The sequence below is a fragment of the Pyxicephalus adspersus genome, chromosome 12 (assembly GCF_032062135.1).
Source record: "Pyxicephalus adspersus chromosome 12, UCB_Pads_2.0, whole genome shotgun sequence".
Classification (NCBI taxonomy): Eukaryota; Metazoa; Chordata; class Amphibia; order Anura; family Pyxicephalidae; genus Pyxicephalus; species Pyxicephalus adspersus.
Genome location: NC_092869.1, coordinates 3472261 through 3542141, shown reverse-complemented (window position 1 = coordinate 3542141; position 69881 = coordinate 3472261). Strand labels below are relative to the sequence as shown.

The window sequence follows — 69881 nt, the reverse complement described above, 5'->3', positions numbered from 1 at the left end:
CGACAGCCGATCCTAATGAAAGGGAAGGGGAGAGCGCGCAGCAGGGTGCCGCTCCGTCGCTCTCCCCCCTCCCCTCTCCATAGAGCATGAACGGTGCTGTATGTACAGCACCGTTCATGCATCTTGCAGCACCTTGTCGTTGGAAAGGATCGTGAAAGATCCTTTCCAACGACAAAAATTGCAAGTGTGTACGCAGCTTTAGCCTTCCAATTCCTGAACCCAGGATTGGAGGTAATCCCAATGTTGAGAATAGCAGGAAAATCCAATATAGTTAGATACTGTTAACAATGTCCAGGTGATGAAAACTGAACCGTGTCACCACGTATCTTCAAAGCTCCCAGGCAGTTTTACGATACACATGATTATTAATATTATTATTATTATTATTATTAAACAGAATTTATAAAGCGCCAACAAATTACGCAGCGCTGTACAATAAATAGGGGTTGCAAATGACAGACAGTGACACAGGAGAGGGAGGGGACCCTGGCCCGAAGAGCTTACAATTTAGGAGGTGGGGGAAGTATCACACAATAGGAGGGAGATATGGAATGGTGGGAAGTAGTGAGGGTTTAGGAGACAGAAGAAGACGGGTAGGTGAGGGTGAAGCCTTGGATTTTGAGGTATCTTTTAATGAGATGAAAGTAGGAGCAAGCCGAATAGGATGAGGAAGACCATTCCAGAGAGTTGGGGCAGCTCTAGAAAAGTCTTGTATCCGTGCGTGTGATGAGGTTATGAGTGAGGAAGTCATTAGTAGGTCATTGGAGGAGAGAAGAGAGCCGCAGGGGGAGTATTTTCCATCATGTCAGAAATGTAAGTGGGACAAGAACTGTGGAGGGATTTGAAAGCAAAGCACAGGAGTTTGAATTTGATTCTAAGGTGTTAGAATACTTCTAAGTTAGTGTTAGCTACTTCTAATTCAACTGTCTGGATCTGAAAGGAATGGAGTAGCCTTTTTGAAAAGTTTTCTGGATTTAAAAACAAACAAATAAACTAAAGCAGAGAGTAACTTGTGACTGAATGATAAAACCAGTGCAATGCACACAAGAGAGAACCTGAAGTGGCGCTTTAAAAACAAAAGAGTACAAAGTCCCAATTGTTCAGGTACACGGAGGCTGGATACAAATTAACCTCAGTGTCCTATAAGAAGTAGATTTTTTCATTTTATGTTTTTATAGTTTCAGACTTTTCACTATACTTTTGACTTTTTTGAGCAGACTCAAAAAAACAAACCCCTTTCTAATAAAAGTCTCATTGGGGATGAGTTTTTTTTTCCCCCTCCAGTGCCACCTACGCCTGGTTTGATTGTCACCTAGGTGGGAACATCACACCACATATTTCTGGAGGTATAAGAAGTAGTATTATCCCCAGAGCCCTTTAGTTGGGTGCACTGCCCGGCACTTTTTAGTAACAACCTGGCTGTTGTTGGGTGGTTGCTGAAAAGTTTGGTCACAATACAGGGGCTGTCACCCACCTACAGTTCAACACTGCAATAGGTAAATTAAAATGAATTGTTGGATTGTTATAAACTGAACATTATAAAGACGAGGTGTACCTGAAATACGTTGCTTTTGTGACCACTCTCAAACTCCAGGACGGGCTTTTTCCTCACCCAGTCCCAGACGACCACCTTGAGGTCATCGCTGCCACTTGCCAACCAGGTGCCCCTCTGGTTGAAATGCAAAGTGTTGACGCATCCGAGGTGCCCGTCCAATCCGTGCAGGAGCCGGAACCTCTGAACGAACCCGCGCCCCCCACACGCGTCGTAGATAAATCGTCGGCTGCTGCCGATCTCCCTCTGCCTGAGCGCGCGCATGGCTCGCCACCGAGGTCTCGGCAATGGTGTCTTCTCAGACGACACCCAGTCTTCCAAAGCCCTCTCATCATCAGAAGAGTCCTGGTCATTATTGGCCCGTTTTTTTTGGCCCCGTTTGCGGAGGCGGTCTTCTTCCTCCTCCTCCTCATCCTCTTCTTCCTCCTCCTCATCCTCCGAGTGCGAGCGGTCGTTCCCACGGTTTTCGTCATTGATTGAATATAGTCCGGTATCGTCCATACTGTCAGTGTCCTTGTCCTCCCCCGAGCTTTCAGAGCTAGTGTGCCTGCTTTCTGCTCGGTTAGTGTCCGTCTCATCTCCGGTGAGACTAAGGCTAAAGTCCGAGGCTTCCACCTCAATCCCCGAGGAGTTCTCCTTTCCTTCTTCTGTCCCTGACATGTCTTCTGGGCTGCTGGAGACGCTTCCTGAACAAGAACAAGCGGGATCCAATTAGATAAAGCAAAGCATCGGAGGATCACAGATTTGCAATAAGAAACACTTAAGGAGAAAGTTTAGTTACCTCCAGCCATGAAAACTTTGGGTGCTTTCCTGCCACCTCCCTACTGCACTCACCTTACTCCTAATGTTGGAACCTAACTAGGTGAATCATTCACTGCCCCTTACAATCTGAGAGTGTTTGGACCTGGAACTGGCTGCCCTGCTAAATGGTAACCCCCACTCAACCATACCCAGAAGCCCAAATCTATTACAGCCACAAAGGGCAGTAACCGAGAAAAGAAGCTGAGAGGGACGGCCTTTGACTTTAAATATTTGGGGAGGGTTGGTCTGGGCCCTCAGGAGACCATGAAAGGGAGGCAACAGCGTCTCCAAAGCTGGATCTTCAGATTCTAGAGTAAGCCCAGATGTGACCAATGCTCAAAGCTTATCCTTCATTATGTTCTTACTGCATACACAAACCTTGAATAAAGGACACCCTGAAATTTGGGATAATGCCAAATATCCTTACATTAACCTTGTTGTTATGTTGAATATAAAAGTTGCAATCGTAGCAGGCTTTTGCCATTACAGTTGTGCAGAAGGGATGGGATATAGGGAACAGTCCTGATACCTAATCCTAAATAAAAGTGAGAGACCTATATCTGACCAGTGTTCTCTCTAGCCCATTTTAGCAGGGCGCACCACCCTGTACTTTTCAGTAACTACCTGGGGCAGTGCTCAACCCAGAAATTTTTTCAGCTGGGTGGAAGGAAATTTTAGGCGGGTGGTAGCCCCTGTATTGTGACCCAACTGTTCAGTAACCACCTAAAAACAACCGGGTGGTAACTAAAAAGTGTCCTGGGAGGTGCGCCGTCTAAAAGGGGCTGGGGAGGACACTGTGGTGGTTATAGAAAAAATAGGTCACAATACAGGGGCTCTGAACATTTGGGACATAATACAAAGACGATGTAAAATGCAACATACTCAGGGGGTAGGTATTAAAAAGCTGGAATAAAGTATAGGGGGTGGTAGAAAGCTGATCTGATGGATTCCAATGGCAGCAGCAGCAACAACTGGTAACGGTAAATTGGTCACGTGTTGTCCCACCTACAGATTCTTCCCATCCAGAATAAAAAAACCTCCGGAGGAGAACATGGCTGACCTAAATAGAGTGGGACTCACCAAGTGCTGAGAGTTAAAAGTCAGAGGTCACCTAAGGCCCGGCAGCTGCTCCTCTGCTAACCCAGCACTTTTCAGTAACCACACGGCTGTTTTCGGGTGGTTACTGATAACGTGACATTCTTCTTGTAAGATTTAGGACCTTCAGCCTGCCTGTGGCATCATCCCGACCTATATGCTGTGGGTGTACCTCATGCCCTAAGGCAGGTATGAGTTTGCTTTCACTACTTTCTTTATTCTTGGAAAACATTTCATTTCTTCAGGGGTAGGGAATGTCCAAACATTAACTTCACCCTGCGTAAGTGAAAGTAAAACTATAGTAGAAAAGTTCATGTTCCCCTTCCCAGCTGACAGGGCTGGCCTGACAGAGAGAACTGGAAACTAGAAAGAAGACTCCACTGGCAATAAATCAGCTCACATTCTGTATCTCAGCTTTATAAATAAATTTCAACCAATCAGAATGCGCAGCCAGCTGCTGAGCGAGGGGCTTCCCCTGGATTGGGTGATATTGGGTACTTTCTATGCCCCCATAACCTGGGCAGCCGGTTGTACAGATCTCCCGCCGACTCCCTCATCATATCAGACATTTAGCAGAAACGTGGAGCGGATTACCGTTTGCTAGATCGGTTTTCCCCTCGGCCATTTCTCCATTAAACGACATGGCAACTCCCCTCCGGAGCCTGGGACGAGGGACACTAAAGTGCTGGATACCTGAAGGGGACAACAACAGATCACATTATAAATACTCAGCACAGGAAGAGAGGACACACGTAATAAGACCACCGATGTTCAGAATTCCTGCTGATCCATACATTGGAGTGAAGCCAGGAAACATCTAGAAGAGTTATTTGTACCCAAACATTCCCCAGGAACTTCTAATAAATAGCAACACTTCCAGCTATGTGAGACACTGCTGTCTTCAAATATCAGAGATCATCCCAGGCGGCCTCTGTCCCACGAGATTTGGAGTCAGTTAAGGATGACACTACAGCGCTGCTTAGGGTTCTTGCTAGAGCCCTGCCTCAACCAAGATGGCCGCCTACATTCAGGGCTATTGTGCAGAATAAGTCAGCAATTGGGGAGATAAACCAAAGGGTCATAATTAAGCAACGACCCTGTACAGTCCAAACTGCCATCACCCCCCCCAAAAGGGCCGATCAGACTTCTCCCCCTACCCCCAATGGCGGATCACAATTCCCCCCTCAATAGCAGATCATCCAACCCCAAAAATGTGGGATCTGCCCTCCTCACTCTGGTGTAGGTGTGTGATCAGTGGTGCCAAATCTGGCCCACACTGCAATTATATTTGGCCTGAAAGAAAATAACAAATGTCTACTAGAGCTGGCCCGCCGGTAGACCGTGCATGCACCGCTAATACTACAAATCCCAGAATGCTCTGCTGGCACATCAATCGGGACCCACAAGCACCCCCACCAATTGTAGATATTTGTTTAATAAATATCAGGATGGCCCACGAGTTTTGCAAATTTTGACCCGCTGTGTACTTTAATTTGACACCCCTGGGTTGGGTGAATACTCCGTTGCTGAGTGTTAAGCTGCGTACACACTGCCAATTTTTGTCGTTGGAAAGGATCTTTCACGATCCTTTCCAACGACAAGGGAGTGCACGATGCATGAACGGTGCTGTACATACAGCACCGTTCATGCTCTATGGAGAGGGGAGGGGGAGAGCGACGGAGCGGCACCCTGCTGCGCGCTCTCCCCTTCCCTTTCATTACGATCGGCTGTCGTCCATCGTCCGTGGATCCGGCAGGTCGGTCGTCCGGACGATGGACGACACCGACTGTACACACGGCAGATTTTCGCCCGATAATTGGCCGATGCCGATTATCGGGCGATAAAAATCTGACGTGTACGTAGCTTTAGGATGTGTTCAATGGCAGATCCAATCCCCACCCCCCAATGGCAGATCCACTTTACAGATATTCCCCCGTACCTAACGAGCACTCACCAGTGTAAAAAAACTCAATGACTCCAATGTGCAAAAATCTGAAAGAAAAAAAAGTATTAATAATTATGAGATTCAGACAAATATATGACACTCAGAAACACAGAAGAATGTTGGTGTCACCCTCTGTAATTAACAAGACCTCCCCCCAATCTGATTGGCTGCATACTGGACTTCATGAATTTGGGGTCACCTGAAATCTGACGGACACTTTACCCTGAGTGCAGCTGATAAAGTTATGGCTACTCCGGAGCTGGAGGACAGCGTGTGTTGGGACCAAGAGACCGGATAGCAGGCAGGCTGGAATTAATTACTCAAGCCCTGAAGAAGCGACAGGACGTCCGCCGAAACGCGTCGGCTATAGAACATTCTGAACCAATCATCAGGGCACATGGGCTCCAATCCCCAACACGAAAAATAAATAAAACCAAGTCACATGACCTATTACTATAAAAGGCAGAAAACCTCTCTCTACCCTACTGTGACAGGTTCTCTTAGTTGTAATTTTGGCTGCCTTAAAACCCGTGGAAAAGTCACATCATCCCGAGCGTTCTGCTTTTCAGCTGGGAAATCATCGGCTAGGAGAAGGCCGACTTTCCAGGACTCCGTGCTGTGCCACACCGGAGAAAGCCAATCCAAAGCCAAAACTTTCTCTGTGTTCAATCTTAAATCTGAAGTCTGGGTACAAAAAGATATGAACCCGCTTTGTGTGCAGAACCCTGCAGACCCAGATATGACCCTGTGACATCATCATGGGAGGGGCCTAACAGGTCCCCCCACTCCAGGAGGGCCGGAGACAAGACCAGGCACCCAGCACAAGAAAAGGGAGCTGCACTGACCGGTCATTAGCACAGGAAGTTTTATCCATAGAGCCTTGGATTTAGATTTATGTATCCGAGGATATTATTATAATTAGTCCCAGGGGCAACAAGAAACCTGAGGGGTGTCTCACCCTTTCTACCCCAGCCATTTATTGTGTTTGCCCCTGCACATGCATACCTACCCTGATCCCAGTGTTTATCCGGTGTCATAGGCCTTCTGTATCCTGGCCATGCCTGTCCTATAGACTTCTATGGGGCTCTGCCCGGCCTCATGGGAGTCTATGGGGTAGGTATGCACCGGGCTGGGCAGGACACTGAAGAACGGGGTAGGTGCACATCTGTGGAGGGGGTTGGGTGGGTTTGGTTACCCATGGGGAAATTAAACAAAATTAAACACACTGTACACCTGGAAGAATAATGATGACCTTATAAGGTAAAAGGGGAGTGGTTTAGGGACAGTGATGTTTAAATAACTGGCTGGCATTACAGGTCACATGATCAGGTGCTGGGGCAGGCCTGGAAGTCACGTGGTACAAGCATGTGGGGCAGCTGCAATGGATGGTGGGAAATCCTCATGCCTCCTCAGTAGAAAGTTCCTGTTGTGTCACCTGGACAGGAAGTGATGGCAAATGTACCCCGATAAGATTCAACATTTCACTAATTTGCCCCAAAATGTTATTTAGTAAAAAAAAAAAAAAAAAACACGGGGGGAAATTCCGAGCCTACAGGATCTCCCAGGTTAGCACATCCATCTCTCCGCAGAGGTGACAACGTGTAGAATATTACCGAGAGAACACACAGCGTGACAACACTGACAGCAAACAGGAAATACAACATCGGGGACACGGAGATAACGGAGAAAAAAAAATCAGGGCAACAGGGGGTACAGCAAGAGGGGACACAGGGGGGGAGGGGTACAGTGCAAGGAATAGGGATTGGGGGGGGGGGGGTACATAGGGGGGTAATGGGGAGAAGAGGGGGGGGTATATGGAGAGGGAGAGGGGAGTGGACCAGCAAATGGGGGGAGGGGTGACACAGAGTAGGGAAGAGGGTACATAAAGTGGGGAAAAGGGGTACACAGCACAAAGAAGGGGGAAGTGAGGGGGCCACAAGGAAAGAGATGGGGGAGGGGGGATTAGTGGGATGGGGGGTACAGGGTGGGGGGAGGGGCAGTGAGGGGATACAAGGTGGGCAGAGGGGGGGTACACAGTACATAGGAGGGGGGCAGACAATTACAATGTAAGTGGAGGGGGGTGAGGGGTACACAGCACACAGGAGGGGGTATTGGGGGGCAGGATAAGAGGGTGAAGGGGTTTAGGGGTACACAGACAGGAGCGGGGCAGAGAATTGCCAGATGATGGGGATGGGGCAGAAAAGGGGGTACAGAGTAGGGAAGGGGGCAGTAGGTGGAATAAATGGGGGAGACAGTGAGGGGGGGGCTGAGGTACAGAGACACAGGAGGGGGTATTGGGGGGCAGGATAAGAGGGTGAAGGGGTTTAGGGGTACACAGACAGGAGCGGGGCAGAGAATTGCCAGATGGAGGGGATGGGGCAGAAAAGGGGGTACAGAGTAGGGAAGGGGGCAGTAGGTGGAATAAATGGGGGAGACAGTGAGGGGGGGGCTGAACGACCCTACACACATCGCCCAATCAGATCTGCCAGGACAGTCGTTCGTTTCAAGCGACATTCCTCGTTCGTCATCATCGTTCACTTTTTTTGTTAACGATTATCAGCCGATCGGTCGTTATTCGTTTGTTTCCGGCGATAATTATTAGACATGTGTACGTAGCCTTAAAGTAGACCTAGGTGCTCGTGAGTGTAGTCATGGTGACAAATCTAAAGGTAGGCTGTAGTCATGACAACATCTCCAAAAGTAGACTGTAGTCAAGGAGAAATATCTAAAGGTAGACTGTAGTCAAGGTGACAAATCTAAAGGTGGGCTGTAGTCATGACAACATCTCCAAAAGTAGACTGTAGTCAAGGAGAAATATCTAAAGGTAGACTGTAGTCAAGGTGACAAATCTAAAGGTGGACTGTAGTCATAGTGACATGTCTTAAGGTGGACTGTAGTCATGGTGACTTATATAAAGTTAGACTGTAGTTATGGTGACAAATCTAAAGGTAGGCTGTAGTCAAGGTGACATCCTATGGTGGACTGTAGTCATGGTGACATATTTAAAGTTAGACTGTAGTCATAGTGACAGGTCTTCTAGTGGGCTGTAGTCATGGTAACTTATATAAAGTTAGGCTGTAGTCATGGTGACATATAAAGTTAGACTGTAGTCATAGTGACAGGTCTTCAGGTGGGCTGTAGTCATGGTGACTTATATAAAGTTAGGCTGTAGTCATGGTGACATATAAAGTTAGACTGTAGTCATGGTGACAAATCTAAAGGTAGGCTGTAGTCATGGTGACAAATCTAAAGGTAGGCTGTAGTCATGGTGACAGGTCTTCAGGTGGACTGTAGTCAAGGTGACTTATATAAAGTTAGATTGTAGTCATGACATACTTTCCAATGTCACACAGTAGTCATGGCGACATATTTATTATGAGCGAGCCGGTCCCGGTTTTGTCCCAGTTGGAGATTTCCTGCCTGCGCTGCTCCTGGTGACAGTTGTTCCTGGACAGGAAGTGACGTGAAATCAGACAAACAATAGGAATTGTAGCCTTTTCCTCCTCCACCCAAAGCCCCAAACATTTTGGGCTAGAATTGCACTTTAATGACCTGTCCTGGGGTGGGGTGAAGGATCCCTTGATACCCCAGCCCTCACAACTTTACCCTTGTGTGAGTCGGTATTCCATTGTGTGTCCCTTTGGGGAGATTTTCCTTCAGTACCTGGAAGTAACAGGAAGTTAGAGGAAACAAATTGAAACTGAACATGTGACCTACTACAAAATCCTGATGCTCTCCATTGTGGAGAAAAGACAGAGGAAATGCTTCCTATTGCCTGCAGAATACTGATGACATAACCTTAGTCACCAACTTTAGTTCAACAACGGAATCTAAGCACCTGAATTCATCCAGGCATCCACCACTTGCAATCCCTAAAACAGCAGAGCCCAGAGAGGGAGAGGAAAAAGCAGCCCAATGAGCCAATCAGGTTTGCTGTGGGATAGCAGGATGGGTGGAGATTGATAGATGGGTGGAGATTGATAGATGGGCGGGGCTGGGCCCTGTATGCAGAATCACAGCGAGAAAGATTTAGGTGTTGCTGGGGGTGAGATAAGGAGCTCAGCCCGCCCCCAACCCTGGGTAGCACCGCCCCCTAACTTTATTACAAGGCCTGGTCCTGCATTCCCATCAATCACCACCCAGATTGTTATATTTTATGTCCCTCCGCTCCAAAAAAATAAATCTGAAAATGGTTAGTTGTCATATAAATTTATTTTTAACTTTGTGCTTGGTAAATCCGGGCATATAGGTCATGGATTCATCTAACAAATCTGGTACATTAAAGGTCTTGCCGCATTCATGGTTTGGTCACAGCATTAAACTTTACCTGTTCCCTAAAATATGGGCCTGGTAAGCTTTAGTTCATCTATGGGAGGGCACAACCAGCTGGAAGCAGGTCAACTGCATGTCAGGAGGTCAACTTCAGGTCAAATACACCCATCAATGGATTCCGAACGATAGATTAAACCAGTGCTTCTTAACCAGGCTTCCGGAACCATAGAGATAGAACTTGTGCCTCTCAAGTCATTTCCCACTGAGGGGTCATGCTCCTTTTAGACACTTTGAGGTCTCTCGTTATATAGATTACTACCCCCAGAAGAGACAGTCAGCCCAAAACTGATATTTTTTGCCATATGGTGAGGAGTAAAAGCCACCATTGGTTTCTTATACCCAATATGACCCAAGGTTTGTAAACCCCATTACCGGAACATCTACGGGAGCTTTTTGGACATCTCAATCCAAACCCATGGACATTACCATGAAGTTACCATCCTCCCCCTTGGTAGCTATGAAAGCCTCCACTCTTCTGAGAATGCTTCTAACAAGACCTTGGAGTTTGTCGGTGGGAATTTGGGGCTTATGTTGGGTGAGAAGCTCTGCTGTGTGATTACTATACCAACTCAAACCCAAAGGTGTCCAGTAGGGTTGAGGTCAGGGCTCAGTGAAGGACACTCCGGTTCCTCCACACCATGTATTTATAGAGGGGGCTTTGTGCGCATGGCATGGTCATGGTGGACCAGGAAAGGACCTTCACCAAACTAGGACCACAAGTTTGGAAGAGCCGTACCGAACCCTTGACTGGAGACACCTGAACACCAGGAGAAATGTTCTCCATGCCCATATCAGCCAACATGCCCAAAGTATTATTAACCAAACTCGTTCTTCCTCCTGGACCTTTAATTTCCTTTATATTATGGACATTCGGGAGATGATGGAGAACACCCAAACTCCAGATGATTTGGTCAGATGGTCATGACCTATATATTCCACCATCATTTGGGGTGCAGAAGGTCTTCAATCTAAGGGTTCAAGCCAGACATTTTTTCAGCTGGGTAGTAAATTGTAGGTGGATGATGGCCCTGTATTGTGACCCAACTCTTGAGTAACCACCCAAAAACAGCCGGATGATCACCGAAAAGTGCCAGGTGGTGCGCCCAGCTAAAAGGGTCTGGTGAGAACACTGAATCTAGAAACCAACTCTGGATTGGTTATTAATGCCCCTGCATGTGGCCTGTGAAGGTTTTCTGAACCCGCCAGGACATTGCTGAGGGTATAAAGGTCTAGGGGCCAACCCTACAAAATTCTACCAAAGCGGAGATCCCCTTGACCTTCTTAAACACAACCAGCTGGACAGATGACTTATCATAAACTGGAATATCCACAAACACATTTACTAAATCAGCATCATTAAACATTCGATTTCTCGTTTCTCAAACACGAGGAAGATCTTTAGGGTAAAGACGTTGTACCGTAGATCCCAAGCTCAGTAGTCCTCCAGTGTATGAATGGGTAACTGCATTGCCATTTCGTGCCGTGAGACCTCAATGTCTAAGGCAGAACTTTCCCGTGACATCCGTTTGGCGAGAGTGGATTTACCAAGCAGTGGCACCCATGCAAGGAGTTGGTTGTACCCAAGAGAAACTTTTTTAATAGCCAGTTCCAAGTCTTTTTGTTAGGTTAGTACAGTTAATAAGGCAGTCTCCATTGCTGGATAGAGCGTCTCCATTGGTGTTAACAAGAATCAGTCGATAAACCTAATTTTCCGGTGGGCTTAGGTCAGGAACCCGGAATACAGCGCCCCCCCGCAGGTCATTAGAGAGATTGCAGCCCTATGCATCTTTGTGCTCGCAGTCTGAGGTCACATGATCAGGCACTGCTCTCCACTTGCAGTGTTGGAATTCAGGTTCAGTCCATCCAGATCAAAGTTCATGGCAGGAGGCTGGAAAGTAAAAATAAAAGCCATAGAAATATATAGAATTGGGAGGACTAAGACTTTCCATATTTGAATAAACTATGGTCCTCAACTTTTTTTTTTTTATCTGCAGCTTTTTACACTACATGCACTCCAACAATTGCTGCGTTGCCTTTCTCAGGTTTCGATTTCAGATGGTGACACGGATGACTCAGGCCACGTGGTCTCCATTGGAAGCCCATGTGACCGGGTGACAACACAAAACAGGAAGGAACTCAGCGTTGTCAGCCGGTCACAAACATGGCAGATCACAATAATTGAGAATGACTTTTACAATGCCACAATAAAGCTCATAGAAGATTTTAGGGATTGGGTTTACACATTGAGGTTCCCCTGCTGGAGTTTTAGCTTTCCAGTAAGACATGAGAGACATTAGCTGCCTCCAGGCGAACCTCAGAGCTGGCATGGAAATCAATCTAGACATTCCGCAAGGCAAAGTTTGTAAACAGGTTGTGCGGGGGAGAGGAGAAGCCAAACAGCCAAAACTGGTCACAAGATTGCAGACATCTCGGTGACACACAGCAGAGTCACGGGCTGCAAATAGAAACTGGCCATGTACTGGATGGGGGGGGAGGGTTCAAAACAGAACGCATCAGATTGGTACTGTAAAACAGTACCGACCCGGTAAACCAAGCCAGTCCTGTGTGCCGCAAGGTCAACATGGGCAGGTCCGTGAACAGGGAAAGGCCGGCACTGAAGCACAATTATTATTGCATTTTGCATAAGGCAATACAAAACTCTGCTCAGAGGAGTCACAAGTGTCTCTGTTACCTACATAGGAAGAGATTCCAACTCCATTATCTAGGAGCCTCTAGACTTTGATTTAGTATTATTACCTATTGAGAGCAAATATTAGCTCAATTCACAAAGTATTAACACCTTACAGGGATCTATAGGTTTAGTCATGTGACTGCAATTTCCAAATCTCATTGGATGCAACAGAAAATTATTCCTCATTTTGTGAAACTAAAGCTCCTGATGGGTCAGCTTTGAGCCCATTGGCTCTTCTGGTCTATCAGTTTATTTTGTCTTGTATAGAATCATCAAATTCTTGTTAACTCAGCAACAGAGCTAAAGGTGGCAGAAACCCGAGAGAGGAGTCCCAAGTCTCCTTTTTTTTTTTTTTTTTTAAATATAACTATTTATAGTTATACGGGGGGGGGGGGTAAATTTACAGCATGACTGATGATATATAAGAGGTGTCTATGTGCAAATTTAGAAGAATGACAGTCCCTGGTTATGAAAAATATCACAAAAACAAAAAAATTCCCTATGGCTTACAATTGGCCTGATGCAAGTTGGCCCCTAGGTATTCAGCACTTTATGTGGGAGGTAAAGGAGCTAGTCACATGACTCCTAAACTTCACCTTCCTGCACAGGTAATCACAGTCAAACATCCAATCAGAACGCTACAAAGCTTTGGGCTCCCTTTTCTACATTTCAATATTTAGATCTGATTGTAGGAGATGGACTGGGGCCCTATCTTGAGGTTCCATTGTTTTCATCTGACTCCAGTGTAACATTGGGTAACTTACCGAATCTCCTGCCAGTTCTTTAGGCGGGTGCCCCAATTCTTGAAGCTGCAAGGATAAAAAAAAGTAAAAACAAAAATGAGAACCACAATGAACAACCATCCCTAAGACATACAGGGTAGTGGATATATGAGACACTTTTTGAGTGGAAGGACCCTTAAGGGAATCTTGATGGCCACTTAGTGGATTGGCTATCTACCTGCTGCATGAGATCCATGACCGCCTCGAACCTTGCCGCCTCTTCGCCTGGCTGCTCGGACTCAAATTTCTGGCAGATCCTGCTCATAAGATTGTGCTGCTCCTGGTATCGCTGGTAGTCCTCAGGGGGCAAAGATTCCTGTTTGGTCTGCAGCCATTCTGGGTACTGCGTAGGAGGAGTCAGGGCCATCATGATGGTGAGGAAAAAGGAACACAAGAGACATTCATAAGCCAATCTCTGGGTAACCCCAAGGCAATATTCAAAATTGGTCAATTTAAGTGGTTTGGATTGGACCAAATAGAATGTTTACACTGTGGTGTTCCTCGGGGGTGGGGCTTATATGCGGAAAGCATTAATACTGTAAAGCCAGACAGAGGCAGCACATTTACACCAGTCAGTAACATTTTTTTTTCATCAATGCCATCCCCATTGTGACTGCACAAAGGTGAATATTAAAGGGGTCTCTTTAGCCAGTTTGTTTTTTTTCTTCTGCATTCTTTTGTTTGCTATTTCATATGGTTGTATTAAAAATGTGTTTCTGTACTGACCTACTTACTCCTGGGGCCGGTAGTAATCTTCCCCATTAGATTACTGTGTAGCATCCACAACTTAAAGCTGAACCTTGCTTGTGCAGGGTGACTGGTCTAGGATCCGCCCCCTCTTTGGGACTTCCTTGGTCCCACCCCCGCTCTGCTCTCTGCCCGGATTGTGTGCAGTATAGTTACAATGACACATTCAGACTTGATGTATATCCTTCCTGACCAATTAGGATCCCCATTACCAACCTTAGTTCATTACATTCAGGTTACCAGTGCCGAAACATAGAAAGCCATGCCAGTGCCAGCTCCAATGGTTCCTCATAGGGCCCATGGAGATCCTACCTTGTCAGTGATTTCTTTAAGGGACGGATACAAGACATCTTTGGACAGCAGACTCTGCATGATATTCTGCATGAACGGTAAAATGTTTCCTTCGCCTTCCGCATCATCCACTCCGAGACCCTCCATGGCCCGAGCCAACTCCTCCTCTGATAGGTTGGGGTTCTGAGAAGAGAACAAGAAAGATTTACCTAAAGTGGGAAAAGTTGGGATGGAAATGTTACAGGTTTCCATAGTCTGCATCTTACCTGCAAGTCGTTGGCATTCTTGGCCAATCCGGACAGAGTCTCTTTCAGGCAGGAAGTAAACTCTTGCTGGGAGGTTTCATCACTTCCTGTTGGGTGAAAGAAGAAGACAAATGGTATCAGAACCAGAAATGATTTATAGTATGGCCAATAAGATTCTCACTTTCCTCCTCCAATTGTAATCTTCCAGTACTGGTTTGGATCAGATTCATCACAAAGACTTCTTATTTAAGACACTTTAATTATTCGGGTGCAAGAAGTCTGTGTTCTACTGGAAATTCAAAGTTCATTGGAAAACAGAAAATATGGAAAGGGAGAAGCTCAGTGACTGCTATGGAACAACGGCTGATATTCTTATATTCCTGATTCTCTCCTCACAATCAATTATGAATGCTGCAGCCAGACTCTTCCATCCTTCCCTCCGCATCTCTTTGTAGTTCCCTTCATTGGCTTCCATTTCACCTTAGAACCAAACTCATCTCCTGTGCTTTGCCTTCAAATCCCTCCACAGCTCTTGTCCCACTTACATTTCTGACCGGATAGACAAATACCCCCCTAGCGGCTCTCTTTGCTCCTTCAATTACTTCCTCACACATAACCTCTTCACACGCACGGCTCCAAGACTTTTCTAGAGCTGCCCCACTCGCTGGAATGGTCTTCCTCGTCCTTTTTGTCTTGTTCCTACTTTCTGCTCCTAAAAGAACGCTCAAAACCCAACGCTTCAACCTCACCTACCCGTCATCTTCTGTCTCCTAAACCCTCACTACTTCCCAACATTCCATATCCCCCTCCTATTGTGTATTACTTCTACCACCTCCTAGATTGTAAGCTCTTCGGGACAGGGTCCTCTCCTCCTCTTGTGTCATTGTCTGTATCTGTCTGTCATTTGCAACCCCTATTTAATGTACAGCGCTGCGTAATAAGTTGGCGCTTTATAAATCCTGTTAATTATCACCATTATAAATATTATTATTATTATTATTATTATTAATAATAATAATAATGAACAATCTGAAGTTTATTGTTCTCCCAGATTCATATAAAACAAGAGGAAGCAAATACCTCCTGAAATGACCCTGGGATTTTATTCTGACTCACAGAACCCATTTATCTCAGTCTGTGCCCCTCACCCTACAGATTAGGCATTAACCCAGGTCCTTCAGGATGGTCAGTACCCACCAACTTTTCCAGCAACTTCTGACAGCTTTTGGAACTGCTCCACCAGATGTGGTTCCTCCTCAGCCAGTTCCTTCATGGCCTTCTCAAACTCCTCTGTGGCCTGGGCCGCCAACTCAGTGCTGAACATCTCCTGGAAGAACTTCTCCTGAGACGCCAACATAGGATCCTAGGAGGACAGAAAGCCTGGATTAGGCCGACACCATGGTAGTGCTTGCTGCTCCAAAGAAAACCAGCGATTATTCCGGAACATTGTTTCCTCAACCAGGGCTCCCCCAAAAGGTTGATAATGTTGCCCAAAACCGTATTTTAGCCAACAAAGCCTTCTTTGAACGACAGACATGGCTACCACCTACCTTAGCAGCATCTGCAGGCGGCCTTTCGGGACCACAGGGTTTTGTAGATTGGTCTGAGGAAGGAACAGGTTGGCTGGTCTTCTCAAAATCATCCAGTGCACCTACAAGGTGAAAATATAAATATTGATGACTCCATGTATACAATAAAAATATTTGACAGTACTAATGACACAATATCGGAGGACACCTCCACTGCACAGGAGGTGCCTCCAAGCTCCTCCCCTACACAGACCAGGCAGCTCCGAGTTCCTCCCCTGCACAGACCTGATGACTTCAAGATCCTCCCCTGCAGACCTGATGACTTCAAGATCCTCCCCTGCAGACCTGATGACTTCAAGCTCCTCCCCTGCAGACCTGATGACTTCAAGCTCCTCCCCTGCACAGACCTAATGACTTCAAGTTCCTCCCCTGCACAGACCTGATGTCTTCAAGCTCCTCCCCTGCACAGACCTGATGACTTTAAGCTCCTCCCCAGCACAGGCCAAGCACCTCCCCTGCCCAGATCAGGTAAGTGCCACCATAATGCAGACTAGATTGGGGAACCCTAAATTTTAAGGTCCTGTAGGGGGTGGGGAATATTTTTCTACAAGAATATCTAATAGGTACATGAACCCAAGAGCATTATATAACAGCAAAGCAATAAAACCGAAGGATTCAATGTGCGGTTTGTTAGTGGAGCTCCAGGTAAATAAACCTTAAGATGTATCCAGAGATAAACCTGAGAGGGCGAAGGTTAGGACTCAGCTAGTAATGTCTAGGTAAAATGAGATTAACCCTTGGTTAACAAATAAAGTTCAGTGCTCAACCCAGAAATTTTTTAAAGCCGGGTGGGAAGAAATTGTAGGTGGGTGGCAGCCCCCGTATTGTGACCAAACTCTTCAGTAACCACCCAAAAACAGCCGGGTGGGTGCTGAAAAGTGCAGGGTGGTGCGCCCGGCTAAAAGGGCCTGGGGAGAACGCTGAAGTTTTAACGTTTGCAAGGTTTAAGACCCCCTCTTTCCCATGTAACTAGCCAATCACCAACAAGTGACATGCTCTCCTAAACCTGGAAGTACAGACTACATACAAAGCACAGGTCCTCTTTACCCATCATCCATGACTTCCTGCTTTCCCATAGGTGTGTTCTCCTAGAGGCAAATCAGACGCCAAGCTACGCAATCCCTAATTATCTCAGTCTCAGGGTGCCCAGCCTCTGGTGATTATTTAATATTAGGAGACACACAATGTACACAGATCTATAGACCCATTGGGGGGGGTCTTACCTGACTCAGGCAGGTATAAGCAGATCGGGTCAGAACCCTTTCATATAACGCTGCTGGTTGTGACCCTGACACCAAAAGGGCAAATATTAGATTCCAATATATCAGAAGCCAAGTTGGGGTCACCCCATATGTGCCAGTCCCTGCAGGTGCCATGCCCTCTAAGGGTACAAGGGTACAAGGGCACCTGGGCATGCATGGCATGGCCTGCACCCACAACATTCCATATTATTGCTGGAAATGTATTATTTCTCTGTGTCAGGTGTGCCAGCTGGCACTGGAAGGGTTAAAGTCCACCTGGGTGCAAAGACACCCCCTACACCCCCAGATACTACACAGAGCCAGGAGGGGGTAATTCAGCACAAAGCCAGGTGCCCCCTTGCCCCATGACCCCCCATGCCCTCCTAACTCCCAGCCCCTTACTGTCCAGCAGCTCCTCCAGCTCCTTGTCTTCTCCTCCAGCTTCAGCCATCTTCACTCCTTTCTGCCTGACTGCGGAGAAGGGGCGTGTCCAAATACGTCATCCTCTCCGGGCCAATGGGAAACAGCGGAGTGGTAAGGGCAGTGAAGCCGCTACGGGCGGCGCCATATTTAAAAGGCTGGGCTAAGTGATGTGTGCTGGTCACGCTGACAGTCCCAGAACTCTCAATGTCAGGTGATCAGAACACACAAATTGCAACATATTGCCAAACATGCGATTCGATTTATATTTTTTATTTGTATTTAGGAATTTGCTGTTTGATTTTATTTACTCATTTATTTTTGCTTTATCACAGCTCCTAATTCCAGATGACATCCTTCTGAACTTTGAACAGATTTTTCTAAATCTTTTTAAAGCAAACCTGTCCTGAAGAAATAAGGAGTCTCCCATCACTGATGTAGAAATGCTATTTGTCTGCCTATCAGGCTTCAGAGATTTAATGCATTGCATAGGAGTGTATTGCCACCATTGGGTATCATTCACATTGCACCATTGTGCATATCGCCCCCTAGGGACTGATGAGAGAAAGGAGCAGCAAGGTGGCCTTACCCAGTGGTCTTGTGCTTCTTTTTTTGTCCAATCAGCAGCTTGGGGTGATTTCTGAACAAGTTTGTGCTGCTTAAATGTTGGGCAGGGACTTGTGTGTGCTGTGTGGCAGGTGAGCCTGGATCATATAACTGGCTACAGAGAACTTTTTACATATACCGTATGTATTTTATCTGATAGTTGCAGCATTAAAAAGTAAAATTTTAAATTAAAAATTTAAAAAATTTAATTATTTTTAAAGGTATTTTAACAGTGTACCTACAAAATTATTTGGGGATTCACTGACCTAATTATTCTCCTTGCCCTCTGCTACCCCAGAGACTTGGGGGCCTTTCCCCCAGGGCTCATATAACAAAGAAGCCGACATGACCGCCCTTTCCACCATGCAAAGCTGCATCGGGGCGAGGGGTCTAAAGCATATGACCTCTATCTCAGGCCCCTTGAGTTCTCCGTTTCTCCTATTGCTTCCTTGCAGGAGGAATCGGGAGCAGAACTGAAATTGGGGAGAGTGGGCATCTGCATGGAAGAGGAGAGCCTGGCTGTAGAGGAGTAAGTGACTTTAAATTAATCCTTGCCCAATTTTGCATTAGGGGTAAGAAAAGAAGGGGAATAATTGTGACAAAGGGGGAGAAGATGAAATTTGAGGGCCTCCTCCCGCCTGGGTCCCCCTGTGTAGCTAAATCTGCATTCTTATAATTCTAAAAAACAAAAATCAGCAGATATACCAGGTAATACGTTCAGAGATTGTTTATTGCAAAATATACTTAAAGTGCCGATCACACGATTATAACAAACGGTGTTCACATCTTCATAGATAGAAATATAGACATTCACAGAAAATGTAGAATAAATTAGGGATTGGATGAATCTCTATAAAACTGCACCCCTGAAATCCAACAATCAGATTCCAGAATAAATGGGGTTATATCACCTTCAGATCATATTGGTTTGTCTATGACCCTCTCGCCTTCCCCACAAAATTCCATGTTCAGCCAAAACCATTTATTCCAATTGTTGTACTCTGCAATAAATTGTGTAGTGCCCTGGCAGCTTTGTGCCATCATCAAGGGTGGCAATACAGAACTTTCTTCTATAGACAGAAGGACATGTTGGGGAACTCGAAAAGGAATCTAGAAAAATGTATTCAAGTTGGTCCATAAAGCAGAATTAGGAGATTGCAATTAAAAATCTCCTAATTTTAGATTTAAAGCTTATATTAGACATAACTGGAGATCATGTCAAGATAATCCGCTGATTTGGCCTCAATAGGTAAAGTGACAGGTTCTCTTTAAAGCTTTCTAAACCCACCAACCCATTGGTACTGATCTTACCCAAGTTCCCCTCCTTGAGAATTCAGACCATCATTTGAGCTTACACAAGGGGAATGACTTCATGTGGCAGCGTTGTGGGGTCTGAGCACTGCATTTTGGGAGGAGGCGTGGGAAATTCCTCCATTTCAAGGTGAACCTGCATAGCTAGTAGCTCTGGACGGTGGTGATGGAATGTGAGTCTCAAATGGTGGGGAGTTGAGAGCTTTCATAAGAACCTTCCTTTTGCCCAAGTGGTCAAAGTGACAGATCCAATTTAGGTAACCCCAGCTAGAAGACATTATGGTCTCCTGCTAAGAAACAGATGTATACCCAACATCAGTGCCAAACCTCTGAAGAAGACAGATGTCAACCAAGAAGGGAACTCAAATGGTACAATGACTAAGGTAACAGCCAGAATATTAAGCAGTACAAGAAATGAGCTTCTTGTACCAGCACTGGAAGATGTCTCTTTTCCCTTCTGATCTATATCACAAGGGCGGACTGGCCTTCGGCATGGCTGATCTATATCTGACTTGTTGGTTTTCTCTTCCACTTGAGTGCTCAGGTCAGAGTTGAATGTCGAAGTTTTATCACCATCATCAATGTCTTGTGTATTAGTGGCCTTCTTTGTATCTTCAGAAGAAGATTCTGAATTGACAGATTGCAATCTAAGCATTGTATCACCTAGGGTATTCTCATCAAAAGTGGTCCTCAAGCCATTTTCAGGATCCTGAACTTGACCTTCAGAAGTCCCACCAACTACACTATTTACAGGTGAAACTAGACCATCATTATCTTCATTGGGGTCTTGTATGCCAACCTCATCAATGTCTGATGTATCCAGTTTTAAGGTGATCTCAGACACATCTTGAGGTCCTTCAGGTGGTAGGAGACCTACTGGAGGTTCTCCTGGTGTACATGTTTCAATGTTACTGTTACTCACTGGGCAATTGGTGTTTGAGTCTATCTGGTCATCAGATGGCTTTTCTATTGAAGGTGGATGTGAAACATCCTCAGGATCAAGTGGTGATATCTCAGTATCTGGTGTTCCAACTCTAGGTGTTCTAGAGGAACTCGTCTCATTGTTCTCACGGTTGGCCTTATCATCAAAATGATCTACGTTCTCATCCCCAGGACCATCAGCTAAAACTCTTGACATCTCATCAACCTTTTTGGTTGCCTCGTGAACAGTATCATCACTTTCCCCCAAATTTGGACCAATAGTTTCTGGTTTGGGATGGTCAACCTCTTGTGTAATTGGTAACCCAATCTTAACACAATCAGGTGCTACCTCACAAGGTTTTGTAGCAGGATGGACTATATCTTTAGTAGTGCTGGGAGTAATGGCAGCAATGAGACCATCTGCAATGGACTTGGCCTTGAGAGCTGCCATGATAGCTACCAAAAGACCAAAGACACGTATCGTCTCCCCACCCGCTGGAAATGTTTTGACCTTTGAACATTTTTCTGCCATCTCCTTTGTAAAACTATATAGAAAGATCTCTGCATTACACTTTGTGCTACACACAAAGTTAAGAGCCATTTGAGACAGCTCATTAATGGTCTCCTTATTTTGACCTTCCTTCAGCAGAACTTCCAGTGTCTTCCTCCACTTCTTCGTCATCTGAAAGAAAATCAAGACAAAATTCCATTGGATAAAAAAATAGTGTCTACCCATTTATGGTTTCAGAAGGCTAAAGCCAACAATCAGAACGCTAAAAACTCTAATTCTTGATATGTCCTATCAGGATCCATCCTTAAAGCCAAATTTTTGGAAAGAGTAGGGAAGAGTCACAAGCCTTGCTAGGTTTTAGATGGTGCCTGTATTCCTATTGGGGACATTCACCCTTAGTCTTGGTGACCTTTATCACTAGAACCAAAAATGATGCTAAGAGGTTCCTGCAGCTCCAATTATTCTTTTAGAGGTAATTATTTTTTTGAAGAATCCAACATTGAGTGCAGCTTTTACATACATACCAGCACTTGTTCGGTAAAACCGGCAATATGGAAGACGGGTATCATGTCGTAGGATTCTTGTAGGCTCTGCAGGAACTGAATCTGTAAAGACAGAATCATGGAAGAGGAATGTTACTTGATGAGTCCATTGAGGAAAAGCAGAGATGATGGACATTATGGAGGAACCTTCTGAGGTTTCTCACCTCAGATTTTTCTTCGGACATGGAAAAGACCTTGTGGCAAAGTCCAAACTCAAGCGTTTCTCCAGTCTGCATGCATTTCCTACCTCCAGATGCCTGTATGGGAAAATAAAATGACCTCATTAGAGAAAAAACAGGCACCTTCATGAGTATGTTCAAGCAGAATGGGTAAAGTCTTGATAGGAGGATCCAAACCTTCTGCACTTCATTTAATACTTGATAAAAGCTTTGGATATGGATGTACCCTAGGGCCCCTGGGCACATTTCTTCATACAAAGTAGAACAATCATTCAGAATGGTTTGTCAATGCACAGCACCTGAAAACCAGCCGTGAAAAGTAGCTGGGGCACTTGTAGGTCTCAATGCTTCTAAACGTACTTCATTGTAGGTCCATTGGCATCTTTAGGCCTTGTTTGGTGGGCCATTCTCAATGAGGTTGACCACATGTTACCGTAGTAAAGAGCAGTTTAGCAAAGCACAGTCTATAGGGCCCTTATTTGAACTGGAGCTGGTTGGACATATTCATTAGGGCCATGAGGGCAGGTGTAGGCCAATGATGATGCCAATGTGTGTATTATTTAGTATTATATGTGTTCTACATAGAGAACCATTGTGGTCAAAAAGACTTTTAAAGGGTGATGATGGTGAGATACCTATTTTCAGCCAAACACTTGAATTCTCCACTCACCCAGTTATCCGGACAGGGGTTCCGAAATATAACTTGTGCCATCTTTCCTTGATGTGAAATCTCCAGATGTTCGGCCTGTAGATCAAACGTATTAACCATGTCCTGGATCTAATAAGAAAGTAATTATTAGGTCTCAATGGCATATGTACGCTGATCAATGGGGGGGTTTACACGCACAATATGGTAACCATCCAGTCAGTTCTCTCCTAAATTGTACCTGTCACAGCCTATACTTCTCTGTTACCCCATTTTTAAAGTAGACCTAAACCAAACATTAAAAGCTCATATAGATGTTTTCATTTTTTTGCAATCTGAAGCTTTTACTAAAAAAATCCTTGCAGGGGTGCTGAGGGACCCAACTATTTATTCTCCCTCAGACTGGACCATCCCCTCTAGTTCTTGCCCGGTAGCTGCTGATTCTTTAGTCCTCCCCCCATTCTTCAGTATTGGGTTTTCCTCTTCTTTGCCCGTTGCCACTCACCTCCGATCTTTCAGGTCTTGTGATCCCATGTAACACATCTCAAGAGCAGAAGAGAGTTAAGTAGTAGTGGTTGGCTGGATGGAAGAGGAAGAGCCAAAGTTGAAGGAGGGGGTAATACAGGGGTTGGAAGAAACTCATCATAGCCGCACTGTTCTGTGTCTCTAGCGGACAGATCCCATTGCCATAGAGGGCATCCCCAGAGAGGTGGGGAGTTGGTTGTGGGTTGGCATCAATGCTTTGCTAGGAGGACCTTAATTTTTAGCAATGATCCAGTCTGGTGACCTTGCCTTGATAGTCCTTGTTCATGAACTTCCTGCTATAAGGTGACAACTGTCCCCCAACTCGACTCCTGTGCAGTAGCAAAACTAGAAATCAAGCCATATTTTGCTGGGCCCCCTGGCGGTGGTCACTTCTGTGCTGACATCCTGGTGGTGACTTCGCTAACTCAGATTGCTTAGGCATGGTCTATGGTTGTTAAAGCGCAGACCCCGAAGCGCATGCAAACAGGAAGTGGCTAAAAGTGGTTGAAGGAAATACAACAAATGATCACCAGATCCCCCAGATCTCCTTACCTTCTCTTTCATGTTCTCTTGACTCGCACTCTTCTCTCCTTTATAATCAAACATCTTGGAGCCTCCCAAAGAGGCGGCCAGTTCAGCTGCCATCAGAGCCGTCAGCATACCAGCCACCATAATCCCCGCGTCCTTCGGCAGATCCTTGCAGGACTCTCTGATTTCTTGGTTTACCATGTTGCTGAGCTGAGCGTGGAATTTTTTCACTATATCATCCTTTATAGGGCACAGAAATGGGACGGTCGCATTGCAGATCAGTTTTGCTGCATTTTTTTTCCCACCAAGACATTTTTTAAAATCCTTATCAAACTCTTCAGATGCCTAAAAAACGAATAATAGAAATCTTTCTTTACATAGTGCCTAATACCAATGATTTCATTTAGGAGCGCCACCACTTTTTTGATTTAAAATACACTTAAGACTGAAGCTTCCCTGCTCCTCATGGGCGGACCATTAGTGCTTGAGTGACAGCTGTGACCCTGCTTGGGCTGATGACATCACATGACACCACCATGGCAGCCTCAAGCAGCAGTCTCAAGTCATTTGAAATAACTGGATCTTTGTGAGATTGGGCAATGAACCTACTACTCACCAGGTAAGTGCTGAAGTAGCCAATGAAATTGAAAGCAGAGGACAATCGTGAGATCTCAGAGGGGCTTAACAGCAAACGCACCTGTGAAGAGGATAGGACAGTAAATCTGAACTTTTTCTCATTTAAGGGGGAATACATGTGCTGTTAGATAGAGTGCTGTCCTATGACATGGCTGGGTGACTTCAATCCTTACCTCCCATTCTGTCCCCTTTGGATCAGTCACAGAAAAGACTTTGGTAGAAACACCGTACTGGAATAACATCTCCTCCGAGTTCTTCTTGGTGCTCGAAATCTGCAAATAGGTAAATAAATCAGATGACCATTGAATTGGACCTGTCATCAGAAACTTAGGGACCCTGGAAAACTGGGACTTGGGGTCCCATTTATGAGGAATGAAGATCTGATAAAGGAAGAGAAGAGGAAGCAATAATCATGGAGGATGATCATTATGATAAATATGGCTGAAGATACGTGGATTCTCAATAAGTCCAATACAAAGATGTGTTTAGACTATTGTGTGACCAGCTTGGCACTTCACAGACCTTCACAGAGCCCTGACCGTAACCCTACTGATCATCTACAGAATGAACTAGAACACAATGGTGAACCAGATCTTCTCACCAAACATCAGGACCTGACCTCACAAATGGTCACAAAGTCCCCAAAAAATCCTTTGAACTCTTGTTAAAATCCCTCCCAGAACAGTGGAAGAATGGAGAACCCATTATTAATGGCCATAGAGTTGGGATCTACTCCATAATAATAGGCATAGTTCTATTTCATATTATTGGCTATGGAGGGGGGGTCTACTCCAAAGTAATGGGTGGTGGGGTCTTCTACATATCAGTGCCTATTGAAGGTGAGGTATACAGAATAAAAATATCCAAAGGAAATGGGTTCTACTCCATATTATTTGTTAAAGGAGGTCAACTCCTTAATAATGGCCATGAAGGAGTATGGTCTACTCCATAAAAATAGCCACGGAGGATGGGGTCCCTCTATATTATTGGTCATGGAGAATGGGGACTACTCTATATTAATGGTCATGGAGAATGGGGTCTACTCCATATTAATAGCCTCAGGTGGTGAGGTCCACTCCATAATAATGGTTATGAGTGGTGGAATCTACTCCATATTAATGAGCACAGGGGGGTAGGGTCTACTCCATAATAATGGTCATGGAGAATGGGGTCTACTCTATAATAATGGTCATGAAGAATGGGGTCTACTCTATAATATTGATCATGGAGAATGGGGTCTACTCCATATTATTGGTCATGGAGAATGGGGTCTACTCCATATTATTGGTCATGGAGAATGGGGTCTACTCCATATTACTCCATAATAATGGTCATGGAGAATGGGGTCTACTCTATATTAATGGTCATGGAGTCTACTCCAAAATATTGGTCATGGAGAATGGGGTCTACTCCAAATTAATAGTCTCAGGCGGTGAGGTCTACTCCATAATATTGTCCATGTTTGTTGAGGTCTACTCCATTTTATTGGCCATGCGCAGTGATGTTGACTTCAAAATCTTGGCCATGACATGTAAGTTGTACTTTATATATTATCTATGAGTTGTGGGATCTACTCCATATTAATGTCCATAGGTTTAGGAATGGGACAAGTCCTATAGGTATGATGGTCAGCGGACCATGAATCTTTATTCACATAGTGTATGTCCTTGAGGTCCAGAAACTATTCTTGTGACTTTACCTGCCATGGCATCAATCTGACCCCATGTATGATTGGCTGTATGAGCGCCTCCAATCACAGGATAAATATCTAAAGACAATTTTCATGGCTTTAATGAATTACACTTTTATGTGTATAAGTTTCTCACCTTGTTGAAGCTTTGCTGCTCTTTTGTATCCTGAAAAAAGTGGCATTTACTCTTCTGATTGGTAACGACATACAAGCAGCTCTCACTGGGTCGGGGAAAGGACAAGGACACCTTCTGCTTGTTTACCACTTTACAATCCTGGAGCTCAAAGGCGATGACTTTGGAATCCATCTACAGACAAGACAATTGGTATATATTTTTGTATTTGACATAAAAATATAAAACAATATTATTAAGATGGCATAAGAATATTCTTTTTTTCTTCCATTCTAGCCTTTTCAATCTCCTGCTATGTACGTAGCTCAGCAGCTCAAGCTGACACACACACAGAAGAGTCAAAACAGGGACCTTGTCTTATTAGACACCTTTCTCTGAGACGTCAATTAGACAAAGCCAGCATGAAAGCAGACAGCTACTGCCAACTCTTCACTTGAGGTTACTATAGTACTTTAAATCCATCAGTTTAATAAGCTACTGAAAATATAAAAGTATGATCCTATGCTGGACAAGTTACTGCCACTGCAGCCTTTATTAGAGTTTAACAAGCAGTCAATGGATTTAATACTGATGACAACACCCTGAAGTTCCTTTCACTTTTGGCTTTAGACGTTCTTTGCCCTGAGCCAGCTTGTACCAGAAAGTTTAGGTGACTGGGTCAGATCTGCATTAGTTTTCTTTTATTTGCACATTTCTGGTCTTAGGGGTGACAAAACTCACTGTACTGTATCTATAGAGGTATCAGCTTTAGGTTTTAAAGACCCCTGTATGGTGTATGGTATGTTTGGGGCAATGGTGCAAAAATGAATCAGGGACTTAACAGGGGTAATTTGGGAATGCTAATTGGGGGAAGGCTAAACCAGGGACAGTTTTAGGTGAAACGGGTCCTGGCTAATATAAAATGAAGTCCCACAACACAGCGTTCCAGCTCTAAACTAGGGCCCCGGTGAAGATGGGGGGTTCTTGGCAATGCCAATTAGCCCCACCTGTAAATCCAGCCCTAGGGTAAACGTACCCCCTAAAGAAGTTTATGACAACTGCCTCAGCCCATGGCAATGTCCACCCTTCCTTCCTGCTGATATCATTTAACCCTGGCACCTCCTCATCAATACCCAATAATTGCCCCCCTATCATGCTGCAGGGGGGTAGAAAAAATTTTAAGAAAAAAAACAAATTGGGGTTCGGTGCTAAAGTACTTACTGTTTATCTCTTGACGACAACAGGAAACTCTGCAAACTGAAGGCAAAGTATAAGCTGAAAGTATAAGCTGTACACTTTCAGTTTTGATTCTCCAACACAACACGCCTTGTTCTGGGAACAGAAAGGGAGTGGGCAAAGGTAGATGACCTTTGATTGAAGAGGACCTGTCACTAACTTTACCAGTTTGTATGAATTTATTTTATACCAGTATCATTTACGCATAGGAAAACTTTACCTGTATATGGAATCTAAGTTCAGACACCCCTATAGATCGTGCTCTAAGCTCCTACCTGAAGACTCTGCTGTAGCAGATGGATGACAAAGTTACAAGCCAGTCAAAGCCATTGCCTGGAACTCTAGAATGGCTTTTATAAGGATAAGAAGTAGAGTTTGTCTGCAAAATGTAGCAGACAGATCCACTTTAACCATTTATTTTCTGTTATCCTAATGCCACATTTATGGAAGGGCAGTGAGTTGTTTGCATGAGAAGCTGCAGCAAGCCAGGTCAAGCAATCATTGTAGACTGGTTGGAGGACATCCAGCATGATTCAGACTGTTCCCGGCCCACATTTTGGATTTTCTGACCACCAAAACGTATCAACACATTTCACCTGCACACGATCAGCTCATGTGGATCCCCCAACTGTTCGAGATTCTGCAGATTTAGTTGGATGCCCGAGGACTCAAGCAATATTCCAGCCAGGCGGTATATATTGTGTTAGTGGGGACCACGCAGAGGCGATGGGAGAACCTGGGAGAGTCCTGGCAAACACGAGCCAGCTGTGGGGGACATAGACTGCAAAGAAGAACACTGGGGGTCGGTTATGGAGGTTCTATGAGTGACATCTGATCTGGGGATGTCACCTAGGGGTCTATCTTGATGCCTGCACCAGGAGACTGTCACTAAGGGGTCTGGTACCAGGTCTATTACTGGTGATATGTCATTAAAGTGCCACTCAGTGTTACTGAGGTCTAGGCTCAATGTCTTCACTGTATTGGTCACTAAGGGGTCTGTCGATGGACGTCTGTACTGGAGGTCTCTTACAGAGGACTGTGCTGGGGGGTCTGTCACTGGATTTTCATACTAGAAGACTGTCACCAAGAGGTCTATCACTGGCGATAGGTTGTTAAGGTGTCTGTCAATGGATGTCTGTACTGGAGATTTAAAACTGAGGGTCTGTCACTGAATGTCTACACTAGGGGGCTATCAAAAAAGTCCACACTGTGGTTCTGTCACTAAAGGGTCTATCACTGAAGTTCATGGAGGGTGTGACACCAAGGTTTATCACTGGTGACATGTCACTAAGGGGTCCAGAGATCTGTATCTGCACTGGAGGTCTTACTTATACCATAACAACTTTCCCGCATATATTCTCAATAAACAAGTCCCCTTATCTTACAAGAATTGCTCCCATAATAATCTCATATGGTTTCTCCTTATGTCTTTTTGTATATAAAATGTGTCTGGTATTTTTAAACATCTATGTATTCCCTGAGGAAATCTGCTTCACTTCCTGTGGGGTCACAACAGGTAAAAAAGGGTAAAACTAAAAGTTTAGGAAGTCTGCAAATAATGAGAAAGAAATGACACAAAATCGTAGTTAAGATGAATTTTATTTCACTTCTAATAATGTAATAGAACATGAGATCATCTTCAGCTGTGTCTTTCTTTGGTCCTAATGGATAGCCATCATCATCATCATCATCATCATCATCATCATCATCATCATCATCATCACAATCGTAAGAAAAGACACGAGAAGCCGAGCAGGAACAAATTACTATATAAGAACAGGTAAAAGGGAGAAAGGGGGTGGATATCTCCTTAACGGAACTGGAGGGGGCTGATCCGCAGACCGATCACATCTTTTCCGATTTCTGTGACCTGCGAGGAAAAAAAAATGTAAGTTAGACACTGAAACCTGCGTAACTCCTCCCAAGTGCCAGCCCACTAGGGGCTGAAGGAGGAGTACAGAGACAGGGCGATATGAGGATTTTAGGAAGCTATGTATGGCACTCAATGGCAACTCCCACGGCATAGGTAGGAAACCCAACTTGGTGATCATTCTATCAATTCTGATATAAAAGCAAGTAAAAAGTCAAAGTCTGCTTCCATTCACTTACTGTAGTGACTCTGCAGGTCTGTCCTTTGTACTCCGGGCTGTAGCAGGCTCCGCTGAGTGGACATTTCTCCACTGGTTTCCCCCGGTAAATGGGCCTGTAGGAGGCAGCACAAATGTCGAAGGGGTTGTGCATGTCGTAGTTGAGCTGGTACGTGTCGGTGAGGTTCTTCTCACATGCTGCTAGGATCTTACGGGTCTGTAGGGAGGACAATGGAAATTAGAATTTGTTCATTTTCAGGGGAACAAGAAACATCTTAAAATAGACTAAACTCAAAGCAAAGATTAGCTAGGTTTCAGGGAAAATTGTTCCTAAGCAGACAGCTGAAAAATATTTTTTAGAAAGAAATAAGACAAAAGTAAGATAATGAACTTCAAATCTGTGAACAGGCTCAGCAAGGTGGGTGGTGTGGCTTCTATGCAAAGTCCTGACAACCCCCAGCGTCTTCCTGTCCTGGTATGTGTCACTGTGACCGGGCTATGGGGAACGCACAGCAAGTCATGCCCCATGCATAAAATCACAGTATTAATGTCTGCCCTTTATTATAAGCTGGAATAGAGTAACGTCATACTGTTCCAGTAACCACAGGGCATGAATAATGTTGACCTTCTCAAGTAGAACTATTGCTTTCCATTAAAAAAGTGTTTCACCTATTTATGGGTATGGTTTTGGAAAGTTGGAAGGTACCAGTTAATCCTTATAGTCTCACCTGCTGTGACACTTCGGGTTTGGGCCCCAGTTCTAGCAGCCGCCTGGCGAATACAGCGGCTGTTTTGAAGTTCTTGAGTTTGAAGAAGAGGTTGACGGCCGTTCTGAGCACCAGGATCATGTGAATGGGCTGCAGGCTGCAGTGTGTGAAGTAGGCTGCCATCTGCAGGGAGAAACATAGAAAGTCAGACTAATATCAAAACCTACACATCGTATGTCATTATAGATACCATTGAAAGTTGTCTGTGTGATAAAGGTAAAAACAAACCAAAAACTGTTCATCTGCCAAAAATCTTGCAAACTGATCATTTCCTGCTCTGAACTTTTATAGGTTACAAGGTTTGCAGCTACCTCGGTGGACAACTTCCTTCATGTTTGACTGCTAGCACAAAGCCTATTTTCCTACAAGGTGTTCTAGGTAAAATTTATATGAAGATTCTAAAATACACATTGTGCAGACATGGCGAACCTTTGCCAGCCCATATCAATGATTTGCAACAACAGGGGAGCAAACAAGTGAAATTATTAGACAACTGGCTGATAGAAGCTGCAGGAGATGAGCAACACTAATGCAACAAAGGATAAAGTGAAAAGGGGAAAATTGGCAGTTACTTCTGATACACGGTGCTTTGGCAAACTGCAGTTAGATTTTAGGTCTCCTTTAATCGTTCCTCGCCCTTTTCTACAGTTAATGTCTAACTCCAGTTTAATGGAAAACATTGAAAACTCAATAATTGCTCTGCACCAGGTAATGTTCTCCCTGTAATACTCACCCTACTTTCAGTACTGCCTCCTCTCTGAATTACCCTGCAATCCAGCTTTGGTCCTTTTTTGGGCTGAATGACATGCAAGGTCATAAAACCCCCACTTCCTGTGTGCCCAGCGTCAAGAACCTGGTCTTTACGGACACATCGGACCGCCCTGGACGCACAGGATATGTCAGTGAGGTCATCAAGAGGTGCTGTTCTATGCTGGAAGAACACAACCTTTAAGATCATGTGACCACACTTTTTTAGGAGTGTGTTCCTGACCTAAAGTGTTGGGAACTTATTTTATTTCCATTTTAGATTTCAGGATTTGTGCTTTCTTGCTATGCCTCTCTCTGCTTACCTCACAGATCCTTTTCTGCTGCTCCAGGGTATCTTTTGGAAGTTTCTTTCGCTCAATTTCCATGGACAATCCTACAATATATTCTCTGCAAATGGTGATCAGTTGCTGAGCCTAAAAAAGGAAGTCAACCAAGAATGAGACTTTTTTTGCTCCAGTTTTGAATATCACAGAATAATATCCCAGCTCCAGGAACACATTCTAGAGAAACTGAACCCTCACCTCGGAGATCTCCTGCTTGTTGTCCACCACAAGAAGGGGAATACTGAGCAGAATCAGGCGGAACTTCTCCACCGCCTCTTCAAACTTGCCAGATGTAGTGAGTTGGTAGCAGAGCTGGAGCCGCTGGATGAGATCGCTGAGCTTCAGACCCACCGCAGGTAGCCCATTCTTCAACCCCGAGTCCTTCCTGCATGGAGAGAATAACATCAGTATATGAAGTCAGCTGACCATGTAACCTGTGAAATACCCTTCCTAAAACCACTGGCTGTCGTCCTGATTTTACTAAGTGCTACCAATGCAGATCTGGAATTCTACCCTCACTGTGACTACTCAAGCTAAATGCTTACAGTGCATGAATTGCTGGATCCAAGCAACAATAACTTTCAGATGAAGGTCATCGATATAAATCCATGTATCTGTTCAAATAGGAAACCAACCCTGCACAGGAGAATGTATAAAGAAATTGCTTACCAGTTACGCTGTGGGTAGCCATACATGGACGGAAGTCCCGGCAAAGCCTGGAAGGTGGTACGTCCTCGGGAAAGCGTATGGAGGAAATGTTGCTTGTATGGACCAAAATTCACCACTCCCACCTGATCATGAAGGAGCTGAGAGGACAGAAGGCAATGTTACTCTCAAAACAACAAACTCCCATAACATCACACTGAGATGTTTAACTTATATTTGGTTGTTACCACGTGCCTCTCCTTGACCAATTCTCATCACCTTACATGCTCCTAACTAGCTGAGCTTGTTTCACAGCCTTCCAATGGAAGGTCCTGCCCATCTGCAGCTCTCTGCCCAGTTACCAGCTTACGGTACCATTTTGGTATTCTGAACTTACCCGCATTGCTGTTTCAAATGAACCGGCCAAGATGTGATCCACAGGAAGCTGGGAATTGTTACACCACATCTGCAATAAACATAAACAGCGTCAATTGATGCCTAGCCGATGACATTTATATACACTTTATACATTATAAGTTCCCCTTATTTTATTCAGATATATGCTTTTTTACAATCACCATATAATTATTAAAACATTACATTGAATATAAAAATATAATACACCTAACCAATGTATTGTGATGAGGAAGCTTGGACAGCACCCGGTGAGCAAGTATTAAACCCTGATAGGCAATCTGCAGGTATTAGTTTGGCACCAAAGTAAATTGCAGATAATTAAAATGAACCCCCACAGCACCAAAAGATTATGCATTGAATTTAAACCTATTGCCTCCTGAAACAAAAGAATAGATTTTCCACATTATCAGTTGGGTCCTCATCGTTTTTTTGTTTTGAATCTGCATGTTACTGTATGCAAACAAAGTTAATGCCTTACCTGTGCTGGGCTGCTGCCCTTGGTGGGTGGCACAAAGAAGCCATCTTCTCCTGTTCCTGATGGGCCAGAGGGAACATCCTAATAAAAGAAATAAAAAATGGATATCAATGACACACAGACTACTGCATTTTGTTTACCCAGTATAAAAAAGGTTTGGGGAACAAATGTCTTGGCGCTGTACAAGCAGAAACAACTCTACACAACAGGAATACAAAAAACATAGACACTCGGCATTTCTTGGAGGATAACTAGTTATGGGTCTATCAGATGACATCCTTCTATCCTCACCCATCTTTGCCTCCCTCCATATGCATACACTGATTTCTTTCCCAATTCTGCTCCTTTACTTGCAAGGATCTTTCCCACATACCGTGAGCAGGGAAAGGAATCTTGGAGGATGTCAATTCTAGGAGTGCAATTACATCAAAAGCAATAGATCATGGCAGCTATGTCTGTGCGGGTTACTAGCATGGCCATGAACTTAGGGGTAGAGAAAAGATAAGCGGTTTCTGTAAAGGAAACTAATGCTGTGACAAAGAGGAAAATTTGAGTAACGTCTGGCTATGCAGTTTAATCTGCATAACCCAAACAAACTGTCTACTTAGCAATCCTGACTTCTAAGGACTCTCACCAATTCAGGGGGAAGATCCAGATCTTCTTCCACGTCCCATCCACCACCTTCTTCCTGTCCCTTTCCAGGAGCCTCATCTCCAAATGTGTCTCCTGCATCCACAAAGCCATCTAAAAGTGAACAAGAGAAGTGTTTTAGGACAAGTTTATACTGACAATTGAGGAAAAACCAAGACTTTGACAACTGCTTTACCTTCATCCAACTGAAGCTCAGCGTCTTCTCCCCAGCCTTCTCCTCCCACAGTTTCTATGTCGATATCTGCTGCCAAACCTTTGGCTATGAGAAACAGATAGATAAAGTGTGAAAGGAGTCTGATTTAATGCAGACAACCATTACTGGCCTTTACATTGCTCTTCTGAGCCTTTATTTAAATTTGAATTAACGCTTACCTTTACTTGCTATGGTTCCTTCAAAGAAGCCTTTGGACACAGTCAGCAGAGGCCAGTTGGTATCTAGTGGCATAACTGGAGGAGGTGGCAGCAGAAGTTTTGCATCTGGATCTACTTCTGGGATCTATTAAATGTGATGGTAAACTAGTCAGATGACAAAGAATGTACTTTGATGTAAGCCAGCTGGGCCTCTCCTAAATAAGTGAGAGTTCCTGTTATTTTTGGTGGAAGTGGACACTGTTGGTCGCAGGGATCAGTTTAAAGTACAAGAGGGCGCTGTTTGTGTCTGGAGAAAAAGAAGTTTAAGTTCCAGATAAGGAAGGGATTTCTTCACTTTAGGGTCTGTGAAAATGTGGAATCAGCTCCCTCAGGAAGTAGTTTCAGCTACTACTATAGATTGCTTTAACCTCCCTGGCGGTATTACCGAGTGTGGCTCGGGGTTAATTTTCAGTGCCAAAAGCAATAACCCTCAGCCACACTCAGGGTGGAATTGCCAGGGAGTTTTAAAGTCTTACCTTCTTCCCACGTTCCAGCAGCGTCCTCCAGCGATGCCCGGCATCTGCTGGCATTGCCAGGCTACACAAATCTCAGCTGGTGAGAACATTGGGGATGCAAGCCAAGAGGAAGCAGATGCCGGCCAGGCAGGACTGTGGGGATGGTAGGCGGGAATAGGCAGGAAATTTAAATAATTTTACATTTAAAAATACTCATTCATACCGCTAGGGAGGTTAAGAAAAAGCTGGATGATTTCTAGAAGCACAGAATATAACTGGGTATTAAGGCTTTAAAGTAAAGATAACAGTGACTGATGATCCAGGGAACATCCAATTGCCTCATGGTTTCAGGAAGGAATTTTTTTCCCATTGAAGCAAATTGTACCCGGGGTTTTTTTTGCCTTCCTCTGGATCAACTGTGTCTATAGGGTTTTATATGTGGGATATGTTTATTTCCCTAGTGGTCGAACTTGATGTCTTTTTTCAACTTGACTTAGTAACATCTAATCACACCATTGTAAGGTGGGAAAAATATCAGCAGACAGCAATATAGAATAAAGTACTGTATATTTGATTGTCAAAGGTAAGATAAGTACCTTCCCTGAGAAATGGCATGCAGACTGCAAGACATCATCTGGTGTAAGAAATGAAGAAGAATGTATATATAAGAAGTATTTAATAAAATAACACAACACTTACAATTTCCTTCTCTGGGTCAAAGGATTCCCGCAGTTTCTCTTCCTCATCCGTAATGCCATGTGTGGCTGCAGTCAGATAAGCCAGGGATTCTGCATAAATGGAAAGAAATACTTTCAATCTCAGAAACCTGAATAAATAGAATGGAGTAGGGAAAATATTAAGGGAGGCTGGACTTACTCTGCCCGCAGTTCTTGAGGATCCTCACTCTCTCATCAATATCTCCCAGGTACAGGGCATTCTGGTACTGCCCGCTCATGTCCTTACGGATCTCAGCTGTAACATTACACATAAAAGAAGATAGAATGAAATAGAAAACCAATAATATTCTGACCCACAAGAGTCAGCTGTGCATCCAAGCTTAACAGCAATTTACTTTGATGAATAAAAGATCTACTTCTGCAGATAATAGGATTGTGAAGTAGTTTTCACTAACCATAGTTGTCTAAATTGGGATCTATTCTTCAGGATGTTGGTAATTAGATTTATTGCAGCTATAGGGGGATGCGCTAGGTGCCAAAGTTACTACAGCATACAATCACTTCATACAATTATGTGCATTTAAATTTGTGCTAACAGTTTAGGGGAAGACACTTATTTTTTCCAACACGACTGCGCCCTTGTGTTCAGAGCCAGCTCCATGTGGAGAAAAGTGAGTGTCCTTAGCTCAAACGTACTGAAAACCTTTTGGGATGAGCTGCAAGCCTGGTTTTATTAGACTTGACCCAGCAAATTGTTTTAGTAATGAAATATCCAACAACCTTATATAGATATTATGATCAGGCGATTCCATTCTCTTTCCTATGGCCAAGTACCTTACCGACCCTAAGGTGCCCACCCAAGGTAAATACCATATGAAGTCAAGAGCTGATCCTGTAACAGGAAGACATATGTGGTCATCCCTTACCGATCTTCATCATTTTGCGTAGTTTCTCCAGATTTCCAGTAATAAGATAAAGGAAGGAGAGCTTATCGAAATTCTTGGTGCGCTGGTAGCACATTTCTACGATCTGATGGTTGCCCTGCAGCAAGGCCACCTCGCCCAGCTTCTCCCAGCAGCTCTTGTCATCCAAAGCCTTTGCAGCTTCTAAAGCAATCTGTGGTGAGGGGATAAACATTATTACTGATCCTGGAACCAGATCACCAGTCATATCAAGGTGCAGAACTATCATGAAGTAATTTCCTGAGATTTTCCCTTTTTAGGGCAAAGCATTTTACAGCACAGGTTCTCATTAAAGCAAACCTGTTACTCTATATGTTATGGGTAAATCACAACGGTAAGTTACAACAGAAAACAGTCATCTTCCAGTGTACACAGACCTTACAGAACCTTCCAGAGAAACACTTATAAATTAGGTGAAAGTAAAATGTGTGAACAACTTGGTAAAAATAACAAACCTCAATATTTCCACACTCCAGAGCCAGGCTGAACCGTGTCTTTTCATCTTTTACAAAGTGCAATGCCACCTCGGGGTAACCTTTCTTCTGCAAGTAAGCAATGATTGACTGTCCTACCAGCTTGGCCTTTCTCACCATGTGCAGCACCTGGGAAGGGAGATAAAGATGGATTATCAGTACAGACATAATGCTGGAAGTACTCAGTTCAGCTTAAGCAAGAAGATCATTCAAAATAGAGAGGAGCAGCTAACAAAACCAAATTGTACAACTGTTTCCGTCACACTACATGGTACCTCGAAAGAGAATTAACAAATGACCCCTCTATTGTTATGTAACTTCTAGTTCGGTCTATTTTACTGTAATACCATTAATGTGACAAGTATTGACCTATTTCAGGGTTTATCATAAAAACATGTGTAATGTTTACTCTAACGTTGCAAATGTTATATCGTCCATTTTGTTTTCTTTTATTCATGTTTGCTGGTTGTGAAATACAAAAGAAATGTCCCATTTATTTTTATACTGTTAACCTTATTATAAATATATTTAAAAATAAATAAAAAATAGAGATGAGCATAGTGTGTAATTTACTCATTGGGATAGCAGTGGGAGCCAAGGCTCGGACCTTACTAAATACTACAGTCAGCAAATGTGGAATGTTGAATCTAAGAGAATACCTGTTGGTTCCCAGTTCAAGACGCTCTCTTTAAAATCAAGAAAATATGCAAATCATAGGGTTTAATATTTGCAATATTTATACCTTTCACCTGTAGTAAATATCAGGTGCTTACAGGTTTCTAATTTCACTGGCAAATCTAACCTACTACACTAATATACAATTCTGGGGGGGGAGAGCATCCCTGACCGGGTCCTAGAAAGCAGACTTTGATGGATTGAACTCCACCCAGAGGCTAGACCTATATACATATAGTATGTGCTTACCTCATCATACTTCCTATTAATCAGGGCCAGTTTGAATTTAAATTCTGTAGGGTCAATGGTGAGCACCCGTGGGCGGCACTCCCGGTCCAGACAGTAGACGTTGTTACCCTTCACGCGGGTGATGTAGATGGGCAGATCCAAGGTACGGATGATGCCATGGTCACTGAAAACACTACACCTATTGGGTTTTTCTATATTTTGGAAACTCAAGAAGAAACCAGCTTCGATCCCTCACACAGGATCAGATTTTGGTGGAAAGGCACCACAAGCATGCCTTGTTTCTGTCTCACCTTCTAAGCTGCATGACGGCCACATCCTTGGAGCTGTTGAAATCCAGCTGGCGGAGGAAACGGTCTTTGACCTAGTACAGGATATTCCCGTGGACGGCATAGGCTGGCCGTTCCCTTTCCAGCTTAAACACAATCATTCCTCCGTCGTGTCCTAGTGGATGAGAGGCAAATCTTAACAGGGCTATCGAAAACTCCTTATTGAATGAAGAGAATATCATGGATTGTCTATAGGAGCTTTAATATGCCAACTGGCAGGTGGTCAAGTTTTATTATTACACAGTATTTATATAGCACCTACATAATATGCATCTCTGTACAAAGTCAGTAGTCATGTTACTAGCAGTCCCTCAAAGGAGCTTACAATCTAATGTCCCTACTATAGTCATAAGACATTCATACAATCTAAAGTCGATTTTGGGGGGAAGCCAATTAACCCAACTGCATGTTTTTGGAATGTGGGAGGAAACCGGAGCACCCGGAGGAATGCAAACATGGAGAGGACCTGCAAACTCCATGATAGTGTTCTTACCAGGATTCGAACCTGGGACCTAGCGCTGCAAAGGCCAGAGTGCTAGCCACTAAGCCACCGTGCTGCAAGCATAATTAACATATGACTCAACAGCAACACAAAGTTCTCACCAACACCTTTTATGCTGAGCTGCTTCTTCCATGGGCCTTACAGTATATGGGCCTTACAAAAAAACCAGCACGCTCCGTACACAAGGTTTGAACTTCCGCACCTAATATAGGCTGTGACACACAAGCACTACATCCCACAAAGCAATGCAGTGTTCTCCCCAGTACTTTTTAGCTGGGCGCACCACTGGGCACTTTTCAATAAACCCCCCAGCTGTTTTAGGGTGGTTACTAAAAAGTTGGGTCATAATACAGAAGCCACCACCAACCTTAAAAATATTTCTGGGGAGAATACTGGATTCAAAAACACTGGCAACAAATATAAATCAAGGTTAACTTTACCTGCTGCAAACAGGTTAAGATTGGGATGAGCAGCCAGAACCCAAAAGCGATCGTGGTCTCTGCGGAAGGTCTGGACTCCGGTTCTATAAAGATAAAACATGGACCAGATGAACTTACGAGTATCCCAGCATTTGGAAATGCGAGAAGAATAAAGCAAGGAGGTGCTATGCCTAGAGAAATGAAGGATGTCTGCGAGTACCGGGTGTTCCCACCGTGTACCGGGTGTTCTCTAAAAGCTTTAACATACGGTTCAAAACGAAAGCATTTCAGTACAGCGTTCTCCCCAGCTCTTTTTAGCTGAGCACATCACCCGGCATTTTTCAGTAACCGTCAGGCTATTTTTGGGTGGTTACCGAAACGTTGAATCACAATATAGGGGCTGCTACCCACCCTCAAGAATCTGGGAAAACTGAAATAGAACTGCAATGGTTCTGCTGTCAAAAACACCTATCTGTACCAATACAGGTCCAGATCTGTAAAGCTGCTAGTGCCCAGATGTATTTTGCACCCCAATTTAAATCCTGCTGATTTGTAGAGCACAGAAACCCCCCCCAAGTTTTGTTATGATATACAAAACACTAAAGACAGCCAAGTACAACCGAGAACAGATGGCATATGGCTGCATATCTCCAAACAGGAAAGGCTACAGAAAAATCAGATGCAGCGCAGATGGAGAAAAGCTTGAACATGTCTTTAGAGTAAACAGAGTATTGCACTAACCACTCACATCTTCGATCTCAGAGAATATAAAAAAAAGTCTTAAACTTATGCAAGGATTTGTATATTGTATTCTCACAGTCCTGCAATTTGCACATCCCTGTCTAGCAGGGAAGGAGACCTGATTTTGTATCTACACCAACTGGATAGATGGGCTCATCTCACTGTCACTGCTCTTTCCTATCAGTGTGCAGATGCTGCAGGTGACATACACTGGTGGGTGGGGGACCTTTAAAAAAATATTACACACAAGCACTTAAAGCTGGACTCCATGCAGGTATATTAATGAAGCTTGGTATTTGTTATTACATCGATGAGATCATCTGCTGTGTCTTCTTTCACTGTCCGGTCACTGGGTGGGCTAAATACAAATTCCAGTCTCCTTCCCTGCCTGACAGGGCTGTGCAATTTTCAGGGCTGTGTGGTTACCAATATACAAATCCTTCCATGGATAAAACACCTCACTTGGAGGCCTTATGTATTTTTCTGTGTAGTTATTGGTTTGCCTGGAGTTCGGCTTCCCATCTTATTAAAGTCGTCAGTGACGCCTCACCTCTTGGACATATCCCAGACGCGGATGCTCTTATCTTCAGAATTACTCAGGATCAGCTCCTGACGAGGGTGAAAGACGGCGCAGGAGACGTTGTTGTAATGTCCGCGGCAAGTGTCCACTTCCCAGGCCTTGGATTCTGTGGATGGAGGAAAAGAATGACAGAAGTCAGATGGTTGGATACAAAGAAAATTGTATTAAGCTTCAAGGTCAAGACTCCTTGTTCTACATCTTTATGGCCGGCTTGGAAATGCGTCCTAAAACTGTATCTGAATTTATTCAATTTCAGCTATAATGTAAAATATTGCTGGCTATCTAACCAACAGAGAGTGAAGGGGATCATAAGTGGCAACTGCAGAAGTCAAATAAGAAGCTATAGGTGCTGTTTAAAGGGTCAGTCCAACCAAAAGCACAATTTCTGGTAAATACCGCTAAATTAATTAATTGCTACAGTAAAGAAGTGCCTATGATGAGGATATCTGATCTCCTAGTGATGCCATCAATGATCATGTAAGACAGGCAGATTATGGCTGGTAGGAGAGACCAGCAAGGTGCTGCAAATAACTTTGTGCTGTAAATAGTAAGCTGGCTCTTTGGATAAACCGCATTTGCATGCAGACCACACCAGGCTATATGAAAACAGAAAAGGGAAGCAACTATTACTTTTCATGTACAGCCTACAAAATGAAAGGCTTATATCCGAGAGGTCTATAGCAGAGTATAAAGAATATTTGGATGGATTAGCCTATATTTTTTACAGTAGGCTGCAAGGCATGCTTGGAGTTGAGATTCTAAAACATAGAAAATAGTCCAGGTATTGTATTAGCTGAAAGCTCTTACTGCAGACCTCTCATACAAGCCAGAAAGCAGAAGATCCTTGGCTAGCATTAAAAAAAGCAAGCACTGGGTGTCATGACCAAAGCTGTCTGTTGAGGTTCCTGCTCATTCATGAGAGCATTTGTCAGCGTTTTCCTCTGTAGTACATAGCGTAGCGATTAAAGGACTGTGGTTCATGGTAAAAGCAGAGCTTTACATCTATATTTGTTACTAGGCGTTCAGTTTATTCGATGGATTGGGTGGGCCAAACACTCCGCCCCTTTCCCAGTTCAGGATTTGGGGATGGCTATGCAGCACCTGCCAATTCCCAAATAAAGGAAGTGTGTCTAGGTTGGAGTTGGCGCCTGAGGCCAGGTGTGGCTCAGGGAGACAGAGCGAGGAGAGGGCTGAACACCTGAGCAGATGCGAGCACTCAGGGGTGCTAACCAGACAGACCAGATTTGCAGAGAAGACTCATGAAGTCAGTGGAGAGCACCCCTGTAGCAGAGGCTGCAAACCCCGAGTTAAAGGACTGTCACTGCCAATGGGATTAATATTAGTGCTGTAAACTTGTACTTTCTACTAATATTTGTGCTGAAGAAAAGCAAAGTTTAACTTTCCTGTATGCTCATGAAAGCTTTTTTGCTTTTAAAAAGTTTTTAGGCTGCACGGCTGTGTCCTGGATGCATTGATTCCGTTTCCCCTGGATCTATTAAAAAGTTACGTATTATCTACTGGAAATAAATCCAGACATAGATTCCAGGATCTGAGGAAGCTACTTGGCGAGTAGTAAATCGCCATTAACATCTTTCGCCAATGAGTTGTTATCCTCATGCTGACAAGATCCCTTTCAGATCTGGCAGGGAGAAGAATGTGGCCCTTTCCTGGGCTCCATGGAAGTAAACCCAAGAAGGGGCAAGTATATAACTTTACACCCAAAGGTTGAACTTAAGTGTTTAAGGGAATGCGGGGGGACACTTTTATTAGATGGACCTTAAAGGGCCAGCTGTTAGGCAGATATTAAAGGAAGACTCTAGCTCAATCACACAATCACATGACCATCTATCACACAAACACCACAGCAGTGCACAGACCCCTTGGTAGTTTTACTGGAAGACACACAGTTACTGACAGGACACAACAGGTAAAGACCCTCCCCATAGGACAAGCACCATCCTTTGGTGAAGGGCTTATCACAAATGCCTGCTGTATAAAAGACAACACAGCCCCACAGAAAAGACACAGGGTAGTCACGCACGGACAGGGACAAACACATGCAGGCAGAAACCACCATGTACAGAGAACTGGCCTGCACAGGCTGTGAAAACCTCTGGAAAAGATACAAAGAGGACTCTGTGTTAAATCACAAGCCAATGTATCCCCCTCCCATTATTGTCTTAACCAAAACATTGATCATTTCTAACAGCAGCCAATCAGAAATCATTCTACGTCAGCAAGACCTCAGCAGAGTGAATTCTGATTGGTCACTACAGATAAATGCATTTGATTGAATGAAGGTTATGAGTGTGATGGAGCCACTTACCGTTCATTCTCCAGATCTTCACCTGCCGGTCATCGGCTCCTGAGACAATGAGGGGCATGGTGGGGTGGAATGCAGCCCAGTTTACACCACGATCATGACCCTAATTGGGGAAAAAAAAAATCCCAAAAACAAATTAGTAATGAAGCACTTCATCTAAATTCCAACTGGGCAGTCATAATATTGTACAGCTATGCACTACAACTATTGATCCACCTAATTTTGTTGAGACCTCAAAGCGGCTAGTTATGTTGATATTTCTGCCCTATGGACTACTAACGACACCCACCGGAGGTAGATCCTGCCTATTAACTTCCCCAAGTACCTACCCCCCCCAGCGATCATCTAAAACTAGTCATCAGTATTGCCTATGATCTCTTTGCATCATGTTGCATTCCCCATTATGGTTTGCTATGCCTTTGCCCTGACCGATTTGTGTGCATGCAGCCATCTTGGTAATGGCAGGGCTTTGCTTTCTCATATCAGAGCCTCCAGCAAGGAGAACAGTGAGCAAAACAGTAGTGACATCACCAAATCTTCCCCCAATTTCCTTTGAGACTATAAATTAGAAGCAGCATTGCCTTGGATCTCATGCACGAGATCTACAGCTATGAGAATTTAGATACCCTCATTAACCAGAAGAATTTTAATCGTCTTAGATTCCAGGTTAGAATCTTGGTCAGGACACTATCTGTATGGATCGTTGTAACTTCTCCTAGTGTGGCGCATTGTTTTCCTCCCACATATTAAAAACATGTAGGTAGGTTAACTGGCTTCCCTCAAAAATAGGTCTTAAAATGCATTAACATAGGATTATGGTAGGGACATTAGATTGACAGTCCTTTTAAAGGGCAGATAGTCACATGACTATGGACTTTTGGCACTGTGAAATACGTTGGAGCGATATAAATACAAGTTAATAATAATAATCTAAATTCCTCGCTTTTTCCAAAATTGTCAATCTTTTAACATTCTCTTTTATAATTCTCTCATCTGTTCTGCTTCTAGGGTTCCCATGGTTCAATACACACAAAGAAACAACAGATGCTCAGTACCTCCAGAACATGTTTCACCACCGCGTCGGTGGTCCCAAACAAATCTACTCCGGTGATTCCACGGACATCGGAGTCCACCGCTCCGGGTGAAAGGTTCTTTTTACGCAGGCCTTTCCGTGAGATGCAGAAGAGACAAAAGAGTTAACATACAGAAATACAAAACGTCCTTACATTTACTGCAGAACATAAGACAACTACAACGATGTCCACATCCAGAACCTGGGGGTATTGTGCATACAATTACTATAAATACCAAAGAGGGTAACTGCTGCAGTGGGATCATAAAGGGGATCTCTTTCTAAGGGTTATTTTTGGGGTACAGAAAAAAAAATGGTCAAGGGAACCAGGGTGAAACCACGATTATCCATGTACTGGTGTTCAGCCTAACCACTTGATTTTTTTCTTTTTTGTTCAAATGATCCACATTAAGATCTTACCATATACCAACAGAAGAGGGTCGCCTGTCATTACGTTGGCCTTTTGTGGTGAGCATTGCTAACACAGACTAAGGCATACGGGAGCAGCTTTATTTTGAATACATGTCAAAGTGACCCATTTTGGGGCAAACTGAAAGGTTCCTATAGCTGCCCTTCTTGCAGCTGCATATACTCACCTATTCACTCACCAGTCTGCTCTGTAAGCTCTTTCCCCGATGCCATGTGACAGTGCCAGGGCAATCACCAGACACCCCAATTCTTTTACACGGGAAGAGAGCCACATGTTCACCAACACCCAGAGGTACTTACCTTAGCACGTAGTGGGCAAACAATGCATCCTGGAAAGGTAAGTATATGCAGTTGGAGAAAAAGTTATGAACAGGGGTAACTAAAAAAAACTTTTCACTTTGCCCTAAATGGGTTCACTTTAAGGGCTTGATTGTAATCAATTCTATATTATCACATGTGTCCAAGACAAAAGAACACCAGGCCAGTTTGGCCTTTAGAATTCCGATGATCTACACCAATCTTCTCCATGGGATGAGATGACCACAAAATGGTAGATGAGCTGCGGAATTAGAATGTAGCCAAGTTCTGCTGGACAAAGCAGCAGCATGAGTGGAAAATATCTGAGACTGCACAAATGAAGAGGGCAGGAAGGACACTTAGGATGGACCAGTGTGTGGTACAAACTTAGGAGGCCATTCAGAATGAATTAGGTGGAGTGGCATCTGTAGACAATACGAGTTAGGCATGCATAGGACTATGGCCACAAAAAGGAATTGAATTAGTTCAGAGAAGCACTGGGGTAAAGAAAGTGTAGGACAAGGGCATGCTGGGAGTTTTAGTTTCCTCATAGCTGGTAAGATGAAAATGGATAATGCTGGCCGGTGAAAAAGACTTTGCTGTCCCTGGAGTAAAAGAAGCTGACGCTTTGTTCCCTGTTTAGGTCTGCTGATTAAAACCAAATTAATAAAGCGATTCCCTGGTTTAGTTAGTCATAAAGCAGTCCATTTTATAGCTTATATACAGTAAAATCCATTAATAGCCTATTACAATGCAGCAATAAATAGAACAGGGAAGCCATTCTTGTTTCAGAGTTTAGTAGTTCAAAGACCTGGAGACGACATGCAGCTCACACACTTAAACCAAACACACGGCATGCTTCTGGAGTCATAAAGAGAAGGAAGACAACAGCACAGAGGAGAGCAACAATCCCTCCAAGTTCATATAGACAGAGATTGGTTGAGATGGGCTCAGTCTCTGCCCTCTCACACCATCTTTGCTGTCGACTGGTCTGATCTGCCGTGTGCTTTAAAATAGGCTGCCGCAACCCAACTCAGAACTGCAGGAGGAAGAGAGAGATAGAAGACTGGGGAGGGATTTACAGCCACCTAACTTTGGACCAATGCTAAGATAATACAGATGTAATGGGTAACCCCACCCCATGAGGGACAGAAAGTTTAAAGATTGCTAAAAGTTACTGAACAGTGATATTCAGGTTACCGGTGAGGTAACAGAGTTCAGTCCCCCAGTCATCCCTATCCTCTGGGATGGTAAAGGTAATATAGACCTTTATTGGAGTCCCTGTGGTCTCGATCAGCTTTGTGTGTCCACAGCCACTCCTGGTACATTCTTCATATTCAAAAAAGACTAAAACTAAAAACTTTCTAAGAATAGCTACTAGGGGAACCCCATGGCAGTATTACATTATTCCTGAAAACATGGGCATGTTCAGTGTTCTCTCTAGACTCTTTTAGCTGGGAGCACCACCAAGCACTTTTCAGTAACCACCCGGCTATTTTTGGGAGATTACTGAAGAGTTGGGTCACAATATAGGGTCTGCCAATCGCCTACAATTTTTTCCCACCCAGCTTTTTAAAGAATTCTGGATTTATGTTTATGGTAGCTGTTCTAGAGAGTGATTGCATGCCACTGGACACCACTCCACTGGAAGAACTATAAAGGTCCCTGATGCACACCTGAAGACAGGTAACACCACTGAAATCCCTAACACTTATTGAACATGGCAGTATAAGGGATGTGTTCTCCCCAGCCACTTTTACACAGGGGCAGCCACCTGCCTAAACTTTCTTAAAAAAAAAAAAAAAAAAGTCTGGGTTGAACACTGCTACCTCTGCAAAACTAAGTGGAAATCATAATCATATTATGCCCTTTGAGGTTTAACCAATCCCCTGTCCTCTCAATCTCCTCTGCTGCAGTTCTGAAAAGGTTGCCGATGCCCATGGTACCCCCTTGACCTGGGCAGCTCACCAGAAATATCCCAAACGCGCACTGTCTGGTCCAAGCTGGCAGAAACTACCAGATCTTCCGATGGGTGGAACTGGGCGCACATTACGTAGTGGTTGTGACCCGTCAGAACACTGCGGAGGGAAAAAGGAAAAAAGAAATTAATATGCTGCAAACTAATAATAAATAAAAATATATATAATAAAATGAATTGATTCTTTTTTAGAAAGTCATAACTAATTTCAGTTAAAGGGCGAGTCCATCTAAGGAATGGAAAATTACTACCGCCTTTAATACTGTAGGAGCTTTGGACAATTTGTGGGGTTCCCAGCTCCACCCTCCTGCTGTAACCCTTACAGCGGGGTTGTTATTTTGCTGCCAGTTTTACATTAAACCTGAGCTCCTGGCAAAAAGTTCAATACAAATAAAGGAGCCTTCAACCACAAGTACCAGATTCACACAGACAGACACTTTTAGGTTTAAAGTTTTTGTTTACCAGACACAAGTGCGAGACTGCCAGTTCCAGATCCGGATGGTTTGATCGTCGGAGGCACTGAGGATCCAGGGGTATTCCTACAATACAAGCAGAAGAGGCATCAGTACTAATGATACCCTGCCTCGTGTATTCTCCTAACGCTGCTCCTGTCACATCCCTCTACTTACATGATGGAAGAAGGTGGTGCGGATGTAATCTAGGTGACCCAGCAGAGTGAACAGACAACGTCGCAGTTTATAATTCCAGACCTGGGGATGAAAGGAGAACCCGATCAGCTCGGCCATAGAGACAAGTAGATCTGTCTGTATTTGTGTCCTGAGGATCTTTTATTGGTTGGGCACAAGGATTGCTAATTCCTCAGATGAACAAAACCAGAAACATTAAATAGAAGAACAATTCAGCTTTTTATTATATGGCTTTCCATGAAAATGCTAATAGAAGAGATGTGCTGAGAGATAACAGAAGATGATAATAGGGCTGGTTGATGGCGCCATATCCACATACTGAGCAATGATACCTATACAGCTGTGACATGATACCGGGCCATGATCAGCAATTTTAGTTTCCAGTAGTGACCAGGCTTAAGCCTTAAACTGAGAAATGGTTGGATTTTGTCACAGGCTCGCTATAGTTCTCTATGAACCTGATAAGCCCCACCAGTCTGCTTGCATGTATTTCTGTAATCAGCTAAATTGGGTCTTTTTAGGTCGGCCAATCGGGAGCAGAAGGTTTCACCCATTGCTCCGTCCAGCACATAGCTTTGCTGGAGGCGGCCATCACCCTGGGCACAAGCTATACACAGACTTAATGGTCTGCTGGTACTTTTAATAAACTTCTACATTTACCCTTTTGCCATTCAACAAGCTTCAGTATAAAACTTGTACTACTACAGACCACCAGGCCTGTGTATGCCCAGGGTGATGGCCGTGTGCAGAACAGAGCAATGGGTGAAACCTTCTGCACACTGATTCCTATACAGTGATGGCCGACCTAAGAAAGACCCCGTTCAGCTGTTCAGAGAACTAGATGTGAAAAGCAATAATAAAGACAACTCTCACCTTGATCTTGTAGTCATCTCCCCCGGAGACAAACAATGGCTGCTGCTTATGAAAATCAATACCACGGACTGGGCCTAGAACAACAAAGATGGCGGTTAGTGGAAAAAAGACCCCAAGCATGCTTTAGGTGAAGTACATCGCCAGATGAAAATAAAGATTTGCCTGAGGAGTCCTAGATGTATGAAGACATTGCAGAGCGGTGATCACTATGGCTGTGCACTGTGACAATGGGGGTTCGTTGTGTTAGGGAAGCCAATCACATGAACGGTGCTGATAATGGCCGGGCATTAAGCTGTAGTGAGGCGAGAGGAATTTGGTGGCTAATAATAATGAATGGCAACCCAGCACACCGACAGGTCCAGTGCATTGCTGAAAGAGGCTTTATTGAAATGTAGGAGACACTAAAGATGAATTTAAGTCAAACAAACTTTATACAGGTAATCCCCGGGTTACATACGAGATAAGCGCTTTAGGTTTGTTCTTAAGTTGAATTTGTATGTAAGTCAGAACAGGTACATTATTTTAATAAATGCAATGCAACATATTATTAGACAGCGAGGTGTCAGTTACTGTATAAAATCCTCACTGTGGGTTAATCACAAAGCAAAAAAAAACTTTATGGAGCCTAGACATTTATTAACTTCTGGAGCTGTGCTTTGATATGCAAAAAGAAACAACTGCAGAGTTTGGTCATTAAAGAGTTACAAGATGATACAGAAAGCGCTCAGTCCCCTAAGATCACCCTCAACCTCAGCTGTGTTTAGCAAAAGATTTCTTCTGCAAGTCATGCAAACTACCCCTCCTCCCCTCCGCTCAGTCCTGCACACAAACAAGCAGGGAAGCCCCGTTCGTATCTGAGTCGTCCGTATGTCGGATGTCCTTAACTTCGGGATTACCTGTACCAGAGATATGTACCTGGCACTGCTTTACTGAAAGCTGCATAGAGTCTTCCAAACCATAGGGGGGCGATCTATAATTTATGTAGAACTGTTCCTATATGGACACAGACGCCAGGGGCGCCATCCCTCCCGCCAATGATAGGGGGCGCCTTTCCTCTCACCAACACCTAACAAGGTACAGCCAGGTGGAAAAGGAACCTGGAGGGGATGATTCTGATATGACAATGAATGGAGGGGCCGCCAGCTCCTGGGGTTTAAGGACCTTGGGGGTTGTTGGACCAAGGAGGAGTTTCCTGATTGGCTGTACAAGGCTTCATTTCTTACCATCGTGTTCATCGAACTTGTCTATGAGGGTGCACATGCGGTAATCCCACAGCTGGATGACGCCGTTGTGCAGGCTGGTGAGCACCCATGGTCGCTTGGGGTGAAAGCTCAGACCTGGCAGTGAAAGAAGAAAGATTGCAGATCAGTGAATCAATACAGATTATAGATCGGGGAAAGATTCACAACCCGTCAGGGTATTTATACGCTGCTAGGGAGACTTCACTTCCTGTCCCAGACACACAACAGGAAATGAGAAGAAATCTATAAAGGGAGAGTTGTCACTTCTCCAGAGTTACCATTGGAGGATTTCCCTTTATTTATTGCTCAGAATGTTGGATTTGCCCCCTCGCTTTGTCATGTGACAGGGGCAACTCAGTACGATGTCATCAGTCTACTGCAGGCAAGAGGAAGCATTTCCTCAGTCACCTTTCCCCCAAGGAGCTCACATTATATTCTCAGGGCGAGGGGAAGACTTTGCTTCTTTTTTTTTAACCAAAAACAAATTGTCTATGGCTGAGATTGGCATGCGGGGCCCGGGTATGAGGCCTGGGGAAGGAAGGGGCATTTATGGGGCCCCTGGTGAACTACAAGTCCAATACTGTGGAGAGGAATCAGGCTGGGCCTTTTAAGTTCTTAGCAGGCCCTGCAGCCACATTCACCCCCTTCCATTATTTATCTTCTATATGCAGACTCCTGGGGTCCCCTCTAGTTACCCCCAAGCCCCCTTACCCTTCACCCGGGCGGACTTAGTCTCGAATTTAGTCAGCATCTCCCCGACCGGCCGTCACACGTCAGCCCTGATTGTCCCGGAAGTGCCGCGTTGGACGGCTAGTTCCTTCTTGCGCAAGCGCAGACTAGCCACACCCACATCCTAGATAGGCTCTCCCGTTACGCCCACACGTCAGTTTTCCTCTAGCTCCGCCCAGTTAACAAACCCTAGTCCTGGCGGAAGTGGAAACAAGTACTGGCGGAAGTTGAAGCAAATGTTGGCGGAAGTGAAACAGTCCTGATCCTTGAGAGGAAGTCTGAGAGATTGGAAAATGACGGCGGGTGTCGGAGTGTGGCTGGGGCTCGGTTTGGTTTTGTTAACAGGTGAGGGAGACTTCCGAGGTCAATTAGGGCTGGGGGTCCTGGCCTGGGTGAGCTCTGTTTGCTTGCTGGTTCCCTCGAGGCCTAGCTGGGTGGGGACAGGTCACTCACAACAATACAACCCGTCAGATAAACCCTGACAGGGTGTAATATTCATAAATAAAATGTTATTTTTAGCGGCACTATGTGGACATAGGTGGAATTTATTGATGAGACCCCCATAAAACCCCCCATGAAGTGTTTATGCAATTAGTGTAGAGTCTGATAGTGATTTTATTGTTTCTGGCTGAACACTAGAGGGCAGTAGCGAGATCTGTAATAAAGGAAACTACATGTCCCATGATTCCTTGCATTGCATATCATGGATATAGGTGGTGACATTTGTAGTCCTAGTGCTGTACAGCACAATGGGGTGGCTACAAATAAAAACATATAATCTGAGCGTGAATTGTAGCCACAGGCATTAAAGAGATGCAAATCTTCAAAGCCTAGAAGGTGTATGTGTGCAATAATTGAATGCATGTTTTGAGTACAAGAGTAATGATTGAAGCTTTTAGATTTAAAACAAATAGGATTATTTTATTGTTTTTTTTATGCTTTTGATGTATTTTGCAGGTCTGTGCCAAGGGAATTCAGTGGAGAGGAAGATCTATATCCCTCTGAACAGCACGGCTCCATGTGTCCGACTCCTCAATGCTACCCACCAAATCGGCTGCCAGTGTAAGAACTTCTCAATGTAACCTCCTTCTTCTGAACCTTTTGTCTACCATTTCATGTGAAGTAAACATTTTCACTTGGTAATCCTGCTTTGGGGGTCCTTGTTCAGGCTCTTCCTGTTATAGGGTGATAACGCTTTGTTCTGGTCACCAATTCTGCTCCTGGGTTGTCACGCTGCAATATAGACTTCCATTGGAGAATACTGGTGGCTGCTTTAGCACATTACATAGATAGGGCAGCACGGTGGCTCAGAGGTAATTGCTCTGACCTTTACAGCACTAGGTCCCAGGTTCCAATGTTGGCCGGGACAATATCTGCATGGAGTTTGCAGGTTCTCCCCATGTTTGTGTGGGTTTCCTTCCACATTCCAAAAACATGCAGTTAGGTTAATTGGCTTCCCCAATAATCGGCCTTAGACTGTGTTAAAGACATATGACTACAGTAAGGACATTAGATTGTGAGCCCCTTTGAGGGACAGTTAGTGACATGACTATAGACTTTGTACAGCGCTGTGTAATATGTTGGCGCTATATAAATAATGTGTAATAATAATTGCAGTGATCTAGCCGTGCGCACCACCCAGCATTTTTCAGTAACCACCCAGCTGTTTTTTATTTTTTGAAGGGGAACCACCTGCCTACAGCTTCTTCCCACCCAGCTTAAAACATTTCTGGGTAGAATACTGATATTGCCCACTGCTGTCACCATCAGATAATATGGAGTGCAGCCTTGGATTATGTGGGCAGGAGGTGACTGTCCGATATTAGCAGCACTGAGATTTGACTAGGGGAAAAAAATCACAGCAATTTTTGACATACTTTAGCAAGCTAAATGTTCTTCCAGGTTGGGGTTACATCAACCTAAGCACAGAGGCAGTGACAAAATCCTCAGTCAAAAGGCAGAATGATGTTATCATTGCAGTCCCCAATATGCATTTGGTGTCCTCCTTGTTTTGTTGCTGGATGATCTGCAGTGCTTCTATAGCTGGGCGCACCACCCAGCTGTTTTTGGGTGGTTACTGATAAATTGGATCCCAATACAGGGCCACCACTCCCCTACAATTTCTTACCACCCGGCTTAAAAATATTTCTGGGTTCAACACTGATCTGTGTTGCCATTGTGGAATCGGTGACCCTTCAATATCAGGACAATATCTCATTAAATTACTACCAGGTTTCCCCGAAAAAAGGACATACTCATAAAATAAGCCGTAGCAGGATACACATTTGCGTAATATGAGCCATACCCCGAAAAAAAGACATAGTGATAGGCGTGTCATTCTGTGACTGCTGCAAGCTGAGGCATAGAGCGAGGATAGAAAGTGAAAGTAAAAGTCTCCTCAGTGAAGTGAGGAGCAGGACGCTCTGTTTTAGGTATTGTGTGTTCTCAGGGGGAAGAAGTAAAGCTGTGGCTGCCGTTTTACTCAGCACTGTGGGTCTCTCTCCCAGCACCAACCAGCAACAGTCTGTGGGTCTCTCCCACCCCTCACAAACACCAGGGGATGTAGAATAAATGTAGATTGTTGTACCATACTTATTAAAATTAAGACATCCCTTGAAAATAAGCCATATTGTGTCTTCTTGAGGAAAAATAAATATAACACAGTGTCTTATTTTCGGGGAAACACAGTAGACTGCTGTACAATGTATTGGCCATCCTGTGTGATGCATCACTGTGTTTTAGCTTCCAGGAATGGTGACACCGGTATAATGTATTGGCCATGTTGTGTGACCTATAACTGTGTTTCAGCTTCCAGGAACGGTGACACTGGTGTGATCCATTTGGTGGAGAAGGAAGATGATCTGACCTGGGTACTTGAGACGGGCCCTACACCTCCCTATGTGGTGCTGCTTGAAGGCAGCTTATTTAACAAGTAAGTGTCAATCAGTTAGGAGACCGGAAGTTCATCCAATCTAAGGAATAATATATAATACAGCAAACCTCTACTGGCTGGAGTCAAAGTTCTTTCTTTCCTTTGCAGGGCCATTCTCCAGAAACTGAAGGACAGCTCGCGTGTCTCTGGCATAGCCGTCAGTTACACCAAACCACCACCTGCAGAGGGCTTTTCCTTGGATGTAAAATGCCCCAGTGATGGCTTTGGTAAGTCTTTAGTAATAAATCTGCCTTCCAGCCATCCCTTTAGTCTTGCAGAGGTTTACAAACTCCTTGCCAGCTTCTCACAATGAGCCCGATTTATTAAAGCTCCTAAAGACTGGAGAAGAGGGATTATCATAGGAGTACCTGCGTCATCCAGCAAACCTGCAATGGGTTTCCTTAAAATTACTTTCTATGGGTTGGTAACAGATTTTATTATTGGTTTAGATCTTTATTTGCTAGTCTTGGAGAGCTTTAATAAATCAGGTCCAATATACATTAAACACATCAAATCAAATAAAGCAATCTTATCTCATGGCTCCACTTTATCTAATCCCCCCCTTCCCCTTTCCAGATAGTGTGTCCCTGGCCCATCACTTTCTTTCACTGGATATCGGTTCTTATATTTTGTGGAGTATTAGGCTACATACACACATCAGATTATTCTTGTCCGAAAAGTGCCTCAGGGCTGAGAGAATCTGGAGTGTGCACAGTGCTTGGCGTTCACGGATCCATCCTGTTCGATTCACAAATGATCGTAATGGAAGTGTAGGGGGAGAGCAGAGTGCTGCTCTGTCGTTCACCCCGCACCCTAGCCCCATAGCATCAGGGAAACACATGGAGCAGATCGTTGCTGTATGTGCATCACTCATTCATTCATCTTTCAGTCTTTTGTCATTGGAAACCTAGGCTGTTACCTATGGTGGTCTGCATGCAACTCAGCCGGCCTCGCAATGCCCATTCTTACAGAATGGGCATTCCTGCTGCTTGGTGTAGGTCACATATACTTCTCCCCCTACTGGAAGCCCCACTGTATTACAGCACCAGTGTGAAGCTTCTTACAGAGACAGGAGGCTGTGATTAAGCATAGATGGATGAGTATACCTAACTTGGTGTGAGGGCTATCGGGACTTTTTCACTTTGTAACTAATCTTTTTGACCTTTACATGTATTTGTTAGGTGGCCTTGAACTTGGCCTTCGTAAGAAGCCGGTTTTAGTGCGGGTCGACTGCTGTTACACTGTTTGTTCTTGATTGTCAGGGCTTTACACCAGCGAACGCGGCTCACAGTACGCACACTGCAATGGAACTGTGTGGAACCCCCTGGGTACTGGATTCTCATATGAGGATTTTAGCTTTCCCATCTTCCTGCTCCAAAGCGAGAATGAGACAGAGGTTATTAAACAGGTGAGCTCCATTCATAAACTTTTGTATCTGTGACCAAACTTTTCTGATTAACTTCAGTAGAAAAAAATAAGGTGAGTGACCTTGGCAGATCTGAATCATGTCCTTGTATAAAGTTCAGCTGTTAAAATTCAGAGCTTCAGAAACAGATTTACCATTGTTATTAGTTCCTGGCGCATTTCTAACTTCTCTCCATCTTTCCTTTGCAGTGTTACAGAGATCACAATATACCTGGGAATGACAGTAAACCGCATTACCCCCTCTGCGCCATGCAGCTGTTGTCCCACATGCATGCTGTCACTAGTTCTGCCACCTGCATGAGGCGGAACTCCATCCAGATGTCTTTCAGCATAAATCCTGGTAAGGAGACCTGAGGTGGTTTATGTTCTGAACTGGGCTCAAAGGGAAGTGGGTTGAACATACTAGCCATAAGACTATGAATATATAGTGGCTGAAAGCTGGACTGCATGAGAATGGGGGTTGGTTGCAGGATCTTTATCTATACGCAGGTCAAATGGTTCTTACGTCTCGTCTCGGGTGAGATTCCTCTGACATGGGCAGCATAGTGGCTCAGTGCTTAGCACACTGGCCTTTGGAGCACTGGGTCCCAGGTTTGAATTTTAGCCAGGACACTATCTGCATGGAGTTTACAGGTTTTCCCAGTGTTTGTGTGGGTTTCCTCTGGATACCCCACTTTCCTCCCACATTGCAATAACATGCAGTTAGTTTATTTGGCTTCCCCCCCAAAATTTACTTTGGTCTGTATTAAAGAATAACATACATAAATACAATTAACAAATCACTATGTAGGGTGGGAGGGACATTAGATTGTGAGACCCTTTGATGGACAGCTAGTGACATGACTATGGATTTTGTACAGCACTGCAAATTATGTCGGCGCTATATAGATACTGTGTAATAATAATCAGGAACGACTGCTGTGCATTTTAATGGAGAAGAGCAGACCAAGGTGCTGCTCGCTTGTCCTTCCGCTCTTCATAGAACAGAATGGTGCTGTGTGTACATTGCTCTTTGTTCATCTGTCACTGGAAACCATTTCCAACCACAGTCAACTATTGGATGTCTCTATAGGGCTTTTGGTTTGTAGGTAAGTATTGCAGCAAAATTTAATAGGCTATTCACTAGTAACTTCTCTTTGTGCCTATTTTTGGCTGCTTTAAAGAGTGCCTGTAGTGCCGGAGAAAATCTTGTAGTGTTGTTCTCTTTAAAGGGTTAAGTTGTCTAGGCTGCCATTTTTACTTTCCTTATGCCTCACACCCCTGGTAGTATTGTTTTTTTTATTCCCATCAATGTTCCGGGTTGTGGGTGGGTTCTCTGCATTCTCACTTACATTGCAGGGCTGCTAGACCTGCGTTGTACATGATGATATCGGAGTGCCTGTTATTTATGGAAGACCAAAGAGAAAATGCTGGGGCTGCACAAGGAGAAAAACCTGTAAGGGATAAGGGAAGTAAAACTGCTTGGTTAGTGGTACCCTAGACAAAAACGAACGTTAGAGTGCAAAGAGAGCCTTACTGCCAATGTAGTCCTGAATTTTCCCTCTAGTGGATCTGTAAGAATGATGTGGAAATCTTGGATGGACTTTGTGCACTGACCTCACCTCTGTTCTTTAGAAGTTGTTTGCGACTCACTTGCCGATTACAATATCTGGAGCCTACTGAAGCCGACCAACATTTCAGGAACAATTCCTCCAGAGGAACAAGTTGTCATGTCAGCCGTCAGAGTAAGTTCAGAAACATTGCTCGTAATACGGACGTTTTGTGTGGCCAGAAATAAATGTTTTTCTTTTCTTTATGTTCTTAACAGGTGGACAGCCGCTCGTTTTTTTGGAACCTGGCTCCGGCCGCCGAGGGCACCGTCTCTGCCCTGGTCACTCAGCTGGCTGCAGCAGAAGCTCTCCATAAAGTCAAAGATACTCAGTCATTGCCTAGAAACATTATGTTCACCTTCTTCCAGGGGGTAAGAATTGTTTGGTTCATGGTATATCGTTCTGTATTGGAGGAAAGTGACTGCCATTCAACCAAATCACTAAAAGTAGGGCTCCGATTGAGTGCTACAATCCTCTGCTTTCATATGTGATATTCTGCCTCCTGAGTAATCTAGTTGTCTGAATATCATTTCATACATGAACCTATGTAAAGCATTAAAGTAAGGATAACCGAGATTGTTGATCCAGGGAACATCCGATTACCTGTTCAGGAAGAAATATTTATCCTATGTTGGAGAAAACTGTACCAGGGTTTTTTTTTGCCTTCCTCTGGATCAACTATGTCCATCACTATGTCCAACCTTTAAGACAGCAGGGCCTGAAAACGCCAAATAAAATTTTGCCGCAGCCCGGTATATGTACAGCTTACACTACTCTGCTGTTTTTAGCAGCTCGGCCTCCTGTCAGCACATTAGCTGGGAATAACAGAATAGTGTAAGAGGGTTGGTGTGCCGTCAGGTGGCAGAGCAGCTGGGAATGGCATGAAAGTGTAAGCCTTACATACATTGCTCTGCCATTCTCAAAAGCTTCTGTGTAAGCGGTGTGAGGAGAGCCGCCCACGCTTCCGCTGTGCTCCTGCTATCACACGGTCACTAAGTTTAGAGCAGTGTAAGGAGGGCCGGCAGTACTCCCGCTGCTTTTGCCTCCTGTCATTTGCAGCCCCTGACTCACCAGCCACTGACTGGCACCGGTCTGCAGCCCGGGGATTAGGCACCACTGCTCTAAATGACTAGCCGCTTGGCAATGTACCAGGTCTACTTTCAGTTTTGAGACTTCTCAAGCTCCCATTGTGTTCTCTGGTACCTAGGGCCAGAACTAGACCGGGAGCCCCAGCCATTGCCAGGCTCCTTTTAAGGTTTAAGAAACCTAGGTGGCATAGGGTTCAGATAAGTAAATGGGCTTCAAAAACTGTTTTGGGCCTTTGACATAAAGGGAATCTGTGTTTGGCTCTCAATGGAGGGCAAAGCAACAGGAAATTTAAAAGGTTAAGATTCACTTTCTGTTACTGAGGAGATTCACTGAGGGTGAATCTCCTCAGTGGGGACAGAAAGGCTTCAAAACTTTCCCAGGCTATTCAAAGCTAGAGAAAAGTATTTGCTTTAAATAACTGTTAGGTCTTTGTGTATCCTCTTTGTGTCCCTGCAGGAAGTGTTTGATTATATTGGCAGCTCACGGATGGTGTACGACATGCAGAAGGGACGGTTTCCCGTACGCTTGAACAACATTCACTCATTTGTTGAAATCAGCCAGGTACTTCAGTAGAAATAGAATACTCATAAATTCTCAAAACTGTAGAGCCGCCAGTGAGTAATATTTTCTTTTGTCCTGCAGGTGGCACTAAGAAACAACTCTGTCCTGTGGATTCACAGTGATCCCCTCTCTCGAGCAAACGAGACCGTGAACACGGAGGTATTTATTGGGGGATAAAATATTTTCTATGGGGGTCATAGTGGGTGATGTGATTCCTGTCCGGTAAAAGGCATACTGAAATACTTGATGTCCCTCTTCTTCCACAGGTACAGGATATGATCAGGATTCTGAAGGCAGCGAGTAAGGGAGCCAATGTGACTGTTGAGGAGGTGGAACAGTCTCAAGCTCTTCCGCCAGCATCTTTTCAGCGTTTCTTAAGGGCTCAGAAAATCCCTGGGGTGGTTCTTACTGACCACAAGGACGCGTACCACAATAAGTGAGTTATTTTTCAGCCTCTATAGGAACTTTCTGAACTAAGGTTCTGTGGAAAGTTAGGAGCTTGTTGAGCATTGGGTAGTGGTGAATTGCCTGCATAGTTCCAGCACCAACATCTCTTTCTTGAGCTGTTGTTGGGGGATCAGTAGTATCTGTGTATTGGGGGATCGTTATCTTGCAGCCAGTGTAAGGTCAGTGGGGATGGGGCACATCTCACAGCTACCAATATAAGGGGTCATGCTTGCCAATGACCTCCAATCAAACAAGGGCACCTTTATCACTCCACACTTAGTTTAAATGGTTTGCAACCTTCCCTAACTGCCAATAGGATATTTCTTCCAATGCCCACCATTCTTAAAGTACTCTTCTCATATTAACTACCAGTGTAAGAGGTCATCTCACACAATACCAAACTAAGGATTCATGTATCCCAATGATTTCCAATGTAAGGTGTCATGCTTCTCACTGATCACCATACTAGGAGGTCATATATTCCTTTGATTGCCACTTACTTACATATACTTCTTACTGACCAAGATTTCAGGTGTCACTTTTGCCATTTATCACTAAAATAAGAAGTCCTCTCAACCCCTGACCTCCGGTTTAAGGTTAGTATCAATAAACTTAGCCCTTGCCTAAAGGAAAGAACAATTGAGAACACTGTGTGCAATAGTGTTTTTTATTTATTCTTTATATTTACATGTGTTGGCTCTTCTCAGGTATTATAACAGCATGTATGACACAGCAGAGACAATCAAGATGGAGTATCCTAGCGGACTGCCCCAGGAGGAAGCCCTGGAATATGTTACAGAAACAGCCCAGGTTAGGAAAGACACCCAAATACCCTTGTTGTCAAGACAAGAAAGTGTCACTAATATTTCCAGCCCAAACTATTTTTATACTTGGGGTTTAGAAACCCATTTAGTTTTTGTTACCCCCTCTGGGAATCTTCACCCTCACTTCCTGTCCTGGTGACAAAGATGGCAGTAAAAGCGGGCAAAGGAATAAAGCACTGGCTTGGAATAAATTTGTTACTATAAGGCAGGGGTGTCAAAACTCTGTCCCGAGGGCCAAATCTGTCTCCTAGCGTCCTTTTTTTTTGGGCCCCAAAGGAATCCTAACTATAAACTGCAACTGGCCCCCCACTGCATTGAAATAGTGCCACTCCTTCAGTTCCCGGCATCACACATCTATAGACCAGCGGGCTCTCTGCCTATGTGTGGCCCCGCATTGGACTGCTTTATAGACGGAAGTAATGCCAGGAATTTTAATGAAGAGAGAGTTCCAGCCCCGCATTGGCCGCGTCTGACATTTCTAGCACTCGCCCTCAGCTGTACTTTTCCATGGACTTGAATGGTTGGATTTTCATAGAAGAAAATTGTTAATATTCTTGTTAGCCTGTGCAAAAAAGTTGCCATTGAAATTTAACTCCGAAGGCTACAGAGAAAAAGGAACAAGATTATTTCCTAAATAAAATTTTTTAAAAATTCTTATGCCTCTTTCTCTATTATAGGCTTGTTCCAGATTGAATATGAAGTAAAACCTTGTTTCCATATGAAAAGGTTTTATATCTAATGAGAAGGAAAAACTTCCTCAATTTTGTCAATACATTTCAAGGTTGGCCCGCTACTTTGTCTAATGTTTTAATTTTGGTCCTCTGTGTATTGGAGTTTTACACCCCTGCTATAAGATATCTGGAGATTTCACTGACTGCTTCCAGATTCTTTTTTAAGTAGTGAAGCCAAATTCTCAGGGCTGTTACTTTCACCTACAAATTTATCAATGACAACTCTCATATTGCATTCCTGATCTGCTCTTTGTTACTCTGGTCAGTTCATTTTGGTAAATCTAATATTTATCTTTATTACAGGCTCTTTCAGAAGTTGCCACGTTGCTGGCCAAAACTTTATACCAGCTGGCAGGAGGAAACGACACTGTGGATATTAAAGCAGATCCCCACACGGTAACATATGTCATCTCTCCTCATGGCCATTAATGTAGTAGAGGTACCTGTGGCATTTAGTTATCTGTTGTCAGAGCTGGGTGTGGAATTTCTCCTTCCGGCAAAATAAACCTATCAGATGTAAAGAAGTTAAACATTCCTTTAGCTCAAAAGCAACATCCTATCCTGCAGATTTTCTTCTTGTATTTTGAGGCTGCTCAGATGTAAGAGATGCATGTCTCCTCCTACTTCATATGTCTGGGCAATGCATATAACACACAGCTCTGGGCTTTTTGTGAATGGCCGAACCTTTCTTCTTGCAGAAAGATAGCCACAGTGCTATAGAACCTGCAGCACATAAATATAAGTGGCCCGGAAGTATAGTCAGAACCGTACTAATCTCTGCAAGCAGATTTGCCTAATGTAGAAGCAAGCCCACATTAGTCCACTTACATAAAACTTAAAGGAAAATTGTACACAAAACCAACAAGTTTCAGGGGGTTGGATCATCTCCCCTTCATCAGGGCTTTGCACAAGTTCACATTCGTAGTCAGTTAGGGACTGCTGAAGGCTAAAAATCAATTCATTTTGTGTACAGTTTACATCAGAGTATATTTTTTTTTATTAACACCGTATTTGGCTCATTATCTGTATGTCTGCAGGTGACTCGAATGCTCTATGGGTTTCTAGTGAAGTCCAATAACAGCTGGTTTCAGTCCATTAGCAGGCCGGATTGGAAAGATGCTTTGGGTAAGACCACCATGCTTTACTCCCTTCATTTCAGTTCATAACATAGATCTTACATTCCTTTTCTATAGAAAGCCTCCTTTGTGTCAATTCCTCCCTCCTCCTAGATCGTACGCTGTTCTGGGCTGGGTCCTCGCCTCCTCCTGTGTCACTGTCTGTATCTGTCTGTCATTTGCACCCCCTATTTAATGTACAGTGCTGTGTAATATGTTGGTGCTATATAAATACTGTTTATTAGTATAGAAACTCATGTGGGTTTCAGATTCTTGCACTTCAGGGCAGCTTTCCCCTATCCTACATGGAAGGGTTGAATGCTATAGTGCTATAGGTACATGTTGAGCCTTCCCGAGACCCAGATGAGAAGTTCTAATTCTGCAGTCACATGATCAGTCCATGTGTGATCCTAGCAAGCCTACCACATGACCCGCAAAGTACACAGAATGCTCGCATTCATGGAAGCCATGCTGATTTTTCTTTCTTTTTGTTAAAAAAAAAAAAAAAAAAAAACATTTCTGGCTTCTGATTAAACCACAGGACATTTTTATGAACATTTTCTGGTTTTCCTTATGCAACCTTATGGGTCTTTAATAAATCATAGTTGGGTTTTACAGCTTTTTGTATCACCTGGCTATTTATTAATCTGTATCTTCTTTGTCAACTTTTTTTTTCCTTTGCAGAAAACAAGCAGCCTCAATATTATGTGACGGCCTCCCAGAATGGCAACAAGCGGCCACCCACCATCCCTACGCGCCTCCTAATGTCTGTCCTCGCCAATATCACCGGACAGGTAGTGAACTTTACTAAGGAGGAGTGCCAGAACCCGGACAAGGCCCCGGACTCGAAGAAAGAAGTAAGTTGGGATCCATTGAATTCAACAATGGTAATCCAACCCCACTTCAAGCCCTAACCCCGATCTCATCCTGAAAAAAAGGTAACCCCACCACCTAAATCTTCCCTTCTAACCTTCCTTTCATTAAGTCTGACCTCCAGCCTTCGCTTCAGTCTTGCGTAGTTGTTGAGGATTATTCTCCTAATTGCTTCCTCTGATATCACTGCACACTGTGAGCTTCTTGCATTTGAAGCTTCAGCAAGTCATATAGAGCTCATGCAAATAAAGCTTACCTAATTTACTAGCCCCCCAGCCTGTGTTCCTGCCCTACCATGGATACCAAGGTCCATTAGCTAGCAGCAGCGAGGTGCAGATAATAGGAGCAGAGGTAAAAAATTTCCCCTCACCAGATTGGAATGTCTGGTTAATGTGCGTTTTTTTTTTTCTTTTCCTCTTTTTTTTATCCATTTACAGCTCTATGATTATATCTGGGTCCAGGGCCCCCTCACTGGCAACACTACATCCCGGGAGCCATTTTGCATCCGAAGCACCATGCACAACCACTTTGCAGAGTCTCCCGCCAATGATTTGAATGACTGGGGTTCTACAGAATACTCCACATGGACAGAAAGCCGATGGAAGGAGATCAAGGCCCGAATATTCCTCATCCCTAGCCAGGAGTTGGAGGTGAGAATATTTTTGTCTTGCCCTTTTTACTGTGGGGCAATTCCAGTGTTTTACCCAGCCCCTTTTAGCTGGGCATACCACCCGACACTTTTCAGTAACCACCCCGCTGTTTTTGGAGTTGGGTCACAATACAGGGGCAGCCATCTGCCTACAATTTCTTCCCACGCAGCTTAAAAAATTGCTTAGGTTGAACACTGAATTCATAGTTGTGGGCATGGCTATGGCTGGCATGGTGATGGAAGGAAAGAGGAAGGCTGGGGGTGGGAGCAGGGGCCATAGCTGGCATAGTGATTCTAAAAGTGGGGGGTTTAACATAGCATTGTCTGGGAGTATGACAGGCACAGTGGAGGCAATTAAAGGGGCAACACTGCCATAATGGGAATAGGAGGGGTTTAAATGTTGGGGGGCTGGCATGTGGTAGTGGGGGCAGGAGGGTATTCGTGGCTGGGATGGTGTTGATAAGGGCAGTAGACATGGTGGGCTTGCCACAGTGATGGCATTGTAAATGAAGGGGCTGGCATAGTAGGGGTGATATGAGCAGCAGCAAAATAAATTCTGAAAGGGAATTCTCCATTATAAGTGAAAATAAAACTTGCAGCTTTATTATTAAGGATTTGTATTTTTTCAGCCTCTGCCCTCTTTTTTTCTTTTCCCACAGATAATTACGTTGCTCACAGGCTTGGCTGTCCTCATCATCTCCTTTTGTGCCACCTATTTCATCAACGCCAAGGCAGACATTTTATTCACCAGCACAGAAGACTCTGGATCGGCGGCTTATTAGAGACTCTGTCGCCCCCTAATGATTGGGAGGACTGCCCTCTGCCTCTTACACTGGTTGGGTAGCGATGCCCATGCTGCTTTTTTTCTTTTTTTATGTAAAGAGCCACACTGGACAGACTCGGACAATTTAATTGTTTGCAAATTAAGTAGCTGACCAGGTGTTGCCCCCTCCCCTGTCTGCAGATGGGATTGCACTGCTGAACGACTCGGGGAAAGTAAGGACCAATTGTGGGCTTTGCCTTGTTGACTGATAGCAATATTAAAGCGGAACTAAATCTAAAAACTTAGAAACAGGCAGGATTTTTATTGCAGAAGCGGAGGGGCTATGGCTCTTTTGCAATAAAACCAACTTTCCTGCCTGTTCATAATGTGCACAGCTCAGTGTATGATCCCAGCATACCCCCGTGTTGGGAACCAATGAAATTCTGTGCACATGTGCGGGGGTTTTGTCATTCCTGCCTAGCCTATCAAGATGGCCGAGAAGAAGCCGCCAGCTCTACAGAGGAGGTGACTTTGGTTCCGCTTTAATAAATGACAATAGACTCTTATTTTAATCAAATAACTGTAATTCCAAACCCCCAACTATATTGCTTCTCCTTTGATTGTATATCAAGACTTTTTGTTGTTGTGCTTCTACCATGTTAGGCCAAAACCTGTTTTTTGGATAGGTGTAGAACCTCTGGTTTAAATCACTGTCCTCACTTCCTGTCCAGGGGACACAAGATTAGGCAAACTAGAGTCTTGTCTAAAAAAAGGACAGTGTGCCAAGCTGGGCACATTCTGTACCGCCATGCTAAAATGTAGCCTACAGAAATTTTCAAATCTGAATGAAGTATTTAGGAGCTGCCACCAGGGGGTGCTGTTGGTATTGTTGTGACTTCTATGATCCTCCCTGCAGATGGCCGCCTCTTTACACTCCAACCTGCATTCCATCCATGTGGTCTTGGTGCACATAATGGCCGGCAACCTTTTCTGTACCCTTCACTGGAAACAACTGAGCTCCGTATTGTAAATTACACCCCCCCCAAAAAAAATGTCCCTGTGTCCCTTACCAGATCTTTGAATTATGAAACGCCGGTTCCCTGGCTCTCATTCAGGTGGTCTGCAATGCCGCCCTCTGTATTCCTAACACAGGTTTCCATAAAGCTAAACTCCAGGCAAACGGTTGGCACGTTTACACAGTACAGCCCTGTCTAATAGGACAGGAAACCCTGCTGCCTTCTTTTTCCTCTGCTGCTGTTTCACTTTCAAATACAGGTCATGTCCTGAGAATGGACATGGTAAGGAGAAGCAGTACAGTGGTGGGCTTGCTGCTCTCTCCTCTCCTATCAGCATGTTTTGCTGATTGGCTCTTTGTGCTGCTCCTGTTTCCCCTAGTTTGAGCTCTGCTGTACTGGGATTTCCTGATAACATTGAGGTATTTACGATAAAATAACATATTTAAGAATCCTTTTTCTTACCAGATGTTGCAATGTTTGCATTCTTTAATTCTGCCTTACATTAAACTGTAAAATTAAAGGTTTTGGAGCAGATTATAGATATTCCTATAGGAAGTACAATGCGAGTGCTTTGTATGGATCCTCATTGTCTTTTTCCTGTGTTTTTATGCCTTGGTTGGTTTATAACATTTTCTTCCTCCATTACAGTCATCAATGGAGGTTTCCTATTGTTTGAGGGTGGTTTTGTTTTTTCTTAAAACTGAAATAACAAATAAAATGAAATGAAAATGGTGTGGAGTGGCATGTCACAGCGTTCCTGTATGGACAAGGAAAGGAGGGCATTCTGAGGTGCATCCTCCACCAATGGCCTTTGAGATGGCCCCCTCTTCTCCACCAATGGCCTTTGAGATGGCCCCCTTTCTCCACCAATGGCCTTTGAGATGGCCCCCTCTTCTCCACCAATGGCCTTTGAGATGGCCCCCTCTTCTCCACCAATGGCCTTTGAGATGGCCCCCTTTCTCCACCAATGGCCTTTGAGATGGCCCCCTCTTCTCCACCAATGGCCTTTGAGATGGCCCCCTTTCTCCACCAATGGCCTTTGAGATGGCCCTTTCTCTACCATGGCCGTTGGGATGGATTTGCCCCCCCCCCTGTTCATTGAGCAAGCATCCCCTAGGACCCTTTATACACATTTGGCCCTTCTTCCTCTCCATGGTCATCAATGGACCCCTCCGGTGCCCCAATAACCATGGATATCCACTTGGCCCCTCTCCACCTATAACCATTGATATGGATTTGGCCCCTCTTCCCCCTTGACCATTGTTTTGGATCTGGGTCCTCTTCCACCCCTCTAAGAAGGCTTTTCACAAGCCTTTGGAGGGTGTTAACGGGCATTTGTGCCCATTGGTGAGGTCAGGGATGTGATGTTGGATGAGACGTCCTGGCTCACCATTCCAATTTATTACAAAGGTGCGAAGGTCAGGCCTTATGTTCCTCCACACCAAACTGGTGACCCCATGTGTTTATGAATCTGGCTTGGTACCCTGGGGCCCAGCCCTCACCAGACTGTGACCACAAGCCTGGAAAAGCCCAGTACAATGTCTTAGTATGATGTCACATTAATAGTTCCCTTCACTGGGGCACCTGAGCGCCATCATGTGGTGGGGTCCATATATTGTGACCATATGGTGTAGTTTGTATCTAGCTGAGGTGTTTTCTCAAACAGTGGTCCCATCTTTTCAGGCCTCACGGACCTCTAAATCTACACAATTTGGACCTTGCAGGTGCGGGGAGCCGTGTGTCACTCAAAGGGGACGAAACTTCCTCCGGAGTGACGTCATGATGCCAGAAGCTGCCCAGTGCCCTGAGCCTGTGATGTGGGTGGGTTGTGTCCATAAGGGGGACATGGTCCATGGCTCTGGCCGGTGCACCCCCCAGTGGGGTCCTTCTCCTGATCCTGCTAGGGGCGCACCGGCCAGAGCCACGGACCACCACAATTTCTTGCGGACAACGAATTGGCGACCGCTGTTCTAAAATTCTTTATATTAATAGCAATAAAACGGCATTTGGCTGAGGGGCGCCCAAACGTTTGCACTGCCTGCATATACATTCTGTACAGATAGGAAATGTTTCTGGGCATATTCGTGTTTATTCTGGGAACTGTCTGAGCTGACATCCAGCAATGCCCGCATCTCCATGTTCTCAGCCCTCATCCAGCTGCTGCCACAATGACCTGCATGGCATCCTGGGGAGGGTCATGTGACAGCTGGGGAGTAAAGGGGGGGGCAGATGTGAGATGACAGCAACAGAAGCTGTATGAGATGGGGGGGGGGTAATCAGATGATTTACCCTTTCTCTTTCCTGGCTCTGTGTATCGTGCTATGGTATATGTCAGAGCTATTTAAATGTATAATAATAGTGTGTGACTGTGGAGGGACATTAGACTGTCAGCTCCTCTGTACAGAGACGGATGGGACTAGCTCAGTGTTCCCTGTACAGCACTGCGGTATATGTCAAAGCTATATACATGTATATTAATAGTGTATGACTGTGGGGGGGACATTAGAGTGTCAGCTCCTCTGTACAGAGACTGATGGGACTGGCTCCGTGTTCTCTGTACAGCACTGAGGTATATGTCAGAGCTATATAAATGTATAATAATAGTGTGTGACTGTGGGGGGACATTAGAGTGTCAGCTCCTCTGTACAGAGACTGATGGGACTGGCTCAGTGTACAGCGCTGTGGTATATGTCAGAGCTATATCACTGTATAATATTAATGGAAGCGGTGGGGGTGTAGCCTTTAGGGCTTTAGGATCTTTCAGCTTGGCTACCTCCATTGTTTTGGCAGAGACAGGTGCTCTTTAGAGATTCTAGCTGCGGGGCTGCGAGTGATGCAACCATAGGTAATATCGCAGCTGTTATTGCTGCATGTCGGTGTAAACAAGACATTCGGTGCCCAGGGGACGGCTGTATCTAGCACAGCGGTGGCATGGAGCCCAGGAAAGCAGCAGCGGCAAAATACGTTCATTTCCACAACAGTGGCCCTTCTATACTTAGATGCCGGGCTGATGACACCGTCCCAGGGGCCCCTTTTACCCTCCCCCCTTTTGCTGCTAGAGCCCTCCTTTATATCATCTTCTGCCTGTTATATCTCCACTGAAGTCTCTTCATTCCCTCCCTTATAAATAACTAATTTTTTCAATTTCACGCGCTTTGTCCTGCGACACAAAAAATAAAAAAATGGTTCTCGCCTGCAACCTATAGGAATGCGTGTGTGCAGCTATCGCTGGGATGCGTGCATGCAGACAGGAAGTGGCTGCTGGGGATCACCTGTAACATTCACACGCAGCCTGATAACTATATAACTCTGGCCTGAGCCCCCTTTAAATTTGAGACCAGGCTTTTCTGAGACTGCAATGTTTTATGAGCAATGCAAAAATGAAATTCTTAACAATTTCATTTTTGCCTTGCTCATAACGGTGGCAAAAGTCCTCTCCCCGGGTCTATGACTTCACTGAACTCCAAGTTTTGGGGCCCTCCATATCTGGGTGGGAGCCATTTCCCCCTGCTAAGCGTCGGATACAGTGCATGCACGGCTGTCTGTACATAGCGCTCTCCTCCACATCACAATCTTGTCTGGTGGTGGTGGTGACACTACAAGTCTCAGCATGGCACTATGACATAAGCAACCTGTGCTGTTGCAATACATTACCATCGCTCTCTGTGGCGTAGGGAGAGTGGCCCCTTACTCCTGAGGGCCCATAGAGGGTAGAAGAGGGGGTGCATGTCCTAAATAGTAAGGGGGGGGGGGGGGTTCTTGTTAAAAAACTGCGTGTATTTTTGATGAAATTCATGCCTAAACCAAACGCATAAAAAAATCGCCTCCATGCGCTGATGATGCGCCCAATAAATCGCTCTCAGGGGCCCCTACTTTCTTTTACCCTTAATATTTTTTATAAATGTTTTTGATTGTTGCAAAATTTTTTAGTCGCATTGATTTGTTGTTTCCATGGCGGGGTTGTGACCCGGCTTCTGCTGCGCGCGTGTTATTGCATCGGAACAAATTAAAGGTGTCGCTGACTCCCGTGACCTCTGAACCCAGCTGGCTATGAAAAGAGGAGACAGAGGAGGGGGTGAGAACCAGGGAGCGCTGACAGCTGCCCCATGCCCTGAGGGGTAAAAGATGTTAGAGAAATCAACAGTATGCCAGGAGACCACATGTCCCCGAACGCACGCGGTGCCCAGATGCTGCGCTCACTGCCTTACAGGCGATGGCCAGGCTGAGGGCCCTTCCTGTGCTAGGGTGACAACATTCTCGCCTTATCTCCCAATTATGCCCCTTAGTTGTCACGTAGGCTGCAGGTATGGAGCAGTGTTGTCACCATCACGAACATAGACAGGAAGTGGCTGCAAAGGAGCTGCAGCACATCAGCAGTCCCTGTAATGGGTGACAACACGGGATCACATTTACAAGAAGCACAGAGCGTTGTCACCCTATTACAGGAAGTGTCCGAACCACCATGAAATATTTTATTAAAAGCTGCAGCAGGAGCAGGATAAAACTGCCCCAAAATGGTAATTTATCAAACTGTAGAACATCTGCATCGCCCTTTAAATGCGACCGCCTTTATGAGCCGTCCTGCGTTCATTTTTCAGGCCATTATTTCTACGACGCGCGGATGTTCCGGAGCCAGGACCGGATCCAAACGTTTATTATGTAATGACGCCGCCGGGGGGCAAAGCGAGACCGGCGACGTCGCGTGCGAGATTTACTGGCGGCAGACGCATGCCAGCGCTGTGAGCTTTTCTTCGCCGCAATGAAATATCGCCAAGCGCTGGCGCTGTAAATGACAAGTTAATGCATTTGTGAATTGTTACTCATCAACATGCCAAATGAAAAAAAAAAAAAAAAAAAGGAAAGATTTGCGGGCAGAAAAGCTGCATGAATTATTAAGCGCGTATTAAAGAGGCGGCTCCCAGTTTGCGATACGGTTATTGTTTGCGAAAACGAATTTCATGCAATGGTTCAGGTGGCTAAGTGCGTTGGAGTGAGAGAGAGGAGAGGAACGCGGATAAAAGGCAGAGGGGAACCATAATGAGAGAGGGGGAGACGGGGAGGATGGGGGACGGGGAGGATGCGGGTCCCGTGCAACAAGTGGGGGGGAAGGGGCACCGTGATCCTGAAATAGTTAAAGAATAAAGTTGCATTGGAGACAAATTCTGCATCATCATCATCAATGGGGACAGAGCGTTGTCCCCCTATACAGGAAGTGCCTGAATGGGGACCTAAATGGCAGCACTGCTAAGGGCTCTGGTCGGTTTTAGGTTGGGGCCCCCTTAGCTGGAGTATTGCAGGCCCAATGTTGGGGATCAAATTGAAGGCTCCTTCTGATCCCAACAGCTAAAACAACTAAATTTCACCAGCCAATAGAAGTTTGCCATTCCTCCAAATGGCACTAGGGGGGGCCATTCCTTCCATTGTTGCCGGGGCCCCATTACTTCCAAAAATGCAAGAGCACCATTCCTTCCACTGATCAAAGGGGCCCCATTTTCCAAAAGGCACAAGGAACATTTTCCTTTCACTGACACAAAGTTCCAATTACCCCCCATTGGCACAGTGGTTCCATTCTTCTCACTTACATGGGCCAAATTCCTACCACTGCACCGGGGCCACATCCATATTACAGATACCGGGGCCCTATTTCTCCCACTTGCATAGGGGCCCCATTTCTCCAACAAAGAGTACCTGGCTACCAATTTGGATTGATTAGCCAAGCTCCAGCTCAAGAATGTATTAAAACAATCGCTGGTGATCCTGCCATGAAGGTCCTTGTTAAGGTGCTTCCTGTTACTGGGTGACAACTGTCACCCAATTGTATTCTTGCCTTGGTCACATGATCCCTTGGTGGAGACTACAAGGGGCTGTTCAGAGACCCATTAAGCAGACATTGTTGTCAGAGACCCATTAAGCAGACATTGTTGTCACCGCCAGGAAACCAATCCTGAGATCAGTAAAACTGCTGGTTTGTATGGCACGGGGATCAGAATGGGAATGCATATGGATTTGGGGGGTGTAAAGTGGGGAGCATGTGACCGACTACCCTTCTACCCATGGGACCTGGACCGCCCCAGATACCCGCACCACACATACATGGGGGCGGCAAAAAAAATCTTGAGCCTTGTGAAAGCTCCTGGTTGTCTGACCTGGAAGCAGATGGATGCTCTGACCAATTGCCCAGTTTGCCCCTCCTGTTATCGGGCCTGGGCATTTATCTCTATAAAATAGTGGGCGCAGGTGGGCAAAGCTCCATAGGCCAACTGTCAGAGCAAAAGTGGCTGCCTCCCTAAAAAGTGGGGGCAATGGCCATTGGTGGCTCCATGTCACTCCAACAATGCAGCCCCCTCAGTGTCCACCAGGGGCGGTTTTAGCCAACATGGGGCCCTGGCCAAATATAAAGTGGGCCCCAAATTTACAGCATTCCATTTATTATGACCCTGAGGAAGATGGTGACTAGGGGTATTTTTGCCAGTTTGCCTCTCCAAAATAACAGCCCAGGT

General features: G+C 44.6%; 5 protein-coding genes and 1 non-coding gene across 8 annotated transcripts in view; 1 reads left to right on the top strand and 5 right to left on the bottom strand.

Moving 5' to 3' along the window:
* DCAF8 (DDB1 and CUL4 associated factor 8) overlaps positions 1-5549 on the bottom strand; it is a 24284-nt gene extending 18735 nt beyond the window's left edge. The window contains exons 1-3 of the mRNA XM_072428967.1: positions 5403-5549; positions 4043-4141; positions 1556-2238 (exon numbers count right to left, since the gene is read on the bottom strand). Coding sequence (XP_072285068.1) covers positions 1556-2238; positions 4043-4091 — 732 coding nt within the window. The 5' untranslated portion in view covers positions 4092-4141; positions 5403-5549. The remainder of the gene's footprint in view (positions 1-1555; positions 2239-4042; positions 4142-5402) is intronic.
* A 5500-nt stretch (positions 5550-11049) lies between these two features.
* PEX19 (peroxisomal biogenesis factor 19) lies at positions 11050-17822 on the bottom strand. The gene is made up of 8 exons (XM_072427920.1): positions 17715-17822; positions 16033-16133; positions 15680-15845; positions 14504-14589; positions 14259-14420; positions 13378-13542; positions 13182-13226; positions 11050-11613 (listed from the first exon to the last, which is right to left on the bottom strand). The coding sequence occupies exons 1-8, from the start codon at positions 17761-17763 to the stop codon at positions 11533-11535; spliced, it is 855 nt and encodes a 284-aa protein (XP_072284021.1). The 5' UTR covers positions 17764-17822; the 3' UTR covers positions 11050-11532.
* A 1228-nt stretch (positions 17823-19050) lies between these two features.
* LOC140342204 (uncharacterized) lies at positions 19051-27253 on the bottom strand. 2 transcript variants are annotated; one of them, XM_072428317.1, is made up of 9 exons: positions 27161-27253; positions 25964-26134; positions 24311-24409; positions 24118-24198; positions 23526-23846; positions 22473-22580; positions 21788-21880; positions 21606-21686; positions 19051-21252 (listed from the first exon to the last, which is right to left on the bottom strand). In XM_072428317.1, the coding sequence occupies exons 2-9, from the start codon at positions 26132-26134 to the stop codon at positions 19927-19929; spliced, it is 2280 nt and encodes a 759-aa protein (XP_072284418.1). In that variant the 5' UTR covers positions 27161-27253; the 3' UTR covers positions 19051-19926. The 2 variants fall into 2 exon arrangements, with proteins under 2 accessions (XP_072284418.1, XP_072284419.1); XM_072428318.1 differs by having other exon boundaries at positions 23526-23741.
* A 1502-nt stretch (positions 27254-28755) lies between these two features.
* Positions 28756-49484, bottom strand: COPA (COPI coat complex subunit alpha). The gene is given in 27 exon segments (XM_072428674.1): positions 28756-29045; positions 29285-29479; positions 29991-30152; positions 31100-31210; positions 31319-31505; positions 31790-31926; positions 32163-32231; positions 32661-32738; positions 33292-33401; positions 33484-33567; positions 33681-33804; positions 34874-34962; positions 35051-35146; positions 35778-35967; positions 36269-36415; positions 37211-37388; positions 37501-37651; positions 38479-38561; positions 39749-39884; positions 42105-42204; positions 43157-43266; positions 45868-45977; positions 46340-46416; positions 46507-46587; positions 47398-47471; positions 48621-48734; positions 49350-49484. Coding segments are annotated over 27 exon segments (3093 nt in total). The 5' UTR covers positions 49390-49484; the 3' UTR covers positions 28756-28985.
* On the bottom strand, positions 29740-29872 carry LOC140342764 (small nucleolar RNA SNORA84). The gene has a single exon (XR_011923149.1). It is a non-coding gene; the product is annotated as a small nucleolar RNA SNORA84 (small nucleolar RNA).
* Positions 49485-49589: 105 nt separating the features above from the next.
* On the top strand, positions 49590-64113 carry NCSTN (nicastrin). 2 transcript variants are annotated; one of them, XM_072428633.1, is made up of 17 exons: positions 49590-49712; positions 50325-50429; positions 52176-52299; positions 52408-52526; positions 53562-53707; positions 53914-54064; positions 55342-55448; positions 55532-55684; positions 56859-56963; positions 57045-57122; positions 57230-57399; positions 58118-58220; positions 59269-59361; positions 60003-60090; positions 60765-60937; positions 61391-61603; positions 62262-64113. In XM_072428633.1, exons 1-17 carry the CDS (start codon positions 49661-49663, stop codon positions 62382-62384), a joined length of 2103 nt encoding a protein of 700 aa, XP_072284734.1. In that variant the 5' UTR covers positions 49590-49660; the 3' UTR covers positions 62385-64113. The 2 variants fall into 2 exon arrangements, with proteins under 2 accessions (XP_072284734.1, XP_072284733.1); XM_072428632.1 differs by having other exon boundaries at positions 55339-55448.
* The last annotated feature ends 5768 nt before the right edge of the window (positions 64114-69881 follow it).

What these genes read in the sequence shown, in the direction of transcription:
- LOC140342204 (XM_072428317.1), bottom strand. Translation starts at nt 26,134, where the DNA reads ATGGATTCCAAAGTCATCGCCTTTGAGCTCCAGGATTGTAAAGTGGTA. An exon ending in AAGAGAACATGAAAGAGAAG is followed by an intron (nt 22,581 to 23,525) that starts GTAAGGAGATCT and finishes CTTTCTTATTAG; the next exon opens with ATCCAGGACATGGTTAATAC. An exon ending in TGTCCGAAGAAAAATCTGAG is followed by an intron (nt 21,687 to 21,787) that starts GTGAGAAACCTC and finishes CTGTCTTTACAG; the next exon opens with ATTCAGTTCCTGCAGAGCCT.
- NCSTN (XM_072428632.1), top strand. Translation starts at nt 49,661, where the DNA reads ATGACGGCGGGTGTCGGAGTGTGGCTGGGGCTCGGTTTGGTTTTGTTA. An exon ending in GAAGGCAGCTTATTTAACAA is followed by an intron (nt 52,300 to 52,407) that starts GTAAGTGTCAAT and finishes TTTCCTTTGCAG; the next exon opens with GGCCATTCTCCAGAAACTGA. An exon ending in GTCTTTCAGCATAAATCCTG is followed by an intron (nt 54,065 to 55,338) that starts GTAAGGAGACCT and finishes TCTGTTCTTTAG; the next exon opens with AAGTTGTTTGCGACTCACTT.
- PEX19 (XM_072427920.1), bottom strand. Translation starts at nt 17,763, where the DNA reads ATGGCTGAAGCTGGAGGAGAAGACAAGGAGCTGGAGGAGCTGCTGGAC. An exon ending in CGCCTGCAGATGCTGCTAAG is followed by an intron (nt 15,846 to 16,032) that starts GTAGGTGGTAGC and finishes CTGTCCTCCTAG; the next exon opens with GATCCTATGTTGGCGTCTCA. An exon ending in AGAATGCCAACGACTTGCAG is followed by an intron (nt 14,421 to 14,503) that starts GTAAGATGCAGA and finishes TTCTCTTCTCAG; the next exon opens with AACCCCAACCTATCAGAGGA.